Raw genomic sequence first — 72,089 nt, 5'->3', positions numbered from 1 at the left:
AAAACACGTCATAAACTCCCAAATATTTTTTCACCCTTTTCAATACGCAGTTTTCTAGAGTTTTCTGATTGTTTTATGACACTGCACCATGATCTAAATTATTGTACAAATTGGATTTAAGTGTCACATAGATTGCATTTTTTGTTGTGCTATTAAATTTATAGATGGTATTGTGTGTCAGGGCTCTTTGAATCACTACAATTAATTTCAGAGAGCTGGACTGATTAGTTTTTCTGGTGAGCTCAATTAAAGGAAATCTACTTAACCCTCTCAGGCTCAAATTACTTACAAATTAAATTTAAGTTGTTGCAAATCTGCAACCCCTGCCTGGAGAGGGTTAAGAAGGATGTTCCACATTATTAAGCAGGCCACAGGTTTCAAGCAATATGGGAAAGAGAAAGGATCTCTCTGCTCCTGAAAATCATCAGATAGTGTAGTGCCTTATGACCAGCTATGAAAACATTACATATTTAACAAAAACTAAAGTGTTATCATCGTACTATGATGAGTTTGTGGCTCATTCAGAACAAAGATGGATTTGTGCAGATAAAGGCATAATGAGGAAGGTTTCTGTTGGACAAATTCATCGGATTAAGAGAGCAGTTGTTAAAATGCCTTTACAAAGCAGTAAATAGTTATTTGAAGCTGCTGGTCTCTGGAACCTCAAGGTGGAGGATCCTCCAGAGGCTGGCGGTGCATGAACCGACTATTGGGCCCCCCTAACCAGTGGTCACAAGCAGAAACAGTCGCAGTGGACCCAGCCGTACATGAAGATTCATTTTCAAACAGACTTGTTCACTGATGACCGCTGTTCAGATTTCCAGCAAAATTTGAATGAAATCAAGGCACGTCAACAAGTATGGTGTTGGTTTATCCATTTATGCATGAGCATATTCCAAAGTTTAAAAATGTTGATATATTTAATGAACAGAAAAAGTATGAAGTTTTTTTTAGTGACCTGGTGACCACCGATTAGAACCAGTTAGGGCAAAATTGGCCAATTGTAGTGGCTCATTGATTAATTGGTGCATCTCAAGCTGAATAAAATTGAAATAAAATGGACAATACAGTTTGCTTCCCTCATTTTATAAGGACAAAGCTCTGAGGCGCAGGACATGGCAAGCCATAGAGATTACAACATGGCTGCATGAGTTCCTCACTGGGTGTGAGCGTGGTGAAAAACAGGAAGACTTTGACCAACGGAGAGAAACGTGTGTCAGTAATGAGCAGTAAACACATAAAACAGGACAAAAACTTTGTAGCGTGCATTTTTTTAACAAATACAATGAATGAATTCTAAAATTTAAGACACAAATGGATTGTCTGTGATTGATTTATGCACCGTCTTTTTTGCTTTTAATTGTGTTATTTACTTGTTCACCATGACAGGGTGTGCTACAGGAAAATAAATGAAGGCATCCCGGAGAGGTGTTAGTGCTTATTTGAAATTTCGTCAGGAGCACTCTTTCACCTGTCACTGGTTATTGATATATTCATTAGAGTGCCCTATTCTCTTTCGCTGGTATCAGTTTCTCTTGACAGTAGCACTGTTGACAACATCACTCAATGAATCACTTTACAATTATGATTGTTGATGGCCCATGACACAAACTTGGAGGGGATGTCATTATGTGAACATTAAAGTGATACACAGGGATGCTGGGATGGAAGACCTGGCTGCTGCTACCCCACTCCTCCACCACCACCCCACACCACCAGAACAAGGCCCTCTCTTGTGCAGCATTATCCCTCAGTGCAGTGCTGTAACACTTTATTCAGGGGACACTCAGTCAACGGAAAAACAATCAAATGGCTTTGCACTGCTGTCTTCACATATGAGCAAATGCATTTGCACAGTAGAGTTAGCTTAGCCTGCATTACAAATTATCTTGTGCTGTTTATTTTCTCCCTTCTGCTAATAAGTAAAGACTTTCATATAAAGTTTAATGATAACACAGTGAGAAAAACAAAACAGACAAATGTGCTGTTGAAGTTCAGGAATTAAAGGAATGCTGTGTTAGTCTTGCCAAACAGAAAGTTTTCTATCCACCAGAAAACTGCAATCCGAAGGTTTAACGCTGCCTTAATCTTCTCATCAGTAAAAATCAGGGAATACACTCATTGAGATTTAAATCTATTTTGATGGGCAGAGGCAGAAAATAAAACTTCAGCTCTTCCTGCAGGAGAGTTTCACTTCATCATCTTCTAGTAATACACAGTGTTGTGTGTACAGTTTCATGTTGCTGCAATACTGTAAAACTTGTGCAACGTCTTTGTGAATCCTGCCCATTTCAGAGTTCTCATGTTTGTTTTTAATTTCCACTTCCACAGCCCACAATAATGTTGGCACAGTCACAGGCCACAAGCAAAACTCCGCAAGCATTTGGCCCAGATCCAGTGTAAATCTATCACCTGCACAACATTTTTCTCACAATGTGCCCTTAGTGGATCGGGAGTGTAGAAGTGGAACAAAGACTATACACAAGTTAGGTTAATCTGTTTTGAAACACGAATATTTCCTTCAATCTATTTCGTCTACTTTTTCTTCACTTAGCAGTTTGCCGCATTTCCCGTAATTACGCAGCAAGCACAGACTTGTTGTAATCATTTCACTTCTGTAAGTAAGAAGGAGTGGAGATGTTTCCTCTCTCTCTCAGCGTGGCTTTTCAAATGCAATGACTTCTGCTGTATGTTAAAGCTACTATCAGCGAGGAAATTGCCTTCCCTTCCTCTTGTGTGATCTCCATAACCACAAAATGGTGACTAGAGTCTAAAGCGAAGCTTTTTGATTCTAAGGAACCACATTTGTGCCAGCACTTAGCCAGCCATCCCCGCCGCTGGTGTACAGTTTCCAGTTTCCCATAATAACAGCATGAGGTAAGAAGGACTCTTCAAACCAACTGCTGATAGTCAATGTGCTGACCTAAAACCAGGATGAAATATCGCATTCAGCGGGGAAATATCCATATATGTAAACATAATCAGTGTTGTTGAAATATTCACAGGATGAAAAGTTGAGTTCTTGTGGTCGGTGTGTGATCTCTCTATGGGGTCCGCATATTTTGTCCTGAAATTGCTGCCAGTAAACGTGTACCCCGTTGAGAGATAAGACACTCATCTCCTTTTCACATAGCTCTCTTTATTCCCAGTACTCTATCTGTTCGCGCACACACAGAAAAAAAAACACACACACACACACACATGTGGCTGGCCTTGTTGCCATAGCAGGCTAACGGGTTGCAGCAGTGGCAGATTTGATTGCCTCCCTTGCGTTGAAGTGAAGAAAAGGAGACAGCACCAAATGAAACACCATCTATCTTAATGAAACACAATTATTTTCCACTTATTAATCATTGAAAAATCAATATCCCTGTTCTTGGCCCAGTGTCGGCCTGATTTGTCATTTGGGGGGCGAGTTGTTATGTATCATCTTCTGGGCCGAGGACAGTCATGGGTTCAGTCACCTGTGTCCTTTAGGAGGAACAGGATGTGAGGGAGGAGAGGAGCACAGCAGAAGGTATGGACCAAGACAAAGTTCAGACAAAAATGTCGGGGACTTGTAAGTGAAAAGAAAAATGATGGTGGGAGGGGGGGGGAAAAGCTAATAAATGAATGAAACAAAAAGAAAGACTGGAAAGGAATGGAGGCTGTTCATTATGCTTCCTTGCTGCTCTCTGAGACAAATGGGAACTCATTAGCGGCTGTTGGTGATTGTGTGTTTCTTCACAGATCAATTTACTAAACACATTGTTTAATGGGTCATTATTAAAGTCTAACGCCTGGCATTGACTGGGATGAAGAATGCAAAAGGGGAAAATGAAGGTTTTGTGATTACATGTGATATTTGTTATATTAAACTGATTTGAAAAATATGCATGGGCAATATTTGTCAGGAGATTGCAAAGTTTAACTATCCAAACATACCACTGCACCGAAGCAGCAAGAAATGGCACACTTTCTTTTACATGGTTTATTTTTAATCCCTTTTATTTCTAATTAGCATAGCATTTATACATATGTGCCAATACTCATGTGCTATATTGATATCTACACACTAATGGGCAATTAAACTCAGTGTTGTTCAGATTCATGAAATACTCAGAAAAGTCTTCTCAATGTCACAAAAGTATGCTTCAGGACATAAATGCAGAATAATAAATTTGCGATTATTAAATTTTAAAAGAAAACATCCATGCTAACCAAGTTCCTAAAGCATTTTAAACCTGCTCAGACATGAAAGGTTAAGCTCAGTGGTCAGTCTCACTTAAGAAATATTAGTTGTTGACATAAACACATTGCAAGTCACATTTAACTACTTGTAATTTAGCACTAAATTACACTTTTGTTTTTAAAGTCAAAATACGAATGAAATATTTTACCAATGGGATTAAGGTAAACCATAACACATAAGTAGAGATTTATAGGTCAGGTTGTTTTAGAGTAATTTATTCATAACGCAGCAACTTTGCTGTACTGCATTTACCGTTCCTGTTATCTGCTGACACTGCACTTTCTCTTGCAGCCTGGATAAAATACAGATGTCTCAACATGCTATATGATTTTTTTTTTTTAAAGCTTGGTATAACTTGATGCTATACTGAAACACCTCACAGATACTGAAGAAAAGGAAAAACTGAGTCCTTCACTTTTAAGAACAATGTTGTCTGCACAGTCTGTAGCATTGATTGTGGTGTGTTCGCTGTTTATATTTTTTTTTTATTATTATTTTTATTTTTTTTTTACCAGTTACTGGCCCTGACCATTCAAATAGAAAATCTGCTGATTTTAATCACCAGCTCTTTCCCCACTGTATTAATAAAGTTTGGGGTACACGCAATTTTCACAGTTTATTTCATTTCACAGTTAAACAATATCAATGAAATCAAACAAGTCATGCATTAAAATGAATAGACAAGCATCTTCATCAATCACAAGTTACTTTCCCAAACTCTCAAATTTTGAAAAAAATAAATAAATGTAGAAAAACAATAGCATGTGCATCGTTCTTATTTTTCTCCTCGGTGAAGGACTGAAATCCATCAATCTGCCATTCATCAATTTTATCGCCCGCTGTCTCCTCCTCGGCCACCTCTAAGGCCCAAAAGGAAAGCTTTTGGTGCTATTCTGAAAAATTGTCTTGAGAAAAAAAAAATGATTCCAAACAGCTCAACCCTTTGTTTTTGCTCTCAATAAAGCCAGTGACAAGGCCGGCGCTTGATGTACGAGCATTGTGGGCGCCTGGGCGTGCAGCTTCGGAGCATAAGCCGAGCCATGTTTCATGACAAACAGTGTTCTTTACAGTCGCCACGCCACACAGATGAGGACATAATGTTCTACAGCACATAACTGCTTCACGTCAGTACAATCTTAACACTATCGAAGGGTTATAGGGATGCATTACAAGCCCCAGAAACCGGACGCAGAGGTGAAGAAGTTGAAGAGGGGGTTGAGGTGGAAGAGAGGCGTGTGACAGCTTTCAAGTGCCATATTTTCTGTGGCAGAAAATCCACATTCCCTCAAGTCTGTGAAATGATTTACAAGAAGAGTGTGTTGGTCTTCAAAATATGGTATCTGGAAGATTTCAATGGTAGCAAAGTGATAAAAGGTTCCTTTGCAGTGATCATCATGCAAGGAAACAAAAAACAATGAAGATAAAGGAGCATCAAACTGTTGCATCAACTTTCTATCTGTGTTGTTTGTGCTTTTTATTGAATCAGTTTTCTCTTTGAGTCGAATGCTTTAGAGATTTCATCTCTAAGAACAATTAAACTTCTGAAACGTAAGTTTTATATCCAATATGATTACTTAGTAATTGTTGTTGCTGGCCCTTTCATGTCAGTTAATATAGATAATTACTGATTTTTTTTTCTTTTTTGTTCTAAAATATCCAAAATACAGTTAAACTAGTGATGTGACCTTTCCTGTTTGATCCAAAATTTCCTCTTGAGATCTTGTACTCATTTCATCCTTTGACTCCGGCCCAAGTCTTTTTTGTTGTTAGACATTTTGGCCCCTAAATGCTTAACTTGCTCCTACACACTCAGCTTGATGTCAAGGTAAGCGATAAGACACCGAAGCTGATGTTTATGAATGCTAACTACATGAGTCGCTGAAGCTGCAGTAAGTTTAAAATGTCTCTGTAATAATTGTCTTTAAAAATGTGAGTAACATTTTGATGTACTCCAAATGTAAATAATTCTTGAAGTAATTGATAAGGCTATTTTAACAGCTTTTCTTATAAAGCATTAGTTTGGCCCTAAAAAGAAGTTGGAATTGGCTGAAATCATAAACTGGGGAACGGAAATCAGCCAGATCTACTCAAAGACTGAGATTACCATTGTATATATATATATATATATATATATATATATATATATATATATTAAAAAAGGTCTTTTATGTCACTGTTAGAGAGATGAAAAGGATGATTAAACATTCACAATTTCATGAAGTCATATTCCTTAAAGCTCAGTTTCTGACTTTACATTTGCTTTTATCTTGTGTCTGCAACCGGCCGCCCTTGACACATCAAAGGCTCATCGAACAGCTTCCTTAAGAGAGAACAGATACCTGCACTCCCAGTTGTCACATACGAGCATCTCTATTGTGGCACCGAGAGCCGAGCTTTGGATGCTGCTTGTGTCACTGAGGGACAGCAATCTGTGAGTGTCACAAAGTGCCCAAATAATGTATAAGGGTGAAGGGAGTTGCTGAGGTTCCTTAAATATTAATGTTGTTGAACTGCAGTCCATCTCCACCGTGACACAGTGCTGAAAAAAAATCACTCGCCCTTTCAATAAGATAAAACACACTGTAGACAAACCGCTATCCATACGACTCTATATATAGACAGATGAATTATGAAATCTCTTATGAAGACACTGGCGCTGATTGACACTTTGCTGCTGGAGATTTATGAGGAAGGTAAAAGCAAGAGGCCAGCGGCTTTGCAGTGTGTGATCCGTGCCACTGTTGTTGCTTGTACTTTCTTATTTGTTCCATGTTTCAAACTAACACAGGTACTTTGCCGAACAAGAGTTAAGATTCTTGAAAAGTCAGTCTGACATCTGTCTCACTTTGCCACAATGAAACTTCAAAAGGAAACTCAAGAACACAGTGAGCAAGAGGAAAATCTAAAATTACAAAAAAAAAAACCTTCAGCTATGATAGTTTTTGAATTTCACTGGCGGGTTGTTTTTGTTCTAGTTCAACATCCAAGACGACTTGAGCATTTAGTTTTAGTCTATATATTTTGTCATGAAGCACAAAATATCTTTCAGAGAGCCATGCAGAACACCAAGAACCAATTATAAGGTTGAAACATACAATTCAAAATGAAAAACAATCAAATCAGATGTAATAATCAGAGTTTTAAAAAAATATATAAAACTATCCAAGTAAACAGAACAACAGCCACAGAAGAAGCTGCAGCTATAAATGTTTAAGTGGTACTAAACCGGTTTCACACGTTGTGCAGCACAGCACACATTCCTGGATATACTTCTTTAGTGTTTATATGTTTAAGATTAAGAGAAATACATTGCAACCTTTCTTTTTCATATATTTCTATTAGCATCTAGCGCAACAGCAACTTGTACATTTCTCAAGTTTCCCAACTGGCAATGAGAGCCCATTCACCTTGGATGTGATGTCATTTCCAAATCCGAGCCTAAAATAAAAAAATAAAAAAAAGAAAAACAGAATTAGTCTGGTGCGGTTTAGCCATGATAATTATGTATTCTTTTTCTTAATTTTATAGTCGTAGGAAAGTTTGGAGTTTATGTTTTCTCTGATCAGATTTCTTTGAAAATAAAAATTATATTTTGGTTTATTATTCAGCCACATGTGTGCAGTAATGTGTATTTGAGTACCCTAGCCCTGTTTTTTTTTTTTTTTTTTGGTAACTTGCCATTCTAAATGTCAAATTAATGAGCCTACTCTAAACCGAGTGTTCCTTCTGAAGGAAACTATTAATTTGTGGTGTTAGCCTGTAAATTTTTTTTTCTCCCATTTGCCTCCTCTTTTTTTTAAACACAGCTTGTCACAGTGGCGGGCTTCAGCTTGCTTAACCAAGTGTGGAACCCTGTTTTTATCGTGGCACTCTTCCAGAGCCCCTGGGTCCCCTTACCACATTGACCAGATGAAAGGCCTTCCCCAGATGTTTACAGCTTGTGAAAGTGGCAGGGAGCTGGTGTCGGATGCTGGCACAGCGTGCCAACAGACAGAAAACAAGCCAGTAAAGCCCCATGCTGTATATGCAGCACTGAGGGGGGAAAGAAAAAAAAAAAGGAGGGAAGAAAGCGGGTGGAAGGGTCATAAAATTTGAAGAGCAAGTACGAATGAGTAGTGTGATGTATGCTGAAATTCACCAGTGAGGTTTACTTTCTTATGTTGCCACCGGTGATGCAGAAAATTAAAAATAATGTCCACCAATTTGCACCATGTCGGGTCACAGCTATCAGAGCAGTAAGCTTGACCTCAGATAGCCAGATGGCGCTCGCAGTGGCATCGGCGCTCACAGGGCACAGATCTCTGCCGCTCTAAAAGTACGACTCTTTGTGTACATGTGTGATATAGAAAATTTGTCTCGATGGCCAGATTGAATCCTGCAAGTCCAATAAAATCACATTTTCTTTGTAAACTGTATTTCAAAGAATCAGAAGCGTAAAAAAAAGTTTTGAATAATAATAATGATAATGGTGAAACAAATCTTAAAATAAAATACATGTTCCTATTTTATAAGAAAACGTTGAATGATGTTTGCTAAAAAGAATCCAATAAGAAAAACGCACTACTACGGAACTGATTTTCTTATAAATTGCACATATAAATACAGCAAATGTAAAAAGAAAAACAAAAAATCCTGATCTTGTGATTTTTTGTTTTGTTTTCATTCAGAGGGAGAATTGGAAACAAGCAAGAGGTTTCTACTTTTATTAACCTCAAAACCACTGACCTGGTCTTTTGTTTGAATATTTGAGTGCAGTTTGGCCTCGAGGTACTTTTGTTAAGCATGGAATTATGTAGATTTCCCCTCATTATTGCAATTCTCTGTGTGGTGTGTACTGGGATGCTAATAAACGAATGAATAATTGGTCTTAAGAAAGATGACTAGGATTTGAAAGTCTCTGCACCTCTCCGCTTGTCTGCAGCAAACCCCAATTAGGCGGCGGCTCTAAATGAATGCGTTGTGTGTTTGAGGAACCGAGCCGTCTCGTGACTTAATCTGGATTGAGCAGAGCCGTCCTTTATTGGGTTACATGCGGCCGCAATGTGTCTTGTCACTTTCCAGAGACAGCGAGCGATAAAATGCGATAAACGGAATTAGATTGTCATTGATGAGTCAGTGAGATCGCGAGAACAACAGATCGATGCCCGAATCACCGAGCAATATTTGAGGACGTAGACGGAGGATAAATAAACAGATGGAATTCAGCGGGGAAAGTTTGAGCTCACATCGGCCTCCGTCTGCCTCGCCAACACACGCGTGGAAAAACACGCGCGCACACACACACACACACACCACACACACACACACACACACACACACACACACACACCCGCAAACAGGTCTTTTCTCACACTTTAGCTTGAAGCGATCTCACAACGCTGAGCAACACAGAGTCAGTGAGAAAAGGGGGAGAGAAAGGAGTCAAACCAATTCCAATACAGCACTAATGGGCCACATCATGCCAATACAATAAATAATGGCCCTTTCAGCTCAGTCAATAGTGAGTAAATGAAAATTTAACCTTTCATTAAATGTGGTTGTATTATTTCCCCCACTTGCTTCCCGACTCTCTGACACTGTATTTCCATCTTGTACAAGAACACTGTGCAAATGTTATGATGTAGGGCTGCGCGCTGGTGTTAAGTGGTGTATTCTAATATAGTTTACAAGTCAGTCTACATAAGAGTAAAATCTATATATCAAAGAGGCAAGTATTTTGTTTATTTTTTTGTGTGCAATGAATAAATTGCAAAGTACAATTGTGTCACTTTGATCAAAGACAAATGATGGGTTTAGGAGAATGTAAAAGTATTGCCTTAATGACAAAAAAAAAAAAAAAAAAAAAAGCTAGTGCAAGCTACCCCTGCTAATTCACCTGTTCTTAAATCTCTGCTGATTTCAGAGTGCTGCGTAGTTTCATCACGGGGAGAGGAGAGGAGGTGATTGGTCTCTAGGCATTTTGTCTGTGTTTTCTGCTAGACGAAAAGGCTCTGGGCCCATTCTCCGCTGCAGCCAACCTGCCCTCTTAATTAATTAGCGCTAGCAGGAACTGCTGCACTGGGGACAGCATGGCCCTCCAGAGGACTGGACAAGGTGATAATGTCCTAAAGGGGAGACCAAGTCCTCTGTGCTTTGCTAGCTAGCAAATGCAACTCCGTATGAAATATAGAGGCAATCAGGGTAGAGAATTTTAGTCAAAGAAGAAAAAAAAAAAAGAAAATTAGGACAGAAATCTCAGTAGAATGAATCTTTCAAAAAATAAACTTTGAAATATGGATTCATTTTCTTTTAGCCATAAAATTATTTTAAAATGCTATCTAAAGGCTCGTCGGATCCTCAATAGGCTTGTGGTTCCTCTTGTGATTCTGGATCTGTGATGTGAAGCAGAGGAATTTGTTCTGCATCTTTAAACAAAACCAGAACTACATGCTTCTCCACATAAACGGGAAACATGTTGTTATTAAACTGAAGCATTGTATCACTCGAGAACAACTGCATCGCCGTTACTTATTTTTACAATATTCTGCTTTGCAAAGTTTTAATTGTTTGGTCCTTCAGAACTGTTTTATTCTGTTTTTTGAAATATTTGTTTTCATGTCCATGGAAACACACAGCAAATTATTTCAGGCACTTCATATTGAATGGTAGACTTGTTCCTAATCAAACTATCAATGTAATATCAGGAGCTATATGTTTCATGTGTTTCAAAATAGTGTAAAATGTTCACACACAAGTCGAAATGTGGCTGCTAAAGTAAGGATGGAAATGAAACAAAAATATCTATTTAAGAATCTGACATCTGCAGCTGTCTCCCCACTCAAAGTCTCTTCTCTTTCCTTGTATTGACAGAATCTTAAAAAAAAACAACTCACTGGCATCAGTATTAACTTTCTAATAATTGCAGTTACTGTTTCTGTAGATGATTTTGGTGCAGCTCTGCTGTGGTAATAAAGGGATAGTTGTGGCCAGACAGATTAAGGCCTTCCTAAGTAACTTCCATCTTCTGGCTGTCATCAACCTTTAGTTATAGGCCATCCTTGCTGAGGTCATTAACTGTGACTTAAAATGTCACTTTTGTCACACATGCCTGCCTTGCATTCACAGCTTTCTGTGTGGATCTTATGTGTTCAGTTCTTTGACATTTTCTTTCTGGAGTGGATTGTGTATTGCACTAATACAGTGAATGCCGGTGCAGCCAAAAATGCTCCTTTGTTAACTTTTATTTCCCCGCAACTAAACAAGCTACATGTCCTCATTACAGTGTATCAAACTCAAGGCTTTTCTTCTGTTACAACAGTTTTGTTTTAAGAACAATTAATCACGTAATGCACCTTCTTTATTGATTTACACTGACAAAAATGGGACATACAATGCTATGAATGCATAATATGGATTACATTCTTATTGCAATGTCAATAAGAATTCATGCAATGTCAATAGCAAAGAGGATTACTCTGAACTGAAAGTTTATCTGTGTGTTGTGCATCATATTACAATGCATATTTACATTAGGATGAGTCTTTAACACCTTAAATAGCCTTTTTTGCTGAAAAAGTACACACAGTACTGTGAGGGATGCAGGATAAACAATGAGGAGATGAGATGAAAATTCCATTATTCATCCTAATAGGAGCATTCAGAATGAATACTGTGTGTTTCTCTTAGATTATGGAGCCCTGAACAGTACATGCATTTGAAGTTGTTACTTGAACTTTTTGCGTGGAGCCTAATGACCGAGGTACTCTTACCAAGTGTAAGGAGCAATCCCTCCTAGTTTTGTTTGTGTGTGTCCCTTAGTGCATGTGTGCAAACTTCACTCTCTTTTTCTCTATGTCTCCAATAATGAGCATGTGCACCTTTTCTGCCCGGGGCCTTCATACACAATTTAGCCAGAAAGCCATAGCTGATCATGATTTAGCTTTTGACACAGCTCGCCCTGAGGCAGGGGGGACTAATACAGATATCTGACTCCCGGACCGCGATGGAGCGAAGGAGAGAGAGAAAGTGAGAGGCCTTTTATTGACTAAATGATAAAGAGGTTGGTAATGATAAATAACAGTCATTTTATTGCAGAATTCCCAGAAAAGACACGTTCCCCACAATATATAAAAAGAGAAATAATAGACAGGGAAGTTTCTCACCATAGTCTCGGTGCACTCACTCCCTGAGAAGTCACCCATTGTTAAACTCCCAATGTTCCTCAGCTGGGTTGGAGGTCACAAATTGTGTTAGAGGGACCTGCTGCTATGAATACTACATAAGAGTGATGCAGAGTGGCAGAGTCATCCCTGTCTCTGGAACTACGAGGTACCGAGCAAGACTGAGCCGGCGTTGCCTATAGGCATCGCTCACTCACAGTCTCCACTCTGAGGTTCTCTCTCCTCCATAGTGCACTTAATCCCTCTCTCCTGTGTTCATCTCTCTCTCCTTTTCATTTGCTCCCTTTCTCTCTGCTCTATCGTCGCACTGTTTGGGTACAGCGGCGGAGTACCGAAGAAGGATGTTGCCACTGCTGTTTTTTTTTTTTTTCCTTTTTCTCTCTCTGTCGCCACCATGTCTCAAGGCCACAGGTACCAGTAATACTAATGGGTGGCACATGCTTACATTAATGTAATATCTAAGGGGCAATCCCTCTATTTTAGTGCATAACAGAGAAAAATATAGCTTGTGTACACAGAGCAACTTCCCTATTACCTGTTACACAGTATATGATAACTGAAAAGCCTGTGCTGGTGCAAATAATAAACTATGGACCGGGCCTAAGAGGGTTAAATGAGGGAACAAAAATTTTATGATGCCCAACCACTCATGATGTATGCATGCAAACAGGTTCGAGGAATGGAAAGGTATTGCATAGTAGTGATCGTGTTTCAATGAGAAATAATGATTTAATCCTAGTAGATTCTAGTTTTTAAGGACACACACACCTATAGGTTGAAAAAAAAGATCATAAATGCCATTAGTTAAACTATATGGAGCAAAATGTTGGCATATTAATGTCATGGTAACATTCAGACATTTTTATTAAGGAATTCCTAAACTTAGGAAATATCACCAAAGGTTTGGCTCAGAAATGTTCAATATGTTTCAAAGGCTTTTTTAATCTTTATAATTTTTACATTATATGATGGGTATGCTCTCCTTGAACATCATGACTAGCAACAACTCGGTCTTGCACCATCTGCTCTTTATTTTTCACCAGTTTTTTTTTAAACATTTTGCATAGCTTCCACATATTGCTTCAGATTTAGAGAGTTTCCTGGACACAATTTCACAGATGCTATATTGTGACCTCTGCTTCACCAAGTTTAAAAATGTTTGTCTTCATCAACATGTGTGTGGATTGTTGGAAGAGGTACAAATGATTTTCCAACTCTTCCACTTAGAAATAGGATTTATAAGAGATTATGACTGCACCAGCCTTCAGGTGTCCATCTCTAGCTTAGATGTACAAGAACTAACGTGGATGAATTTGGAAATGATCTATGCCCTTTTCATATTGAAACATCAGTATAACAATAATTATAGCTGTGCTCACAAAATGCCTGAATACTGAAATGAGGTTAGCAGACAATTTCACACCAAGAAAAAAAATACAATAAACATTTTGACATCTCACAATCACCTTAAATAACAGGGAACGACGATGGATGTTTTTAACAAAAAATGGTCAAAAGACTCTAAATTACATTTCTGTCCTTGATCTCATAGCCGTTGTCGGTAGCAAAAGTGCAACTCTGTTATGGATTAATGGATATTGCTCTTCCTCTACAGGGAAGAAAAAATGCAACAGTGTACTTTATTATTACATTTAATCAGTGAAGAGAAGTTAGAGAAGATATTTATTCCCCAAATCACCCATATTGCACAAATGATGTCTCTGGCCTTGTCGAGCCAAGCCGTCTTTCGGAAAGGCCCGAACTGTGTTGGTGTGAGGAACTGGTGGCAGTTATTGTGCATTTGCCTCAGGATACCTCTCCAGTTCTTGGATACTGAGTGGAGAGTGGCCCAGAAATGAGCAGTCAAATCCAATTAAATTACTCAAATTAAATTGTACAATGGTTATGGAATACCTGATCAAATTACTCACATTCAGGGGATTTCGACAGCAACCAATTAGTTCAAAGTATAAAGTTCACATGTTCAAATTAACACCAACTGAAGACAGAGCCTTTATTTGAGAGAAATGATACATCATAATTACATCATGATGGGAAAAAAAAAATCACAAATTGTGGAGCACACATTTAATAAGAAAATGAAAATGGTTAATAGGTCTTGATAAGACAAATATAGCCCTGTCATTGGTGCTGCATGACTAGGTTGACTAAATTAAAGAGGAGCATTTTTATTGTTTCAACAGAGCTTGTAGACTGACTGCTGCATTTTTAAAAATGAGAATTTAGAAGGAGCTTGTGTTGTATAATGCACATTTAAAACCAAAATGAAAGATAAAGTAGAAAATGAGACAAATGTTATTGGTAATTTATTTGGTCTTTTCAATAAGTTGTGCTGGCACTTTAGAGAATAATTTTGTCAAAATAGATCCATTTCCATTTCTTTCACAATGACAAAATTCTTCACAGCTTGTGGCTTAATTGTATGAGGGACATCCTGACCTTTTTTACATTTTAAATTACATTCTCCAAGGTGCCTTTCCAAGGTGAAATATGTGAGTAATGAGACACAAAATCAGCCTGTTAATTGACTTTCAGCAAATTTGGATCCACTAGACCAACGTATACATTTCCCTCTTTTAAAAGTGAGCCATTTAGCTAATAAAGTTATTAATCTTGCCCATACAGTAATTATCTCTGCAATTATGCTGTAATTGCACATACATCAAGGCCACCTCATACAGTGGGCAGCCTTGAGCTTGGCACTGATAATTTTCTTCATTGCATGTAATGGCATTGCTCATTGTGACTGAAACACTTTTTTTTCAACCTTCAATGTACACTTTGTCAGACTTCAACATAATAGCCACGCTCACAACAAAAATACATTTTTACAGGCTTAAAGTTACTTATGACAGAAATAATTAATTTACGTTTTTTTTCTTTTCACTTATGTACTTGTTGGTATGGTGGCTGACACAAGCATCCCTGAATACATGGACAGCACAGAGCCTCAGAAGCACCATAAATGCTGTAACATGATAATGCCGCTTTAATTACCCCTTGGTCAGCCCACTTACAAACCTATTGCTGCTGCAGTCAATATCCCAAAAGATCCATTCATGCCTAGGCTGATGGTTGACTTGGGAGCTTTTGCTGAGTGCTTTAGCCTAATTGATATCCTTATTTAGCAATGAGCCAGTGGGAGTCGGAGGGGAGTTAAATGGAGCAGTTTACCAGGCGGCGAGCTAAACCACATCCCCGACATCAACACCATGCCTTGCTGCAGCCACTTCACTTGCAATTTCAAATTGATTAACGCCACTTTGGTTTTGTAGTCAAAAAATTTTGGGTTGTTTAATTATGATATCTAATAAATGCAGGCACTTTGTTTTAAACCTAATAGTGAGAGTTAATTGCTCAAACGTCAGAATCAGGTTCGCTCGCAGAAGGGACAGACCGGTGTTTGCTTGGGTCTCATTCATGCACTATAGAACAAAGGTGTTATTGGGCCACAACAAGCAAACAGGACTTCCCAATTTTCACACCTTAGTTCCCATTAAAAAAAACAAAACAAAAAAACAATTGACAGCAATGCTTCCAAAAACAATCAACGTAATATTGGAAACAACTTTAAAGACGGCATTGTCTCCAACATAGCAAAACAACAGGTAGATCCCTGGCCTGGAACCGACAGCTGCAGAACAATGCATATCCAACAGGTCAAACAAAGCCAGCGGGAGCAATGGGAAAATCAGATTCTTCTTTTAAACTGGGTTTGTAGGTCTCTCCCTCCTGCCAGTCTCCCCAGATATGTCTCCCTTAACAGCTCAAAGTAATTAGCAACAACCACATGCCAAAGGTAGGGTAGCTACTGTACACAGATTAGGCAGAGCCGATCTTTAATTTCAGACATTAAGATGCTCTGTGGGGGCTTGAGTAGAGCTGGGAGCTATAAGGTAGTCACCCAGGCTCATCATCCCAAGGTCGCTTTAGAGAGGAAACCTTGTCAGGGGACAAAGGATACCCGCTGTATGGAAGCTCACATTATTGTACTCACAGTAATTAATTTCTATGAAAACACAATCTTGAGAAGGAACTTTGCAAAAGAAATATGCCTTATGAAGTTGCTAAATATTGGCTCCTAAAGTCTAACAGTAAACATAACTCTCTCTCACACACACACACCATGTCAAACTTTGTTTTGAGTGATATCACTGAAAGTCCTGCAGGGCTTCCCATTAGTCACGTTGTTCAGCCCAGGACATAAAATGGCCTCCAATCTTGGCCAAACAGCGTCAGCCCATTCTTTATACTGTCAGGATGAAGAAGAGCATAAAAACTCAGAGTCAATAAAGTCATATGAAATGCCTGATATCGCAACATGGCCCGCCACAGTGACCGATTAAGCATCCGGGTCCACTGTGATGCTCACACACTTTTCAAAGACAAAACACAGAGAGGGGAGACAAATAATGGTGAAGTATTTTTCTGTTCAATGGTTGCTTTTGTATTGCATTGTGTTCCACAATCAAACATTGAATCTAAACCCTTAGGATACTGTTTTTAAACTCAAGCTAGCATTTATCCTAATACTCTTGTCAAACATAATACTTTTTGGATCAAATGTTACCATTTGATGTTTAAATGTTTTCATATACTCCAGTTGGTATCAAAAAAGGAAAAACAAATATTACATAGAGAAGATGGAAAAAGAGAAAATGTTTTTTTTTTTTGTTTGTTTTATCCATGTTATGCTTTTTTTATCTACAGGTTATTACTGAATTACAATTTAATCGTAATATATAACTGGAACCAACACGTAGTATGTTTATTCCAGATCCTTGTAGTATAAAATCAAAGGAATGCCTAAACTTTGTGAAAAATTTGCAAAAGCACTATGTTTGCTATTTTCATAAGCAGAGGAATATAAAATGTAGAAAATATATACTGGTATAATTTGACACTGGGTGTCTTGTTTCAACACACAGAAATAATTAGATTTAAAATGTTACTGTTTGGCACAAAAAAATAATACAGTTAAATTCAGATACATTTAAGTGCTTACTCATTTATTCCAATTCTTTATTTTTTTTTAAAGATTACCATTTTGATATAGTTTAAAAGTTTAGGTTTTTTTTTTGTTTTTTTCTTTAAGATGCAGAAAGGATTTTCTCTGGCTTTACTCAGATAGGCAACAGCACTTTCCCTGACCCACCTGTTGCTGCGAGCTGCCCATTAGCTGGATGAAACACAGGCAGAAGATTCTTCTTTCACTTAAAAGACCTCCAACTTCTGCTGACTGTAAATACAGCAAACATGTTTAATATACTGAAAATTTGTTCTAAGTCTCTATTGAAATCAAATAACAATGTATCAATATTACCCCCTTAACCATCAGTTCGCTATTTTAACAGGATTACTTGTCGCTTTTCTGTTTTAAATGAAAACCATTTCATACAAAAAGCATATTATTAACTTTGCCTCACTTTTCATCTGAATACCTGACATTGTTGATCAGTGTTATTGTACTGTGAGAATCTCAGACGGGCCCAATCTTAGTTTAGAGATGATGAGGACATAAGTGTGATTGAGTTCATTTTAATTGAGCCGACAGTAAGTTGGAAGCCGCTGCTTTAATACTCCAATCTACTGCCGTGAACTGATAACAGCAAACTTTGACATTTGCTTTTACCCACACTGTATTTTGAATCTGACAGACTCCTCAGAATACTGCATACAAACACTATCTGTCAAGCTGCAGCTCTAATTTGACAGTAACACACAGAAACATTCCTGACTTTGGTGAACCTCCATCTCGACACAAACATTTTTTTTTTTTGCACAGACAGAAGGAAAGAGAGCGGCAGAGAGCGGTGTGGTTTAGGACAGACCAGTGTTAAGATCAGCGCTCGGGGCTAGGCAGGTCGCTATCCGCTGAAATGCTAATAAGCTTCCCGGCTCTCGTTGCTGGTCTGCTAGCCTGTGCCGACTCGTCTTGACACTTCACACACATGCTGTCTTCCACCCTTTTTAATCATTTTTGATAGGCCTCCCTGGGATGCCATCCATTTAATTTGAAAGGGTTGAGCCACCCAGACATTTTCACCATCTCTTCACTTGAGGTTTGCTCCAACTTGTCTGCTGCACTGTGACCTGACGAGGTGGAAAGAAATGGAGGAAAAATGCTGTTTGGGTTCTGGAAGATCATATTAGACCGGAATTGTTGGAGAAAGAAGGAGATTGGTGTGCCAAAAAAGTAAAGGAGAAAATCTTCTTCTTCTTTTTTTATTGTATATTTTAGATAAAAATTTAAACTGGATAATTGTTGAATCTAAACTAATGGTTGACCATAAACTGTTTTCTGGAAGGAGAAATAAATATAGCATTACACAAATATCATGAAGCCAGACATAAATCATTGGTTGAGCTGTCAAAACGGGTTTATGAACTCATTTTTGCTTAAGATGAATCGTGTGATAATGTGTTTTCTCTAACACAGTTTAACAACCACTGTCCCACTCTGTATATCACATAATTTGCTCTGAAAAATTTCAGAGCCCGCAGCCAGCGCAGCATGGTCAGAAATGAACCCCCACCATATTCTGTGATTCATAGGGATGAACTACATATTTTATTGGAGTCCAGGAGATTTATTTACTCTGGCTTTTCTTGGATATGTTCTTTGAGGGACGCAATCATCTGGGAATTCTCCATCCAATTTAACTGGGTACTCTTTCATAAGCCTCAGTCAGTGAAAATGGGACAAATGCTGCAGAAAATAATCATAAACAAACCATTACATCGCATTTTGGAAATTGTCAGGAGACACTCTTGACGATACACTCGAAGAGTCAAAGGCAAAAGAAACAAGCCCAAAAGGCAAAAGGGGATGTCTGGGTGCTCTACAATATTAGCGTGGCTCTCAAGATAGAGATATCATACATTATTGGCCAAGGCTGAGGGAACAAAAAAAATGTAGGGATGAGAAAGGCACATGAAGACAGACAGAGAAAATGTTAAGAGTGGCATAAATGCTTCTATACAAAACAGCTGGAGCTCCGGAGAAAAACCACACTCGACTCCACAACAAGTTGGCTTGTTAGTTTCAAACAGAGATCCTGTTTCCTGCTCTGTGCAGCTCTTTTTGTGCCTTGTGCAACATGTACTGTAAACCACCATTTGCTCTGGTCTAATTTATTTGTGTGCATTTGCATGCACAGAGGCACATTTTTTAAGATGCAGTAAACAGAACTCCTGAGCAGGCTTTCATCCAAAAAAAAGAAGAAGAAGAAAAAAAAACATGGTTGCAATCATGCCCACAAAACCAGCGTGCAACCCAAAGCTGAAGAGGGGCGGGGGGCTGACATAATTATTAATTAGTCAATATTACTGAATGGAAAAAGTCTGCCTTTGGTTTCCTCCCCGGAGCTTAATCGAACCCAGTCAAGTCTATGCTAAGCTAAACAATGCCAGACAGCTCTGCTACCATGAGCTTCACATGCTGATAATGTCCAGGGGAGATCATATTGTTTGGATTTACTTGTTTGCTGTTGTTTGCCATCTTTAAGTCCACCATTATGAATGCCAGCCATCTTCAATTGAAGCCTTAATTCATCTCAGCTTCTCAGGGTTAATGTAAACATCAGATCTCATCATTCAGGATTAGTTCAATTTCCCCTCTGCGATCTGAATGGTGTCAAACTTTCCTAAAAAAAAAAAAAAGAGTGAATGAAAATGTGTGTGCATTGAAGAAAAAATGGTTTTAAATTTACCTGAACTCTAAATCAAGTGAATCAGGGTACATATTAACATTATGTATGTTTATGTAGATGTGAAACCTTAAGGTTCTAGAATATTTGAACACATTTGTTTGTGCATACACCAAGGATTCCCCTCAGACCTGCAATTTGACTGGAGACAGACACAGCAAAAGTAGCTATATTACTGTTGTTACCCTGCCATCTGCTGGCTCACATCATTCTAGGTCTCACATCCCTCCTTTGGTCACAAAAGAAAAACACTCTCCTCTCTTGCTTGCTCTTTCCCTCTTTCTCTCACTCTATCTTCTTCTGTAAGTTTATCTTCCTTTCTTTCCGTCTCCCTCTGTTCTCGGCACACGGAAATATCGTCTGGCCTGCGTGCCCCTTTGCATCAGCCCTCCTTAGAGAAAGGAAATAAAATAGACGAGAAAACGAAGGGGACAAAAGGGAGGCAGTGGGCAATTGTTATCAAAAAATAAGTGCGGTGTTTGAAGGGGATTTTAATTGAGGCATTTGTTATATTTGAAAAGGTGAACTCCCGAGGGGATGGAGGAAGAGGCGCTGCGACCCTATTCATAAGCTCAGACATTCATAAAGAATGGCATCTTTTGACTTTCCCTTTTTAACCATGCAACCTTAAATGGCCTAAATATAGGGAAGGGGTGCTAGACAGGGTAATTCCCTGCACCTTGGGGGTTGGCACTGGAGTACCAGACAGTGAGATACAACTCAGGACTACTATTTGCAAAGAGGGAAGGTCCAGTCACCAAAAATAGAAAGGAAACGTCCTCTTTATGAGGCCCTAACAGCACTACTGACAGATCTCCTTTCTGTCGAAGGCCCATCATATTTTAGTTCATTCTTTTTGTAATAAAGTAAAGTTTTTTTGTTTTTTTTTTATCAATCTCTACTCCCATCTGCCTGCTTGTATCATTAATAATGTGAGGGGCCACTGATTGTCCCGCTGAAAACGGTTGTCCGGTCCGTATTAACCACAGCTTAACCCAGGAGGAAGTCAACAGAGCGCTGATTTGTTGTTGTTTGGGAAGGTCAGACTTGAACAAGCCCCACTTCCAGTGAAGCAGACGGCCCCTGGTGTTTTCTTTGCTGTATTTTGACTACAAGCACTGAGTCAACCACAGCATGTAAGTTTGTTGTAAAGTTATTCAACATGAACAACATCTCTGGGAGAAGAACAAAAGGCTTGTCCAGATTTTATTTTACTCTTTGAAAGCAATTTTAAAACTTTCGTTTTGGAATCTGTGTCCCTTTTAATGTCGATGTTCATTTTTTGAATGGCAATTTTCAGGCAAATGTCGTTTTTAGTTTTCCCACATTATTACTAAAGCGTTTCGTCATCGTGCTTTTTGAAATGCTCATGGGCACTTTTGCTGTCAAGGCATCCGTGATGATTAATGTACCCCAAAACAAGCCAGCGTCTTTATCTATGAAGGTGTAAGACTTTCCTAGAAGTACCCAATGGACATACTCATAATCAGAGTTCATTTTTCTTTATTAAATAACACAAAATCTCTATAGGAAGGTGTGACACATGGTTTTTAAAGGAATAGTACAGATTTGATAAAACTCTGGGTGTGCTTTTTTGGTACAAGTCAAAATGAATCACCTGAAGCCAAGTTGAGAGAGATGACCCATATAAAGGTCTATTATTTGAACTTGGTGGATGCATTTAGATCGTTATGAATACAAATGGCTTTTTTGACTGCTTCTTGCTTCAGTCAGCTTTTGATTTCTCATCTTGGATGGGGATAGGTCATGTCCATTTGTATGGCAGAGGATTTAATAGTAGATTATTTAAACACAAAACTTCATATTTGTAATGTGCATACAAAAAATACTTCTGTAACAGTCCAGCTCAGAAATTCATTCCTGCTATAAATTTCATTTTTAGTCATATTTGCTGAAATGTAACTCCTTCACAATCATAGTCAAAATTGGAAAATCATATTTGGAATGCGTTCACTTTGCTAACATGGGGGGGAAAGCTGCAGAAGCTCTGATTTGCAATACAGGCAAACTTCTAATATCAGAGTGCACGTTCTGAGCAAGTGACCAAGTTGAGGTGCGATCAGTTATTTAGACAGGCTGGATGCACTTCCTCGCTGCCTGAAATTTCCCCCGGGGAATCTCTTCCATTTCTCACTGTCATGGATTTGAATCTCCTTACCACTTGAACTCTGACAATTACTGAACATTCATCACCTGCCCACCTTCTTAACTACCTAGATACTGTATGGAGACCAGAGATATGGGAAAGTCTGGCACAGTCGGGAATACCAAGTAACATGGGCGCTTATGCAGTAATGAGTTCTGACATCCGAGAGCGTCACAAGTGGAGGTGCTTTTTCTTGTTTTGGGACAGTTTAATGTAATGATGTTCCACTCCAACGGTTCCAAAGTGAATTATTTAACTAATTTGGTCAGGAAGGTGTTTTTAACTAAGTACTTAAAAATATATATATTCATATATCCCTCATGCGATCCTAACATCTTGCTTACTCCTCTTGTCCAGTGGGTCAAAAATGACCCGCCTTGACAAAAGCCCCAGGTGTGTGTGTGGGGTGGTGTGTGTGTTGCGTGTATTAGAGAGAGAGTTTGTGTGTGGCTTTGAACTCTTCTTCTGCTGTTTAAAGGGTTTTACAATTCACAGGTCCAAAGTGACCCATAAGACAATTTTTGTTCCTTAGTGGTGTACAGCTCAAATGGAAATATGAACAAAATTAAAGTATCACTTTTTCTAATGACAGGGTCAATTTAGTTAAAGTTATAAAATTTCAAGATGGAAAAAAATCGTTTAGGGTATTTTTTTTTTACAGCTAAACAACACAAGGGTTAATGGACAATACAGTTCATATTTTTGACAAATTAGCATAACCTAGTTGAAGTCCTTCATGTCAACACAAAGTCTTATAACCTAATTACAAAGTCCTCTACCTGTCTGTGTTACTACCCCTCATGAATAAAAGGCCTCTTCTTCGAGGTGAGGGGATTCACCCCCATGGTTTTCCAGGGCCACCGCCTCCAGTTCTGGTTGCTACTTACTCTTGCTTGTAGGAGTCCCTTAACACCAGCCCAGGAAGCATAAATATATTATAATCTCATCACCTGTCCATTTATACAGGTGTCACCCTGTCATGCGACTTGATTTCCAGAAGGGCAGCAGTTTTTCCTGTGGCAGCGACTGAAGTCACAGTGTTATTATCAGGCAAAATGTATTCATGATAGCAGAGGTCCGAGTGCCCTGTGGGCTTTGTAATATAATCCACAGACCTCTTTATCAAATTTAACAGTTTATTGAAAACAGCTTGTACACATGATTTAGGAACAGAGTGCAATAGCAAGGCTCCGGGTATCTTTCTTACACACACCTCCACACTCCCCGAGATGTACATGTGTACATAGACACACACACTCTATAAGAAGTAGGAAACGTACTCGTTTGCAGTGACAGTCCAACACACACACACACGCCATCACACATCTTCCTCGTTCTCCGCCTCCTCTGCTAAGTCTAAGTCCTCCTCTTTTCCATCATATCTAATGAAGAGCTCTCGCCGGATGAGGCAGCGTCGTTCCATGGAGGTCTTTTGTGCGATTTGCTGTTTGTTTTCTCTGAAGAAAAGTGTGATAACAAAAGCGTGACGTGACAAATGGACTTTGTGCCCCGCAGCCAGATTTAAGTGATAGGTTACTGAATGGGAGTTGCCCTCCTATCTAATAAATGCACACACAAAGTGACACGCATGCGCATGATTGGTGACACTTGTAGGCATATATGTTTAAACTAGACATGGGTCAGTATGAGACTGTCACAGTGTGATTAACTTGAGCAAAAATGCTAGTTTTAACAAATTGTACGTGGTTTGAAAATCTATAACATAGATTATACAGAATAATCCACTTGCTATTTAAGAAGTTTTTTTCTCGTCCTGCCAAATTGAAATCATCGCAAATATCATTAGAACCTGTAAGATTTCCTTGATGTCCCTTGGAATTTATTAATACTCATTTGAGCAAAAACATGTCAAAAAATCTAATTAGTGTACGTAGTCCTAAAGTATACTACCAAGAAAGACATGAATATTTTTTGAGTGAATTATTATCACATTTCAAAATATTATGAGAAAAATTTCATGTTCATTTTTTAACGCATTCACTGTGGAGAACAGTTTACTTTTCTACTTTTCGACTCTAAGAAGCTGATTACATCACTAACGTCCCGGTTAAAGCTTGCAGTCCTGCTTGTATCTTCGCATTATTTTCGTGATGTCACCTGAATCAAGTGATGGGTGGTGTTCCTTTAGTTTTTACCCCTTAAAGGTATATGCTTCATTATTCCTATAAATATTTTCAAATGGCCAAATAGATCTCTCTTGTCTGATAAGAGAAAAGGGAGTGGCCTGGTTTTAGTGCACTTTAATTCTTTTGCTGATATCTCATTAAAATGACTTCATGGATGGTATGATAAAGCATGTTTGCAGTTTCAAAACATACCTTGACATAGGTACCCAGCCCCCACAACTATTTTTTGTCATTTTATGTTCATTCTAAATTTTACCATAATAACTAAAACAATAAATACTTCTCAATAAATGTCCCTTTTGAAGAATACAACTCCATTAGAGTATGGATTTTAATCAAGTTACTGAAAAACATTCCTTTCTTACAAAAACAAGCGCAATACATCAAGTCAGTGTCACAATATCCTCAAAACAACAACTCTTCCTCTTGAAGATCTTCTGTGACGAAGGAAAACAGAAACCATCACCAGCCGACTAATGGTTTAAAGAGATGGTCAGAGGTCGCGCCTGGCTATTAATGATGCCTCCTAACAAAAAGCATGTGCAGGATCTGTCCAATTGCAGATAGTCTAGACATCATCTGGAACCCAAACGTGCTCTTGTCTGGTTAAGATTACGATTAGAAACAGCAAAAGCAATAATTGTTATTTCCTCTTCTCTACATATGGAGTATGATGTCTTTTTCATAGTTTCTCCCTGGATGTATGCTTGATTTGAAACTGCAGCAAAAAAAAACAAAAAAAAACGCTATGAAACATACGCAAAAGCTGTAGAGTTCTGAATCGAACCTGTAACTTTGTGAACAAATTTCTCTTTAAACTCAGAGGGTATTTTAGGTTGTGACTGGAACATCTGTTTATCTGACGCACTTAAATTTGAAAGCTCTCCATTAAAAGATGAAAAAAGAAAATCACTGGGGCTCCAGATTTACCAGACTCTTGCCTCTGGATATGTACGTTAACACTCTACCCCGCTCATATTTTGTTGGCATCATTGCCATATTCAAAGTGCTGGCTTAAAATGTTGCAGGCGTGCCACAGCTTTAAGGTTTTTGATGTGTTTTGCTCAGCTTTAAGTGTAGATGTTCATTAATCCTTTCAGCGAGTTCTGCTTTCGACAAGAGCTCAGTGGATGAGTGAGGTTATGAGCTTCCAGCATGACTGACCCAAGATCTTCCCATCGCTGTCAAATTCTGTGTATATCTGTATTGTGAGTGTATGCTGTTTTAATCTTTATCTTCAACCATTTTTCTCTTTTCTATTGTTTTTTTTTTTTTTGATCATTATTATTTTACTCTTCCCATTCAGCCCCAGACTGAAGCTCCCATCAGTCCTGTGGAAGTTAATTATAGGAGCCAAGCTGTTGAAAGGTTGAGGAGACACTTCTTTTTTCTTTTTTTTTTTTTTCTTTTGCCTAATACTGGATATACACTGAGTCTGGCAACGCCACCAAGCATTGTCTGCTGTGATAAAATATGGACGGAAGTGCTGCTAGGCAAATCGTTTATCAGCCAGGTTTAGCATGCACGTGTTAAAATGAAAGACTGCGCTATCTGCATAGGTTGTGTGAGCTTAGTTTAGTGCAGCCAAGCCCGTTTGTTGTATATAAATGGCGTGCTGGCTGTCGCCCCTGTGGGACATGATCAATCAAACGCAGCCTGCTTTGCTCTCCAAGAGCTATGGGCAAATCTATTCTAAATATTCAAACTAAAATTTAGTCCCACCTTAACTGCATGCTTTGTTGCTTTATACTTTACTTTGCCTTATTGGCGCCCAGGCAATACCTTTAAAGAGAGTGATTTTGCACATTTCCATATCAACGCTCAATTTAACATTTCCCTGAACTCTTCAGTGAAAGCCAGACCAATGCAGCAGTTTCAGCGCTATGTGGTCTACTATGATTATTAAATCTTGCACACTCCCTCCGCCCTGGACATGCCATTTTAGAGCATGAGCCGACACGTTTGCTCAGCTACAAAGCAGTCTTTAAAATACCTCCATGTGTTCTTTATACCCCCCATTTTCAATTTTCCTTAATGAGCCGGTGCAAGCTGTCACAGACACTCTGGGAAAGGAGCACTGAAAACTTGTCAGTCTGTGTCAAGGAGAAAGGAAGGCAGGGATAAGCGGATGAATGGAAGGAAGGAGGAACAGAGAGAATTTCAGGACAGTGTTAAAAGGTTAGGCATAGATTACACTGGTAGGTAACATACCTTCAGGCTGAACAAGAAAGAAAGGATGAAAAAGAAATGGTAGAATCTAAGTTTTAACCTCTTGCATTCCTGCCTGTCACATATTGCATATTTAGGTGACCGGGCAAACGTATCAATATCTGTTGATATATTTTGTAACTTTCTGCAACATTTCAACAATAAATGTCAAGGCATTTCATTATTTTTTTATGTTGCAGACCAACACAAAGTTGCCAATAATCTGAAGACAAATTGTACTGTTTTATTCCATTTGTTTCACAATTTAAAATCCATTTGTCTTCATCCACAATGAGTCAATGTTTTGTGCATGCACCAATTATAACTGCAAGTCTCTTGGTCGTACGCCGCCACCATCTATGCAATTCTACAAACGGAACATTTTACAAATTTGTATTTACAAAATAGCTTAAACTCAATATGCCTGGCTGGAGAATGCTTGAAACAAATAATTTTCAACAAGTTCTCAATTTTTCACGTGTGCACAGTATGATGCTGTCACCGCCATGTTTAACTGTGATGTTCCAGGTGTTGTGTAGTTCAGTGTTTCCACTGGGTTCCTTCCCTGTTGTATGGTAAATCTCTCTATTCCACTACGAACAGCTTCCACGACTATAGGACCTGTCATATCTTGTAGATTTTTCAGATGTACCATTATTTTTGGATTATGGATTAAACAAAAGCGTGAAATTGAAATTTCAATATTGCAGAGATTTCTACAAATATGACAGATTTGTAAATATGCAAGTATGTAAGAAGTAAAAGAGTGAATTATAATAAATCAGACTGTCCTTTTAATATTAACTAATGACTTAATGGTAAACTGAAACAATGTCGTTCTCATAAAAACGTACATTTACAATGTTTTCTTAATTTAAAAGGAGGAACTTCAGTGCATGGCTATTAACAACTAATCACAAGAGGTGAAATAATGAAGAATGCCCTTAATTTTTTGGAGGGCAAGGTAGATACTGGTGTCCAGGCCTCATCTTCAGAGGAAAACACAGAGGGAACTTAGGTGTTTGATGATGCATTTAATTCACACAGGAATACATTAATATGACAGTCAGTGGAGCGGCAAAGCCCTCAAGTAAGGTTCTCTCATTAGTATGTTTCTCTATTTCTTTTTTTAATTATTCAACAAAAAAAGAAAAACGGGGAGCTGTGTGACAGATGTATTGGCTGTGTCAAGAAGGAACGGTCTGAATTTGAATTGTGCATAAAATCATGCAATTATGATGGCTCATTTCTGCGTGTGAACAATTTTTTTTTTTACCCTCGCCTCTAATGAGCACTGGCTCTGAAGCGGGAGTTATATCAGAGGGTATGGTTTAATCCAGTATTTATTCTCTTTTCAAGTATCGAGTCACATTTCTCTTGTTTTCAAGAACACAGAGTAGAGCTTGCAAGATATATTGAATTTCACACATTATGCCAATATCAATGAGGGGATGCAGTATATTTGCAAGGCTTTGTTTATAAAGTGCTCCGCATTTCCATACAGCATGTATAGCCTATAACGTGTTTGGCAAGCTGAATGGACTTTCTGTGCCCTGAATGTTCAAACCTGATATAGATTCTCGTGATTAAGACGTTGAAGCGCAGAAAATGGGAGACTTATTGTGATCATAAGAAAGAAGAAGATTTGAGAAAATGTGGGTTAGTTGGAACCCACAATGCCACTGCAACATTCAACAATCCTGCAATCTCAAATTTTCCCTGGTACTAAATATTCTATGAGACTACATTATTCTGAGAATATATAGTCGCCTACAAATGCAACATGTTGTTGCAGATAGACCTGACAGTCTCACTTTAAACGCGTACTATGCAGCGAGTGCTCAATGCAAGCTTGATGCATGTGCGAGTCACTCTCAGTTCATCTCTGTGAGAGATGAGCTCACTCTATTATTGTTGTAACTGGCTGGCAACGCTTTCATCACACCTACAAAGTAAACACAGAACTGCACACATTCAGGCATTGTTTTGTGGGCCAAGAGTGTAACATCTATTGATGACATTGATGGACTTAATCATGCATCAGTGTCAACACTGAAAAAGATAGTTTATAGTTTATAGTTTATCTGAATTAACAAAGCAAGAAAAAAAAATCATTGTGAGCCCAAGATGCCACACTTTTTGAGATTCTAGAGAATCTCAAAAAGTTTCCAGGACCAGTGGAATAGAAACCGTAAATGTCGGTTTACGGCATTTACGGTTGCCGTAAATGCAAGCAACACAGAAGGCTCTGTGATGCCAGTGAAGGCATCACAGAGCCTTCACTGTTCACAAAAAGTGTGCTTTTCAATCTCTTGTTGGATGCAAAATCCACCTGCCGTATCTGAACAAAGTAGATCGTTCCAGTTAAAGCTCTAGCAGAGTTTAGAAAATTCTTAACCTTTACATTAATAATGGGAGGTTTGATATTTTATTTTTCTGGCAGGCATCCAGCTTATCTGTAGATGGGGTCTAGTAGTGGTTATGGACTCTTTATTCCAAGATGCATTTTTTTTTTTTTTTACAGTCAGAGCTTTTGAGATTGTTTGTAACCTTCCTTCCTTCCAATCCTTCTGACTATCTATTCCACCAAAGTGAACTTGGTTTCTTTGTCTAGCCTTTCTTGCCACTGTTTCAGTTGATTTTATTTTTAATTTTTGCTCTGACTGTAGATATGGCAAAGTTAAATTAAGTGGGTGGTTTCTTGTAGCCACTTCCTGACTTAACCCACATTCACTTGAGTGGCATGCTCTCTTTTCTTCCCCATTTTGAACTGTCAAAAACATATATATTATTTCCAGTTTATACCCTTGGAAAACAAAAATGATGGCTTAGGAATCATAACTCTTATTAAGTCAAACAGTAAAATATAGATAAAATGGTTTCAAATATTTCTTATAGAAATTTGTTTATGTGAAATTATCTAACCACCAGGGGAAAAAAAAGGATTTAAAAAAAATCAAAGTAACTTTTGGACATTTTAAAGTTTGGAGTCATACACGCCTTTGAAAATTCTCATTATTGCTGTATTTTAATTTTCCTTGACACAGTTAACTACTCTGGGTTCCAATGGTTTGACTTGAGGTTAACAACAACCTCATGCAAAAGGTTAGGCAGGTAATTCATCGCCTGATTAGACTCAGTCTGCAATTAATCACGCTTAAATGAATCTCCTTACAGAGAGATCATTTAGGAATGATGATTAATGAAGGCGTCAAATGTATTGCACACGCCTATCCTTATTGGGCAACCACATTATTAATGTGTCACCGGTGTCAAAGAGGAACTCTAAAACAGAGGAGTATTTTTTCTTTTTTTTTTTTTTTAGAAATTCTTTCTCTTGTATTTTTTTTTCTTACCATGTTTTTTTTTTTCTCCCTCTCCTTCTTTGAAAAGGCAGCTGCAGTGCGGCTGAAGCCAATTGTGGGAAACGGCACACATCAAAATACAGGTGCAAGGTCGAGAGGACGAGCGGCACACCTTGTGGCCACGAGGGACGACGTGCGAGACAGTTGCGTGTCAGTGATTGTTGAGTCAATTAATTACTGAACTTGGCAAGAGATCAATCGTTCCAGTAAGGTGATCCCATTTCCAACCGGCAGCATATTGAGACAGTAACCTGTGACAATGTTAATCGCTAGCACAACAGCAGGACAATTCCCATACGTAATTAGTCTACATTTTAATTCATAGAAAAAACTACCACTTTCCCTAAACTCCCTTAATTATGCACTTAAAGTTAATTATAGCCCCCCTCAAACCCTCAACCCCCTCACCCCCCCGACCCCTTCCCCGGTTTGTTTTGGGTGCTGCAGATGGAAAAACATATTTATTTTGGGGAAGAAGGAACAAAACGAAACCTCCACCTGGGAAAGGAGCGGCACGTCTCCGCTGAGTTGAGCAGCGTCTGGTAGGAATTTACCGGATTAGCTCAGTCACAAAATGTGAGATGAACCACATTGTCAATCAGCCTCAGGGCAGAACGGGAGAGGAAGAGCTGTCAATCAAAGCGGGTCTTCAATCGTCCCATTCACATCGCCTCCTGGAATCAGTCTCTCCCGCTGACTGCTCTTTGACATTTAACGCGCTGGGGCCACAAGGATGGGGTTGGGGTGGGGGGACATCCTCAGATCTTCCCTTTCTTTCTTTTTTCTTCTTCAGTCTGTCTTCGCTCTTTGTGTTTCAGCAGAGGCAGATATTTGTGTTTAAAGTAATGACACTGTTCACTTAGTATGAGAAGCTGCAATAGCTGTGAGAGATAACTGTAGAACAGCAAAAAAAAAAAAAAAAAAAAGGTTGCACCAGTTCTTTTGGTGACAATAAGCTAAGTGCTGAAATATCATGGGTTGTACTGGACCTGGAGAATACAATTATGTACTGTTATTCTGATAATGTGATATATCACTGATGTATTTTATTCATACACCTTCCTCTACTACATATGTTGTATGTTTCAACTTTTCATGCCAGATAGTAAAATTCACACCATGCTTAGCAATAAACATGACAAAGCTCAAGTGCTACATTACTTTGCATGTTTTCACACCACTTAATGTATTTCTTTTTTCTTTTTTTTTTAACAATTTGTCAAATTGTCTCAACGTTGTGTTATAGAGAATGTCTGATAGATCAACATATAAATAATTGACAAATTTGAAAAGGGAATAAAAACAATGTTTTATAGTTTAACCTTTTTTTCCCAATAAACATCTTAAAATCTGTCTAAAAAAGTCCAGCCCTCCTTATTTAACTTTTCAGAAACATGTTTAGCATTGTTCTCTTACTGATCCTCCCACCACTATATTTCGTTGTGGCCATGTTGTGTTCTGGGTAAAATTAAATTCTATTTTTCCTCTAGACGTACCTTTGCGTACTATGCTCGAAGAAAAAAATCAGTTTCGGACTCATCTGAGGTGATCACCTTCTTCCACATGTTTGTTGTGTTCTCTGCATGGAATGTGGCAAACCTGTAAAAAAGACTAAGTTTTCTTTTTAACTAATTTTTTAAGTGTTGCTAACTATATCCTGTATTCATTGGTATTTATGTTGCTGTTCAACTTTCTCTAAAAAAGGCCAAGACAAAGCCATTGGTTTTACAGTGAAATTACATCACACAAAGATGGAAACCATTTCCTAATTAGGTAGGCATTTTTATTTTGGGTATCAAATTAAAGAGGGATGAATACATATGCAACACGATTTGGATTCTTTTTTGACTGGATAAACATGTTTTTTTTTTCATTTCTCTTCACAACTGCGTGCTACTTTGGATTTATTTGTCACATAAAACGCATTGAAAAGTTCATGGCGTTTGAATTGTTTTCCAAGGCAACATAAATGCTCCCCATTTCCCCAAGGAGTGCATAAAACAGCATTTAAAAACTGAAAAGCCGCCGAACAGATCAAACTTCCAGCCTCTGAAAGATGCAGCCTGACGAAAAATCCTGCTGCCCTCCGCTGTCGTTTTTCTGCGTTTTCTCCTCTCTTGTTTGTATTCCGAGGCAGTCGCCCGGCTCTGAGTGAGGTATACAGAGTCATTGCTCTTTTGGCTCCAGCCCTGACACTTGTGCCCTCAAGTGTGGACTCCTTAGCCGCGATCTGATCAGCATCTTTATAGTTTATCAGCCTTGGGGTTCAATTTTGGCTTGGATGCTTTTACAAATGAACGCAATCACTGGTGAGCCTTCGCATCCTGATTGCATTGAGAGGAGCGGGAGCAGGAAAGTTTAGTGGATTATCGTGCCACTTGAGGATGGAGCACAAACACACCGAGGCAGCCACAGAGGGGGCCCGCCCGTACCTCCCCTCCCCTGCCTGGGCTATTGGCACTCACTGCTTGTACTCTGTCTTATTTCACTAAAATAATATAATTGTCTCCCATCTTATTGCTTGTAAAGCCATCTTCTGTCCGCAGGCGATGTGTGTGATCAATGTACTATCTAACAGAATCAATTCTTCCAGGAATACCTTGTGTTTGTGAAATGATCCCAGGCAGCTCCAGCAAAAGACTTGGCTGGAAGTGGGATCTTGTGGTACGAGGATTAGTTTAGCGACTTGGACCCTCCAGTTGACATTGAATAGTGTGGCTTTTTGCCCATTTCTCATGTTCTCCTCGACGCATGTGTGTGCGTGCAAAGTTGCCTTCCAAGGGAATCCACATTCATATTGCCAGTTCTGCGCATCATTCCCTTGAACATCTTCTAAGCAGTTTACTGAGTGTGTAACTGCTTCGGTAGCCGGCCTCATGAGACGTTTGCAACTGTGCTGGAAAATGGTAATAAATGTCATGTCATCTGTTGGCTAACACAAAACAGATTTCTTGGATTTTACTAGAAAAGGGAATTTGATCTTATCAGTCATGACGTTTATATGTCTGTATGACTCCATGCATGCATTTCCATTATCAACAATAAAATCAAAGACACTCAAGGACGCTGAGTTAAAATATATTGAGGGTCTTATCGAGAAAAAGCAAACAAATCCTTCTGTTGTTGGGCACGTAATGTAATTGTCAGCAATACAGCTTTGAAAGTATTGCATCTAAACACAGAACCAAACTCAACTAAACTCTGAAAAATAAATAAACAAATATCCCACTGGAAAAACTTATTGTAGAATCTCTGTATTTGCCCCACTGTAAATCTAAAGCTAAGCATTAATAGCAAAGAGAGAGTAACATGTAAAATAAAAACAACCCTTGGGAAAATATGGAATATAGAATATAGATAAAGAAGAGAACAGAGGAGTGAGATCAAGCTTAAGGGAAGCCTTTTGGCAAGACAGGTTGGAACAGAGCTCAACTTGAAAGCTCTGAGGAACTGGCAATGTCTACATTGTCAACGTATCTACATTTTTTATAAGATTTATAGATGTGGAAGTCAGTAAACCTCCACTAAGACATAGTAGATCTGATAAAGCAGTCTAAAAAAGAGAATTTGACTTTTTTTTTTCTTTTAAAGAGACCAACCACTAAGACTTTATGGTCACTTCCCATTTCTTAAATGGTTAGAGATGTTAATTAGACTGTGTACCATGAGACAGAGTTGTCATTTCAATCAGCCATCAAAATCCTATCTTCTTTGTAAGCATGCTAATATGTTAGCATGCTAACATGTTAGTATTAACACCACCATTTCTGAGTGTATTCCCAAAAGAATACACTCTCTTCTCATCTAAACAGGTCTTACATGTCTTCCGAACAATTGTTCATTCATATAAAGTGTATGGTAACTTGCCTGACCATATGCTCAGGCAAGCTAAAAGCTCAAAAAGACATAGAAAATGTTTACTGTTATCTGTGAAAGCTTCATTATATGCCACTGAAATTACCAACTGACATGTCTTCCTTTTCCTTTCAAATAGCCTCTTGCACCTTTTGTTTTTCCAAAAATACTTTTAGTCTTCTTTCAGTGGCAACACCCACAGTAAAGACTGTTATTGTTTATGCCTCCTGTTGCTACTTTGGTGCGTTGCGTTCACTGAAAGTCTCCAACCAGCTGCACACCTGACATGGCTTCTTAAAATGAACCAGGCCACCAGATGGTTTCTTGACATATCATTATTTTTAGATCTCTTGTCACAACATTTTACAAATCTCTGACTCTGGATGTTTAACAACAACAAACAAAAAAAAAATTGTGGACAATTTCCAGGGGAGCACAGTTACAGCACACTGATTTAAAAAAAAGAAAACAAAGAACACTTCAGGTGTATCTTGGCAATTGTTAATTCAGTTGTTCAGTCCTGCAGTTTGATTTGATTTAGGGGAAACCAGCATTGCCAAATTGTGTCTTTTGATAACATCGCTGCAGTGATTGAGTTATGCGTTATTGCATTTGTGACTTGAGTTCAGTCTGTTGTGCCACAGTTTACCTGAGAACAACTAAGCAGGCACGAGAAAGTCAGGTCAGAAATCCTTTCATTTCCTTTGTGAAAGCACATGTTGCGTCTTATATTAGTTGGATAAAGGACCTGTGTGCCCTCACATCTCTGCACCTTAGATCAAGCTGGAGATTTCAATCACTACTTTGTTTTTTTTTCTTCCTTGTCGTCTATTTTGTTTTCTTTTCTGCAGCCCCATCAAGTTGCATATTGTTTCGCCTTTCTTCCTCTATCTCCCGTCTCTCCTTTCCCCCCTGTCCGAGCAGGCTCTGCATCGCCGGTCTGTGTCCCTTCTTTTGGGTAGCGCAGGAAGTGAAACTGTAACACAGAGTTCACTGGTAATTGGCCACGGTCACGCTAACCAAACAGGAAGGAATCTGCAACTGATTAGAACTCTTCCTCCTGCAATAATACCCCCCGTCCCCTGTTCTTGCCCTTCCCCGCCCCCGCAAAATTAATTACATTTGGGGGTCTATTCCCACTATTGGTTTTCCTGTTTTGAAGCTGCATTATAAAAGGACAAATCCCAAGACAACAGAGCCGAGCTAGTTTTTCAATTATGGAGACACAGACTAAGTCATAAAGGGCTGAAGAGGCAACAGGCAGGCATCCATCTTTTTTTGCATCCAGACAGGGAGGTTCTGACTGCGCTGATCCGTCAACAGCCAGACTGCTAAATAATCTCTTTGTGACTCATTCGCACACTCTGACCTCACAATCTCTTCTCATCTAAACAGGTCTTACATGTCTTCCGAACAATTGTTCATTCGTATAAATAAAATAAAATGAATAAAAAATTAAGGTGCATGCAAGTAATAAAAATTTGTATTATTAATTTTATTGTTTTAGTTAGTCTTTACTGTCCTGATTGTAGACATTTGAATTTAGTTATAATAAATTTCACAAAGAAATACACTTTTCCAAAAGTTTGGAAAAGTTTAAAATATTTTCTTTTTCCTCAACGTTGGTTTTCAACACTTATTTTCTCTTTGAATTTCAATTGATTTGTGTCAATGAAGCAGATCAGTAAGCTTAGTAATAAAATACACGTTACGGTCACACCAGATTCTTTTACACACGATATCAACACCCGGAAGGTATATCAAATAAAAACCACATTAAAGCACGAGCAGTGGAAGATGTAGTTGCCCTGTGCTCTGTTGCATTTGCTACCAGTGCTTAATGTGACATACTCATTTTACAAAGGAGGTTAAGCATATAACAGCATCGGGATCCTGTGATGCCTGTGTAGTGTTAGAGCACTACTGCGCTTTTCAAAATAAAATGGAAATAAAATTAAGGAGATGCATTTTCATCTCATCTTCACAGAGAGGCACCAGGAGCCAGGGCTGCTTCAAAAATAAATGAATCCCTAACAATGTTTTTGATGTCCTATATTTAAATTTGTACGCTTACTTACATCACTCCTACTTCCCTGGTCTTGGAACTAATCCGATTGATATGGAAATGGGGTGCTCTGCTTTATGAAGGAGTTGCAGAGAGACACAGAAAGAATGAATTTGCAGGTTTGCTTCTAGTTAAATTGTGCTGAAAAGAGGTTTTTAGGATCCATATAGCTTCATAACGTAGGTTATAGGGAATTACATAGAAACCACTTAAAGTCCTACAATAAGCCGCCCCTTTTATGTGAGACATAACAACAACTGAAATATTATTTAGATTTTCAGGGGTTTAAAATATATCTAAATATAAGCCATTAATGTTGTTTTGTGAATTTTTGTTAAGATAAAGAACGTTGCAGTCATAAAATTGTACAGAAAACATTTGACCATAAAATTGTTTCAAATGCAAATAAATAGATATGCTTGTTCTTTTAACCTTTGAACTTGTCTGACAGAAGAAGTTATGGTTTTAGAAACTGAATAAATTATGTTTTTTAATTAAAAATACCGCAAATGATTTTTGTTAAAAATGAATGACTGAATAAGGTCTGCATTGTTGAATAAACATTTACATTCATATTCATTTCCCTCTCTGCTGCAATGTTTTCCAAACCTGTCACATTCAAACTATCTCTAAGCTTCCTGCTCTCCACTCAGGCAAGTCCTTATCTACTGGAAACTCGCCTTTTTAACTCAAACAGGATTTAAAAAAAAAAATAAAAAAATCAGCACTTACCGAGTCCCTTCCCCGGCTGAACAGCCGTTCCAGTGTGTGTTGTCTGTCATTGGGGTTGAAAACTGGGGAATGGGCTGGAAATTGGAACCATCGAGGATGCCGTCCTGGAAGAGGAGGAAATCAAAGTTAAATGGGATCATGCATGCCAAGAAAATGTTTAACCAAAGGGCAAAACGGAAGCAGGAGATAACAAAGAAGAGAAAATGCGCTTAATGTTGTGTTGCTGCAGTCTGTTTGGAGTCGTACATGTGCGAGAGAGGTGGGTCACATGTCGGTGCAAATTTATTACATACGTTTCAGAACGCGTGGAGTTTCTTCTTTAAATAGAATTTACTTCATCTTTTTTTTTTTTTTGTACGTGATATAATGTTTGCATGACCGTGCATATGACAGGATGTATTTTTCTATGTCACACAAAAATGTGACCAAATACACATATATCACTCAGAATGCACAGGTGTGTGTACAGATGATGATGATGATGACGGGCCTCGCAATAGTTCATTCTATAATGCGCTGTCTAAAGAAAAAAAAAATGTTTGAAGTGGTTCACCGCAAACAATTAATCTTGTGCTGGTGATTGCACTGAGCGTCTGGTGATGGAGATCTCACATGACAAGTTCACTTCAAAAGATGGAAATCCTGCCCCTCCCAGAGCACCTTTGGTTGGATGATAGACAGGCAGAGAGGTGGGGGTTGTTATAGCATGAGAAGGCATCAGAGAATTTAAAGGAAACGCACGTATAGTGGAGGAGGCGGGGGTGGCATCTGCCATCTTTAAAACAAAAATGCATTCAAAAAAAGTGTGTTTAGTGATGAAACTAATTATGAGAGAGTGATGATACACGAAAGGCAGATCAGCTTCTATTTGCAAAACGCCAATACTTAGCCTGTGCCAGGCCTTCTGTCATTTGACAACAAAGAGGCAGTGAAACCAGTCCTGATTATCTGATGTTTGATTAAGCTCCTGTTCATCTCGGGAGCTGCAGATCAAGTTTTGATCTGACGAAGGACATCTAATCTCTCGTGGTGGAATCACGAATCACTGTGTGAGTTAGCCAGAACAGACAAAGGAGGACTGGATCATGTATGGATTATGTTTATTCTGTTTAACTGAGCATTTATCCTCCTAGGTGTCGTTTCTAGAGTTTGCTGTGTGCGTGAGTGTGTGAGAACCGGAGAAAGTTCAGCAATCATGACAAAAAAAAAAAAAAGAGGTTTCTGGGAGTGCAATGAGAAGGAAACATGCAGCCAGCCTGCACATGTTGACTTCAGAAGACGTGTTCTTCCCAGGAATGAAGGCAAGGAAAGAGATTTACACGTAGCTTCATGTAGATCTGACTAACATAATAGTAAATCATTTCTAATGGGACAAAGACACTAATCAATGAAAATGCTAGCAACGTAAAAGGTTCAAAAGAGGTTCAAATAAATAAGAAGTTGTAAAATTTAACAGATGATGATGACACAGGAACAGGATACCTGTGGGTATGGACCGTCCTTTCACTGAATAGTTTGGCAATGCAGCTTCATTTCTTAATTCAGAAATTTCAGAAAGAATATCAACCCAGAAGCAATATTTTCTGCAAGCAAAAACTAGTTCAAAGACTTCTTTCTTTTTCCTTCGCTCCCTCCAAGTCCTCAACTTACTGTCCTGGCATGGAGTCAATTTCCAATTTTCAGTGACTTTAACAAGGTTTTTTTTTTTTCCCCTCGTTTCTTCACTTTCTCACAGCAGTGAAGCCCCCAGGCCAGGAGGTCATATAATTATCATGTGCTGAATATGACAAGCATGTTTTAAAAGTGCAAATTAGCTTTAATTATGGTGTATTGGTTCTATGTGGGCATAAAATCACAAAAACCAAAACTGATGGCGCTTTTGGATTATTTAAACAGTTTAAGAATTATTTTTTTTTTTTTTTACACATTTAGCTTGATTATCAGGGAATTGTGTAGTGTCAGCAGCCTTTAACAATGAATTTATTATTGCTATTAGCCGTGCAGCAGTTACCAGTATAAAAGTATATTGAGGCTCTTAAGGGTCATAGTATCAAAACTGCTCAAACGTTGAGGTGTAACATTCCTGCAGCCGAAAAGCCATGTGATTCAATTAAAGATATTTAATTGACCACAAAGGGAAATTAATTGAAACTCATATTGATTCAAGGTTCTTCAAAGATTTGTTGTGAAAGATTATGGATCTCCTTTAGCAGTCTGCAGTGCAGCAAATTTGTAGAAGCCTCTGACTGAAGACATTGTTTGTGACAGAAGAGGATGTTTGTGGTTCTTTGTAATCTACTTCAAACAAAAGTTTTAAGATCGTTTTAGACATTTTTATTTTACAGTTTTGTGCTAATACCACAATACTCTGACTGAAACTGTGGTATTTCAATTCAAATTTAAATTCAAGAATACTTTATTCTTGAATAAAGCTAAATTAAATGTTCCTGTAATTTATTTTATTAAACACTAATTCAGGTGTAATTGGGATTAAAAATTATTTTTTGCACAAGTGTAGCTTTTTAAATATGATATAAAAGTAAAAATTAAGATTTTAGCATATTTTATGACTTTTATGTCTTCTGAAATTTTAGAGCCAGTTCTTAAAAAGTATTAACATTAGATGCAAAGTTAACTGAATATATGTTGTAGAAAATAACATGAAATTTTAAGATGTTACATCCAATTCAGTGATTGGGATTATGCGAAGTATGAATGTCTCTGATTTCAACTTTACGCGCTTTTGGTTTTAAAGGTTATAGGGTTTTTTTTTCTGTAAATGTGGGAAGTAATATTTCTTTTTTGTTTGTTAAAAAAAATAAAAATTTCTGAAAATGTTTTGAGTATAACAACCAAGAAAAACAAAAACATAAAAAAAAAATAATAATAATCATAATAATAATTGATAAAAAATTCTTGCCATACTTTTATGGTATTTTCATACAATTTAACACTTTCAAAAGTTCCAAACAAATCCACAGGTTTCACCTCAAGCCCTGTAGTTACTCACTGAGTGTCAGAACCAATCAGAACTCCAGAGCAAAGTCACGAAACTGAAGCGAATGTGCAAGGTGTCCTGGAGAAACCAAAACAGCTACAGCTCCAATTTCCTCCTTTGTCACTTTCGTATACCTTTACACTGAAGCGGTGGGTGAGCTGGGAGAGGATCGCGTTGTCGGCCTCACTGTACTGCTGGCACTTCATATGCTGGTGTGCGAAGCTGACATCAAGTTTCCTGAGTGAAGTCATTTCCTGAGTAGACGTTTCGCACAAACACACGACTAATAACCAGTGGTTTGGTGGGTTCCGGGGATTCAGGAAAACAAAGCGGCTGACGGCAAACATTCACCTTTAAATTTAATTTCCTCCTCTTGTTGTCGAGCACAGATAAAAGATTCAGTAGCCACGGATAACTGGAAAAATATTATGATAAATGTGCTTTATTAGTATTTTCTCCCATTATTCATGACAACAACAATACAGTGTTCATGTGTGCATCTGGCTGACTTGGGGAAAAAAAAAAGAAAAAAGCCTGCACAAAACAAGGCTACTTATTATGAAAACAGTGCAATGATGAATGTGTTAAAGCAACTCAAACTTAATCTGTCTGCATTACATGTTGTTTTGAATATTCCTCCATGGTATGCCCATCTTTAATGTACTATCACGTGCAGGGAGCACAACTGCTTGAGTCTCCAAATTCAGGGAGGTGGGAAAGGAAGAGGGAGGGAGAGAGCGACTTTAAAACACTGTCTGTGAGAAATGCAAAATTTATGAATACCCCCCTCACATCTCAGCTTGATTTATGTGAAATAATAATACACTATTTAATGCTTAAACATAGCTAGGAGCGATCCCTGGCTATCAAGATGTACAATGGAGTAATGGGGCTGCAAGACAAATCACCTTGTGGACTTGTGATGCTTATTTAAAGGTGCTCAGGCAGATATATTAAACTATATGTAATTGTACACTAACTCTATGCTGTAGGCAGAGGCGGCAAACACAGGAGGAGGCCAGTCACGATGCAGATGGAGTGGTGTAATCAATTTGACTCAAGCATCTACAGCGTAGAGGAGAGAGAAGGAGGAGAGCAGGGGAGACACTTCAATCTGCAGCGCTATCGTCTTATTTGAAATTTCTGATTTATTTATATTTCATCTATTGATATGTTGGTGCTTTTTGGACTCTTGGACGCAAACTTTGGGAGAAGTTTGAGAAGATATTTTGAGGAGTTTTTATTTTTTATTTTCCTCTTATTTCAAATGTGCTTGATAAAGTGAAATAGATATGATCAGGTCTCGCAGTGTGATAACCTTGAGAAAAGAAAATACCATGACTTGATCGTATTATGGCTTAAATTCAAAAATGTAAAACAAGAAACAATTACCTAATACCTTTATATTAAAACCTAACAGCCACAACTATCCCTACTAATTCTGGAACAATATCTTATTACTTGTATTAATGTTATGTATAACAGTTTTTATAATCAATACCTACACTGAAAAACCAAGCTGCAAATTTGTTCATATTTTTACACTGGAAAAATATTCGCTCAGCCACACTCGCAGCAGGAACACATGCCTAAACCAAAACCAAGTTCAGCAGGTGAACTGAAGCTAAGTGTCTTGCCAAAGGGCAAGGGAAGATGTGACAGGAGAAGCTACAACTTTGACTGCGAGACAATTGCTCTTTGCTCTCAGACAATAGGTGGCGCTTCTTTAGTTTTCATAGTTTGTGCTTTTCAGGACCAGAAATATTTTTAAGCAACCAGTGTTGTCTGTTTTGTAAATAAGAGGAGATTTTAGAACGTTCTTTCAGACAGCTTATTTGCAACAAGCTAGGGAGGGGCAAAATAATTCACTCATGCTCCACATACCTAGTGCTGAATAATAAATTATTAATATATGTTGCGATAGACACGTGATCAATATCAATAGATAGTACGTCCGATGCAATGTCCAATAATTTCACTGAACTCTGATCCAGAATCGTGCGGCATTCTGGGAGATGTAGGTACAGGACAGGCTTATGCTGTTCAACCTCTCATGGCCAGCTAAGAAAGCTTGATGGCATCAACTCACTCGCCTTTTGGTTACTAGCAACGACCTGTTGAGTAACTTGTGCAGAAGCAGTTTCAGGTTTTGCCATCGGGCCTCAGAGCTCCTTAAAAATAAAAACACAACGGCGTGGAGTGAAGAAAGCAAACAAGTACAACAAATGAAGAGGAAATTGTGGACAATGGTGGAAAGGTTGCATCACCAGTTTAGCTATTCGAAGCAAAAATATATGTATACATATTATTGCTAAACTGATTTTAAATACTTAAATTATGATACGTTTATCAGGCATATATCCCAGTCCTACATACAGCCATGGGAAACAACACTCACAAAACTATCTCAGTCATATCATTAAATGGACTTAGACAAAAATATGTGTGTTGGAAGATTTTCCTTTTTAAAACCTTGGTATATATTGTTACCAGGAACCAGCCAAAGCCTTAAGTGGGATTAGGACATAATATTGTCCTCAGGTTAAGTCTGAGTGTCAACCTTAAGCTTCAGCACAAGCTGTGTCAGCTTTAAGGAAGACCAGGTTCAAACAGAGCCAGTGGTCACACCAACAGTGATTTATGATACACTGATTGCCTCATTTAATTAAAGTAAATGGCAAAGCCTAAGCCGAGCCAAATTGTCCTGATCTGATGGATTGGCCCCCGTTTTACCACCAAAAGCATGTAGGGTAAATAAACAGGGTAATTACAATGGTAAATGAAGCCTCTGTGAGCGAGCCGTGTGGGCTGCGGGTGGCTCACCCAGGATGTGCTGAAGAAGTGAACAACAGGCGTTCCCGTAACTTTCTTTTTATCACCCGACCTCTGTCTCTACAAAATCCAGCCATTGCCAACAAAAACATACCTGCAGATCACACAAACGCACACACATTCCCAAACCACAGCTCTCCTCCCACCTCCATCCCTGTGTGCTTTCACGTACAATTACAGCTACGGTGATCCACAGGTGTTGAATTCTTCTGGCAAGCCATAAAACATGATATGCATGATTTGTGCAGTCAGCCAGGTCTGTAATTTCATTCTCCTTTTCTTTCATTTTACCTTCCTGGGCCACACGATCCATTTTCCTGCTTTATGAGAGTGCAGACACCCAGAGAGACTTTCAGGATGATTACATGCCCCGTGCCATGGGGGGCTGGTGTGCAGGGGGTCTGGGGGTGGGGGTCTGAGGAGCCAGCGCGGCAGCATAAGAGCCGTGTCAAACCTGGGTGAAAACAGCAATTTGAATAAATCGGTGAATATTTAAAGTGCTCGAGGTGTGTTCCTAGACATTAACAAAAGTGAAACTATCGACTTTCAGAGTAGCTATATCAGGGCCTCCTAATAGATATATTTTTGATCTACTTAGGAATTCAAAATACATCCGTATTTTACAGGCATGCCGAGTGCTGTCACAGGAGCAGCTGTGATTTAGATCTGGACACATGCCCTCGCAGTCCGTGAGCGCCTGGCAAAATAAATCATGCCTTCCTTGTGAGGCTCGTGTATTTAAGGTGATATTCATGTACGCAGTCAGGACTGGAGTCACAGTCTGTCTGTTGGCAGGGGAACTGCAATGTCCTCCGGGGGGAACTAAACAAACTCTGCCTGCTACTTTCCCAGCGAAGCCAAAAAATGATGAGGCTGAGAGCTGAGTTCCTCTGCAGCTGACTTTATCCAAACACACACACATACGCACGACATAAATTATATTTTTACATACGCACACCTACAGTATAAACAGCAAAAGAGAAAAACTATAAATTGAGTTTGTACATATTAAAACTGAGTCATTATTATAATCCAATCTGAGATTCACAAAGGCACACTTCTAATATTACTGTGAGATTTACCATGGCTTCCTGTTATAATATCTATGTAAATAATGGCCTCTCATGGAATTAGAATTAGGCTATATTAGTAAAAGGATGGATGGAGATTAAAGAACACGAAAATTCAACTAGGCCACCTAGTGGGTTTATTTTTTTTCTCTCTCTTTTTCTTTTTGCCGTACCTGCAAACCGAATCATCCGGCATCATAAGTAAATAATATTGAGTCATAAACTGCAGCATTAATCCTAGTGTGTGATTGACATTTCATATCAGTGACAATACGCCAAATAATTAAAAACAGAAATCTTGAAAGGTAATAGCTTCTCAAATCCATTAAGTAGCTAAAGGTTATGAGGAAAAACAGGATTACTGCTCACAGCCAAACTCTTAATTAAATGACACTACGTAATTTGTTTCGAAATCCCTTTCTCTCCATAAGCACAGCACAGGTTAAATGAATGGGCAATGAAACATGTGTGTCATTTACCGTCATTCTGAGGAGACAAAAAACAAGTCCCCCCCTCTGCCCCCAGCACCACCAGCCACCCCACAGTTTTCTGTCTGGATGTATTGGAGCACGAGCGAGCATGGTAGATGGGATAAGCAGACGCACAATTCCTGAGAAATTGTTTGCTTAATTACTTTCCTTTTATTCGAAGCATGCTTGCAAAGAGGGATGCTTCCCCCTCCTGGCTGCTCATAAGAAAGTCGAAGTCTCCAGTGTCTGCTTTCGCTTCTTCTGACTTCTGCGAATAAACTTATCCACAGTATTCAGCGTGCCTGTCTTTTCAACTGAGGCCTCATTTTACGCCTGAATGGATGAGCTTTCATCCACTGCGAGATCTATGTTGATTATGCTCATTTTATTTTTATTTATTTATTTATTTATTTTGGTCAAGACTCACCAATCAAACCATTTCGAAACTCTGTAGCTTCCGGAGGAAAAAGGAGAGAATATTGTGGACTCATGGATTAGCTTTATGTTACTTTCAGTGATTTTAAAATCCTCGTTCAGTCATTCGAAGAAGCTCTCAACGATCCGGTATCAAATTACGTCTCAAATTCTGAAGAAGAAAAAAAAAAGTCACTCTTTTCAGATTGGACTGCCCGTGTTTTTTAAATGTTTAACATAGTTTAACATAGATTATAGCAGTATTACAAGAAACTGGCTGTTTGTAGGATGTGACCTGTTAGTGCCAAATATAAAACTCCATGTAACCAGAATTGAGAGAGAGTAATTTTAATTAAGAGTATCAACAGTACATATTTTCAGCAAGAAAAGTAATTATTTTTAGAATGGATGAATAGCCATAGGTTAACATGTGCACAACCTAATTCTGATGGTTTCAAAATATTAAATGCAGAATAGTGCACAACAGAACCAATGGCCTGAATTTCAGACATCCACAGCTACCAGAAACCACTGTGGCTCCTCCGTCTGCTCTCAGAAAAAGAGGATAGAGTATGGAAGCAAAAATGAAGAAGAGGAGAACGAAGAAGCGGGAGGGGGTCTGAGGGTGTGAGAGGAGGAGAGGAGAGGAAGAAAAATGTAAGGGCAGCAAGCCTACCAGATCAAAGAAAATAACATGGGAGAGGATATGAGTGCTTTGAGAAGTAATATAGCCGAGATAGCATCTGTTTTCTGTAGCATGCAGGAGGCTTGAGACAAGACGGGAAAAAGACAACGGAGAGTGAGTGCACTTTAGCCGAGGATAAGACCAAACACAAATGGGTTATTAAGAAACCCTCAACGCAATATCTGGCTGACATTAAAGTGTCTCTTTTGAAATGATCCACGGCTGGAGCTTTCTACGATGCAGACTTAGATTAACCACTATACGGATGGATGAAGTTAAGGGCAGCATGATTACAGGAGGTGAAGTGTATTTTCTTGGAAAGGCGATTAAAGCAAGAATAAACAAATGTCATCACCGTCACCCTGCTGGAGAGCTCATAAAACCCAGAGAACTTTTTCAGCAACAAAAAGTTCAGAGGAAAACTTCAGGAGCCTGTTTGTGAAGAAAATAAGTTCTTGTTTGTTTTCTGGATTTCAATGCAAAATTTTGTATTTAAGATTTAATTTGTAAGACCGATAATCAAAAGCGATTTAAATATCTTCCTCGCCGACCCCAACGTCCAATTTTATTATAGGGGAGGAAGAGATGTCTCATTATGTAGATTGGCCATCTGAAATATAAAGACAAACTTACAATTTGTGTTGGTGATTAGAACAGGAAGCTTGGTTGGAATTATTAACAATTCTCCGATGATGCAGCAGTTTTCATCACAGACAGAGGTTGAAGGCTCAAAAGAATGCAACAGAGCAACGTCGCAGTAATATGTTCACTTTTCCTGTTACTTGCTGAAATCCGCTCCTGCTGCATTTGCCCCTCGACTGGTTCATTAAAATGACCTAATGGAGGGTACTGACTGATATCCCAGAGTAGATGGATGCTTTTCATTTCTGATGTTTGTTTTCCCCTGGAACAACAAAAACCACAACTGTAAATGTTCAAAAAAGTTAAGAAGCCACAAGACCCCCTGTCAAAGTCTAAATAAAAAATGGCTTCTTATAAAACAGATACACCTTCTCTACTTCCACTGACATGATTTTTAAGATACCTCACTCATACTAAAAATGCCTAACCTTGACAGTGTCCTGAAATAGCAACTTCAAAACTGCAGAGTGTGTTTGTTGGCTGGACCCAGTATAACTTAAGTAAGCTGTTCTCAATGAAAAAAGATCCAACTGGCTACTTACAGCTCACAGGCTATTAACATTAATAATAATAAAATTTCAGTGAGTTTAGGTGACCAGAAAAATGTTCTGTGAATCCTTATAATCCCTATATGTTTATGATGTAGAGCACTTTGAAATGCCTTGCTGCTGAAATGTGCGATACAAATAAAATTTGGTTTGATTTGGATTTATAAAAAAATAAAACAAATAAATGATTGCTAGTCTTGGAGGAGGGGGTGATCATGCAATGACAAGTGCCAATTAATCTTTTTCTTTTTTTTTCAAGAGAAAGGTTAGAATTTAAATCTTAGGCCTCTAACCTAGTTGTATTTTTACTGTGTAAAAACACATTATATGTTGCATTCTTATACAAGGCTGTTGAAAATCCAATAATGTCATTCCTGATCTGTTTTCCAAGAGTCCAGAATTGGATCCAGATTTTACTGGTTCAAAAGTCATATCCCTTCATCTCTTATTTCCTCTACCCCTCTTTTTCTACTTTATTTCTCCTTCCCTTCAACCCCCCACTCCCACCCGTCTGCTTTATTTATTGAAGGTCCGGTAGCATGCTCAAAAGTCATTACCCACACATATGTACCTTTTTGAATAATCAATAAATAATTATTGTATTATTTAATAAGGTGGTATGGAAAAGGAAAATGGATTTTATTACATAAATCTATCATGCATGATGAATGGCTGCACTTGTAAAGTTGGACAAGGCGGAAGGAAAAGTGGTCCGACCAGCCCCAGTCGCCAGTGTGCACTTTCTCCATGAAAGGTTGTAAATATGAAAATGTTGTCTCTTTGGGACTGTCAGTTGGAGTGCACAGGGCATTTGGGGAAAAGAGGGCTGTAAATTCGGAGAGATTAATTAACCAATGCATTTGCCATTCAGCCCTGCATCCTTTTTTGTATATTGCGGCCCCTGTGAGGCGAGAGGTGAGAGCCCTGGCTGCAGTCGGTCCACGGAGTCTGGACGGCTCATTCCAAATGAGTTATTAACAGAATTTTTTGAATAGATGGAAAAATTGTAGCTGGGCCATTTAGTGTCATAAAGGCTGGGTTGGCGAGGCAGCAGGGGCCTCCCAGGGACAGGAGGCAATACCATTACAATCAAATCTGAGATGGAAGAGGGATTGAGCTGTCCATTCTGAATTTTTATATTGTCGGAGGGCCGGGGAGGAAATAATGCCATCCTGGAGTGTATTAACCTCTGGCTGGGGAGAGAGGACAGGGGGAGCGTGAGAGTGAGCAAAAAACCAAGGCAGGCAGAGTGAGCGATTTGAGACTGGACGCCGTGGAGGAGGGGGGACTTAGCGGAGGGAGGAGGGCAACGAATGGGCCAGACAGAGTTTCATGCCTTATAGTTGGGAAGCCAAAAAGGGAGCGGCGGAGATATGAGATGGCCAAGAGACAGGGGAAACAATGGAGAACGCCGAGAAAGAATTAATGTAATAAGGGGAGGGGAGAATAAAAGTGCAACGGGAAGGAAAGCTCACGAGCGAGTGGAAGCCGGGCGAAGACAGAGGAGAGCTGGCAAGAAACAAAACGACGACTTCAGGTGAAACAAGAAAGAAGCCTCGAAAGATTGTGGGAACAGAAGGAAAACAGCAGCCAAGACTACAGCTAAACAGAAACAATGCAAAGGCATCACATAAGTTGTGGGTGTGATACACAACTCCCATACACAAATGATTTCAGTGGCTTGAAAGCATTTCAATGCAGAACTGTATAAATGTGTAGTTGAAAAAATGGTAACTTGCTACTTTGGCTATTTGACCTAATTTCTCTTTGTCGATCTGCTAAAGACTATTAAAAATCTTGCTTGTTTCAAAATATGATTGAAATGAAGCATACTGTTACAGACGAACTATCTATTGCAGTTGGTCATCTGAAAGACACCTACTTAAAAGGATGTGTTAATATATTTTTATATTTAAAAAATATATTTTTTATTTGTGAGATGTATGTGTTGTATATTTTAATATTTTTGCCATCACTTAAATGCAAGAAATACTACAAAATATTCAAATACATTTTTAAGTCTCCCCCCTGACTGATCAACATGTAACAGCAATGTGATAATGGGTTGTGTTCTGTCAGAGGCTTCTTCTAATCTGCTGCAGCACAGGCTGCTATTGGAGCCACCGCCATCTATAATAACTGTTTGGAAAGACTTCAATTGTGACAACTCGTGCAACATCTAATTTTCTTTTTAATTTGAAACCTGACAAAATGTATAATAATCATCAGGAAGGTATAATCCTAAAGATTAAACTTTCAAACTCCTTGAACACAACCTCAGTGCACTCAAGAAAGCTGTCATCACGTACATAGAAAGTAAACTTTAAACAAAGTCAGCCAATCAACTCAAGAATGGTGTCCAAACATTAAGCAAACTCACAAGAATATGCAAAGGAGTTATGACTACAGCTGTAGTAGTTAGCCTCCCTCCTTTTTTTCAGACGCGGTAGTGTGTACTCATTCACATTCATCTAGGTTCAGCTAAGAAAAATAAAACATAACATGTTAATATAAATCAAAAGGGAAAGATTGATTACATATAGATTCTCACCCACTTTTCTTAATGTTATGAGTTCATTATGTGAACTTGAGACTTATCCTCTATGTGGAGATGTTTCTGTTGGGAACATTTTCAAGTCAGTTGTCCTCTGCACAATTGTAAAAGCACATGGATGGCCAGCTCCTGTCCTGCTCCAGGAGCCACCTAATTAACCATTCTTTACCTGATTTAGGCGTGTTGAACCAGAGAAAGAACAAACACATGTACATTTTCTTATAGTTTCCAAATGCAGTATACCATAGTGATGCAAAAAACTCAAAATATATCGCTGGACCAGCAATGAATCAATATTACTGATTCATTTCTTTGCTATTTGTTATTCAAGTAACTGCAGGAAATTGCCAGGGAACCGGATTTACCGGATTACCTGGTGTTTGTTTTCTTCGTTTTTACAGTCCGACGTTCATAGCGAAACAGGAAACGGCAACACACACACTGCAAGTTCGCATGGATTCTTCCAAACAGGTGAGTCCACGCTATGCTGCCTGACTGTTTCCTCACATCTAAAATATATTTATTAAACAATGTACTGTTTAATTCCTCTCAAAGCACTGTCTTCTTTTTCATTTTGGGACTAAAACGGATTAATGGGTCGCGCAGTTTGATTTTTCTGCACCTGCATCAGCGCGTCTCTGTTGACCAATAGCGTTCGAGTTCAGAGTTCGGCGGAAGTTGTTGGCTGCTCCTGCCACTGCAGCCAGTGCAGGCTAGCAGGTTTTAGCAGGCTAGCAGGTTTACCTTCGCATTTGAACTGTTTGTCACTTGAAATCGGAATCATGAAACGCTCAAGTGTACATAAAAGATGAAGATTGTACGGACAGGGCAATGATTTCCATAAACATTGCCTCTGAAAAGGAGGAAATACAGGTTTAAAGACTCCCGGAAGTGTCACTGAAGGTAAGCAGTTCGCTTTTAAAGCTAACTTAGCCGGCAACGAAGAGCTATTATTGAAGTAATTCTTGTTTGTAATAACTTTGACAGGAAAACACAGAAAGCTGCAGCTATTGTTAGTAATTTAATTCCAAGTTTATTGAACGCAGACAATTGACATTCGGTATTTTGGTCTGTCTGGGATGCTGTAGCCCATCCAACATGCCTTATTCAGAACACGTAGCTACTTTATGCATCAGTCAAGTTAAATATTCATACAGTTTGGCCCGTTTTAAATGGTAGCTCAGATCGGGGACCTTTGTGGTTTCAGATCAGTAATTTTGATTGCTGATTTTGTTGTGATTTGCGACCACAACAAAAGTCAAATGTCTTAAAAACAATGCATTTGAAATATATCTTGACAATAAAATGTCATGTTTAACAGAAGGAATCTACAATTTTTGTGTGATCTGTTAAAATTTTCATGTAGAGCAGCACGAAAAACAAATGTGTAGTTGAATTTACTTGCTTTTACTGCCAGATTTGTGGCTGAAACTAAACTTTTCATTGGGAGGATAGTAGTGCATTTGAAACAGTGTAGTTCAGAAGAGAGCGATAAGGCTATCCAGTAAGGAAGCAATGCTTTAACTAGGATGACACTGAAATTTGAGTCAAATTATCAATAGCTGGTATCAACATGCTACATTTTACCTAGCGGAAAAGTGGGTCATTAATGAATGTAGCTTTATATGTTGTTTCAGAACATCTGGTTAACCCTTGCATATTTGACTGACATGTAAAAACTGGTGTGACAGGGGAAAAAATGCCTGTCACTGGCAAGAAAAACACTTTCTATATCCTTTGTCAAAAGCTACAGAATCATCATGCAGTGTGTTACTCTTCTGCAAATATGTGACATTGATCAGGCTGCCTCTTAGTTTTTGGTGTTTTTTTTTTTTTGTTCTCACAGATTCCAGTTACTGAGGACACAATGAGCAGCAAATATGGCCTGGTGGGTTACAACAGTTCACGGAAGCACATCTCCATCTCCATTCCGTCGTCCACAGAGGTGATGTCGCCTCACATCAAGTCTGTGGAGGAGCTGAGGGTTCTGGGAATCAACCTCACCAGCTTAAGTGCCCCAACACAGTTCTTCATCTGTGTGGCTGGAGTCTTCCTCTTTTATCTTATCTATGGATATTTGCAGGTAATACAAGTGGAAAAGAAAGAAACCTTCGATGAAATCAGAATCATGAATCTTGCTGTCGTTTTCTCTTAGGATATTGTGCTTAAGTGTGTTCTAATTTGTTCCGGCAGTACTCTGCATTCATTTCTGTATTTGTCCTTACCCCACAGGAATTAATATTTTCTGTGGAAGGATTCAAACCTTTTGGTTGGTACCTCACTTTGGTACAGTTTGGCTTTTATTCCATGTTTGGACTCGTTGAGCTTCAGTTCACGCAAGACAAACGCAGAAGGTACATATAGATTTGGTCATTTAATTGAAGAATTTTCCATGAAATAATATGTTGACAGAGTGAGAAACAAAATACGAATGAGTTGTAAGTCTTGCAACCAAAACTGGCTGAGATTGACCTCCACAGCTTCCTACTGCTACTAACTTATATGGCTATTTTACTGTTTTTGTTTTTTTATGGATTCAGAATCTAATTTGACAATCTCAAATTAAAAATCTAACATATCCGATTGCATGATCAGTGGAGAACTGGTTAATTCTACTCTGAGCAGATATTTGTGAATTATTTATTCCATTATCAATGTCTGAAAAATAATACATTGCCCTGAATATGTTATTTAACTTCAAATTTAAATTGAAAAACTTACCATCCGATGAGCTGAACAGTGTAGAAAACACAACATACAATTGTTTGAGGAGTTTCTGTATCTTATCGAAATCTTTATGAATGCGCTGAATTTTATTCTTTTGATTTCTGTGTTGCTATTATCGCCAAATAGCGTGCATCTTAGCTATTACAGTGTTTTCTCTTGGACTTCAAAGAATAAGATTATTTTTGAAAAGGGAGAAAAACAGGCAGATAGAAAATGTTTTCTTCTAGTCCACATAGTAGATCTACTAGTCTGTTTTCATTTCCATATTGTCTCTCTTTTCTCATTGTCTTTCTATTCTTCCTGCCCAGGATACCAGGGAAGACCTACATGATGATTGCATTTTTAACAGTAGGAACTATGGGACTATCCAATACCTCTTTAGGCTACTTGAACTACCCTACCCAGGTCATCTTCAAGTGCTGCAAACTCATCCCAGTCATGATCGGAGGAGTTTTTATACAAGGTTAGCTCATCTTAGAAATGGTTTTCATCGTTTTGATACTTTGAAGTTTTGTCGGTGTCATTGGAGAACTTCATCATAAATCAGTTTGTGTTTATAAAGTCATTTTTGTGTAATTGAATTTAACATCAGCTATATTTAAATATGTGGGAAATCTGAATAGGCAAAAGTTCAATAATTGCTTTTCTTTTTTGGCTTGTTTGATTTTTTTTATTTTTTTTAATTATTATTATTGTTTTTGTTTTGTTCCAATTTCATAAAGACATAAAAAATAGTTTAAGTCCTAAGAACCACAACATAAATGGGCATAATTGTAAATAGCCATATTTTCCAAGTCTTTATTTGACATAAAACAGTTTAAATGTAATCGGGTAAGACAGGTGGACTTTCTATGAGGGACACTTTCCACCTCACTCCTGTGATCGCTGGTATCTTTTGAAGCAGCTATCACCTTTCAACTTTCACTCCATCCTTTTCATCCACCTTTTGTTGTTTTCGGTCATCAGAGCTCAGTCAGCAGAAGCAGCAGCAGCAGTGCTGGCCTTTCTCAAGGTTCCATGTCCTAAACATCAGATGAGTTTAGTGCTCCTCTTTTTGCCCCCACTCCGTTTCCTTCATCTTTCGACGAGCAGATGTGAGGACCAGGGTCCCTCAAGGGGTAGAGCGAAAAAAACATTTGTTCCCTTGGAATGCAAGGAGAAGAGAAAGTGGAAGAGAAGGATGTGGGAGGGGCTCTCGGGGTTGCATCTGATGTGAGGCCCTTCAAAGGCAAGTGGGGGGAATCAAAGCCGACCACAGCTAACCTGATGCTGCGTCCTCTTGTCAACCTTAAGGCATCCGTCCGTCAGTCTGTTTTCATCTTGTTGTTTCTCTTCTATTCTTTCCCGTTTTTTCATTGTTTTTTTTGCATATCCTCCGAAACTTGAAATTGTGTGAAATACTAAAAGAAAAACTTTTCCGAGTTCTGTTTTAACCTGGTTTCTCAAACTATAAATATTTTAAAAGTGTCTCATTAGACTTTTACAACAGATTCGTGCATGATGCCAGTGAGAATTTTGTATTTTTCTGTGTGTTCAAGGTAAACGGTATAACTTGACTGATGTGTCTGCTGCTCTCTGCATGAGTCTGGGACTCATCTGGTTTACCCTCGCTGACAGCAAAGTAGCTCCCAACTTCAATGTGACAGGTAATTCTTTCACGGTCCACAAACCTGGGCAGTTCTCAGAGACAACCTCAAATGTCGTCACTTTAGTCCATATGGAGTTGTGTTGTGCTGCCTCAACACTGCCATTTTGATAGGGTAGTCATAATTTAAGGACCACACTGACTGCAAATAAACTGGTTTCAAGTATATCTCTTACTCTAACTTATTTGTATAATAAGTTAGAGAAAAAAAAAAGCTATTTAAGCATTGCTTTGTGATCTTGTCTTTATTTCTGAGACTTGCATGACTAACTACAGTACCAGGACTAGCATTTAGTACTAATCAGTGTCACATAATATGCATGTCACATTTAAATCCAATATGGTGTTTCTCTTGAGAAATTTTAAATTATTTTGTGCCTGAGAATCAAACTCTTTCTGGTTCTCCTTTTTATAGATCTTAGCATCTGTTTTTTTCTTCTCCTTTTTGTCTATGTTGTATAAAACATGAATTGAACCCTTTTGTTTTTTTTTTTGTTTTTTTTCTTTTAAAAGCACCTAGATGTAACAGATCTGTAGTAAATATGTGTTTTTTGTTTTGCAGGTGTTGTGCTCATATCCCTGGCTCTGTGTGCAGATGCCGTCATTGGAAATGTGCAGGAAAAGGCCATGAAGCTTCACAACGGCTCCAACTCTGAAATGGTAAATGGTTTTTTACATATATATTCACATATACACATATGGTGTGTGTGAATATATACACATCATATATATGTGTGTGTGTGTGTGTGCGTGTGTGTGTGTGTGTGTGTGTGTGTGTGTGTGTGTGTATATATATATATATATATATATATATATATGTGTGTGTGTGTGTGTGTGTTACTGCAGCACAATGTCATACTGAACATTTTATTTGTCTGGTGGGGAAGCTTAACAAACTTATTGGTTATGCTCTTTTAAAATAAATGTAACAGGTGTTTTTTTGTGTGTTTTTTTTTTTTTTTAATACGTCCTTCATTGTAGTTTTGAGGCACTTTTAATCAATAATTCAGGACTTTCTGTGTCTATGGGGTATAAATATGACATGACAGAGGCCCATTCTTTTACCCATCGGGCACTAAGCTGGATAAAGAGCCACGTTTATCTTGGCACTAAATAAAAGGCAAAACCAGTCGGCTGTTAAGGAGGAATGTCTGGATAAAACCTTTTCTATCGTACCAACGTCAATGTACACCTAAAAGCTGAGTTCACATTAAAGTTGGGGCTTTAATCTGAACTATTCAAATGAAACCAAGACAGAATTTTCTAAGCACAAAACACTCTTGCTGAGTTAAAAAAAGAAAACAACTGATTTAATATAATGATGTTGTGAGCCTTTCTTTGTTTGTCAAAGTATCTGATTTCTTTTTGGGGAAGCGTGGCATCTTGAAATGTTTAAAATGTCAGGATATTTTGAGTACAAATTTGGTGGCGTATACCTTTAAATTGAGGATGGGTGATCGTTTTTAGTTAAAGTTGGCCAAACTGTATGGCCGAATAACAGAAATGGGTAAACATGATCAAAATCAACCTTCTCCCTGATCATCTCAGTTCCCAGAGCTAAAGGCCAACATAAGTGAGCACTCTGGGTAACCAAAGAGGAATGGTCAACCAGTCCTCTCTATTATTCGCCAACCATGTGAAATGCTGTGATTGTACATAGATTTTTACAATGTCTTGAATACAGCTGTCCCAACAATTGTGCTATTTGTTATTTCATAAAGTGTTTTATTTTCCACTTCAAAAGAAATGTTTTATTTATTTCCAAGTTTTAATCCAAGGACTCCTTTGCTTAAGGTTTATTTTTTGCCAGGCTTTATCACCAGACGAGTGTCTCTCTGACTCTCAGTGAGAACATATTGACCTGCAGATCTGTTGACATGTTGGACATAAACACAGGAAGTTTTTCCCTGCTGATATTTGTGCCTAGTGTTTCCAGTAAAGGATGAAACTAAACCCCAAAGTGTGACATCACTGATTCATCATTTAGCCGTGTGTTCACAGGTGCTGTACTCGTACTCTATCGGTTTCATCTACATACTGGGAGGCTTGCTCTGTGTGGGTGGGCTGGGACCAGCTGTGGCTTTCTGCTCAGAGGTAAATATCCTGTACGGCTATGCATATCCCTGACTGTTAATGGGTTTGACTGTGTTTACTGTGTGTGTGTTTTTAATCTAATAAAATCACGTTTACGTGCATTCTGATTCTAAGTTTGTGTCTCTGTGCTCTTTGATTCATCCTTTTTGGAAATAAAAAAGCTTCTGATTTTTAATAGACCAACAAGTCTGCCCGAAGGCTCAGAAAAGACTCTTATGTCTCTCTTGCAGCATCCTGTTAAGACGTACGGTTATGCCTTCTTCTTCTCTCTTACGGGTTATTTTGGGATCTCCTTTGTGCTCGCCTTAATCAAGCTGTTTGGCGCCCTGGTTGCAGTAACAGGTCAGAGACACAGCAAAATATTTTCTGTCTTGTGAGATGTTTCTTTTTTTTTTTTTTTATATTTGCATACTTAACGGCACAAAATGTCTGCACTTATTACTACATGATAAAATATGACAGGAACTGTCATATTTTTTTTAAGCTGTACGGTTTTAAAAACGTAGAGCTGTTTTTAAAACCAGTTTTTGTGGCAAAAAATAAAACGGTATTGTTAATTTTCATTTGAATCACACAGGAAAAAGATGGAAAAAGTTTGTAAATAAGTGATTTTTCTCATTCATATGCCATAAACCTTTTTTTGTTTATTTGTTGTTTTTTCTCAGACGTATTTGTTGTCTCTTTAGGACCAATGTGCATAACATAAAAGCTTGTCAGCAGTTGAAAGTCAAGTTTGAAAGTAACTTGTGTTGAACTTTTTTGATCTTTTTGTGATTTAATATAGAAATGTAAATGCTCCCTTGCTTTTGGTTGGTTTCTTTTACAGTAACCACTGGAAGAAAGGCCATGACCATCATACTTTCCTTCATGTTCTTCACCAAACCGTTCACTTTTCAGTAAGTACCATCACCTTTTTCACTTTTGGCACTTCAATCTTTGCTTAAGCTCCAGAGTGCCGTGGTGCCACTGATCTCTTCTTTGGTCTTCTTGACTTTTATCCTCTACTGTTCCTCAGCTCCTTACTGTTGTCCTTCACCCTTTACTCTCTGACTTATCGTCTTAACTCTGCGGTTGTGTCAGAGGGGACTGATTTTCTTCATACCTCTGGCGCTGCTTCTTTGTTGTGGATTTTGACATGCATGTCAAGATATCTCTAAAAAAAAAAAACTTTTGTGTAACCTGGCCAGTTTCATTCTACCAGTTCTTTCTCTTATAACCTTTTATATTTTGCCATTTTTACTTGCATTTTCTGCTTCCCCCACTTGAAAAGTGTTGCATTTAGTGCTGTTTTACCCTTGCTTGCAGAACAGCAGACACAGTGTCAATCAGAAGTTTGCATACACTCATTATTGATTGGTTTTGGAATCAGACTCTGCTTTTAACATTGCCCGTTCAGGTAAAAAAAAAAAAAATACTTATTATAATCTCGTATGAATTAAAGAAAATCAGTTGTAAATCTAAACTAACCTGATCCTTGTTTTTTGATATGACTTGAAGGTTTTTGTTGTATCTTCATTCCACCCTGTAAAACAATCAAAATTAAGAACAAGTTAGGGTCCATGGTTGACTGCAAATGACTCCAATACTTGTGGCTTCGCCTTCTAATAATGCAAACATCATCCAATAACCTGTCAAATAGAATTTTGTTTCAAACAGTTTACAGATGCGCTGTGTATAAAATCTGAAAATAGATACATTTTCTGCATGTAATTTGGAGTTTCGTCCCACAGAAAACTCCACAAATACAGAACCATGAATAGGCATGTGAACTTCTGATCAGCACTTCTTGTGGTTTTGCATGGGGAGAAGAAGAAAATTGTATTCTTAAGAGGGCATTCGAATAACAATTCATCAGCATCATGTAAGCATTCTCTCCGTGCCATCTTTACAATTTCAACTTGTCTCGCCTTTCAACAGGTACATTTGGGGCGGCCTTCTGGTGGTCTTCGGCATCTTCTTGAATGTTTACAGTAAAAACAAAGAGAAAATGAAACTCCCTACGTTAAAGGACGTCAGGAGCTGGCTGCTGACGAAAAAGAAAGTCCGATTTCTGTCGCAAAACGTGTAGGTGGCCCCCGTCTTCCCCTGCCGCCCCCAATTCGGCGGAACCCCGCACAGACGAGACTGCTTCCAACCTCTCTACGCCTCGGTCCACGATTTCCAGGGGATGAGCCGAAGCATGTGCCTGAGCAACGGCGCTACATCACCATCAATACCCAAACCACGGATGGGTATACAGGGTCTGACCTCCAATCAGCCTTACAAGCAGCTGACATGATTAAACTGTGGTTCAGGGAGTTGCCGGATGATGTTTATATCTAATACCAGAACTCTGCCGGTTAGCTGGAAGCGCTGTTAGAAGAAGTGTATAAAAAATAAATAAATAAAAGAAAGAAAGAGACATTTTTATAAAAGGGGTTCAGTGCCTGGTGGGGTCTTGCAAAGCGAACTTTAGAGCCCCACAGAAACATTCCCTGCGCCGGGTTGAAGCCGTGAGGACCTGCGAGACTCTCTAAAGGGAAGCCAGCTCCTTAGCTAACCAAATTGCAGTTTTGCACTGGAATCAACTCAAACCCTTGAGTGGTTGGAAGAGAAACGAACTGTCGGAAGGGAAAAGATAAATCCAGGGACGTATTGATGTGCGTCATGTCTAAAATGATTGTCGCCCACCCTGTATGACAAACAAATCGAAACATTTTGATAAGAATTTGCCCCTCCCCTCATCCACCCCTTGCATGTGCCAGAGAAACAGTGGTGTTTTGCATAATAAACATCTTTATAAAAGTGGTTTTTCATACTTTCTGGGTAATTTTAAAAAGTGGTCTGTCTGGTCACGTGATGAGCATTTTGAGTTCTACATGATTATTTGTGTTGCCGTATTGCGACACTTTGTCAACTGCCATAATTCGTTAATCATTTCTGGATGAAAGGGTCCATCTCTTTTACAATAAACTATGTATTTAGTAATTACAGTGATTTGTGTTTGTGTGGTTTTGTCTGCCAGCCCCTTTCTCTCTCCCATTGCGCTGCTTCAGAGAGGAGTTGAAATGTTGCCAGAATCTATCTGTGTGTGTTTATCCATCTAGTGGCCTAAGGCGTGTTTGATTAAGAGTCCTGGAAAAAGAAAAAAAAAGGGATGGTGCTGCTAAACAGAAAATAGCAGTCTTTTCTTTCTATAAGCTATTCTATTAATTTGCAGACATCTTATTTTAAGTGATGTCAGTCACACAGTTGCTAAGTTAAAGTCTGTTAATTGATAACGTATTTAAGATCTTACTTGTAAATTAATGTCTTTTTTGTGTTGGGCCAGAATTTATTTTTTTTCTCTCAACAATTTAAATTGGTGATTAAAATGTTTTATGTGATACATTAGCATTAATTTGGTTACGGCATTTGATTACATGCTGATTTGCAGTCCCGCTGTCTTTTGTATGAACTCCCCTTCAACCAAATCCTTGCTTTTGGTTTGAATATTCATTACCTTAGAGAGTCCTATTTATAGTGCTGGCCACATTTATTGGCACCCCTGGTGAAAACGTGTCAAAAGCCTTGAAATGAATTCATCTTTTATTGCAATAGCATAATCACACACTGAAAACTGTAGAAAAACCCAGCTTTTGATTTGGATACATACTTTTCATTTTGTGGGAAGAAATGCAGGTGTGTGTGTGTGTGGGGCGGTGTGTGTATGTATTAGGGAGAGTTTGTGTGTGGCCTTTGAACTCTTTTTCTGCTGTTTAGATGGTTTTATAATTCATGCGTCCAAATGACCCATAAGACAATCTTTGTACCCTAGTGGTGAACAGCTCACAAGGAAATATAAACAAAAACAAAGTATCACTTTTTCTAATGATGGGGTGAATTTAGGAAAAGTCCTAAAATTTTAAGTCAGAAAAGGATCTTTAAAGGTTTTTTTTTTTTTTTTCTACAGGTAAATATACCAATATAAATAAGACAACGGTTACCTGAAACTGAATGCTTTGGCCAGATGAGATTAGGATTTAGGTGTTTGGTGAAATAACACTTATGGTGATTTTGACAGAAGGAAAGGATGAAAAAGCATCACACCAAGTATGGTGAAGGATAACTTCTCTTTCTGTTCTCTGATTGACCTGCTTCAAACTTATTATTGCCAATCATCTTTAGAGAGAATCAAATTCCATATTCAGTGATGATATCACTGAATATATATGCACATATTTTATTTATTTTTTTCTTTTGTACACATTTTTAGCAGAGGTGCAAATAAATGCGCCCAGAATTATACAGTTTATCCCTGGAAAACAACAGTACCTTGCTACAATAAAAAAAATAAATAAATAAAAACGTAGTCTTGTTCATATTCACAAGCAAATTTGTGGACTAGTTGAAGAATCGGAATCCTTCGTGGTGTCATACTAGCGTTTAAGTTCTAAATGGTGTTAATGTAAGAAACAACTTATTTTGCACAGCTTTTTAAGGTGTTTGATTTTTCTGATAAAAGTTCAGTCGTCAAACTTTGAAGGCAGCGTTACAGTAGGAGCATTTGGTTGTGTTTCAGAGATCTTTTGTCCTTCATTTCCACCGCCACGCTGTGAAGTAGCAGAGGCTTGCCAGCACAGTGGGGGGCTGGATGAGAGTGCTTCTCTCTGTGATCCTAATAGAGGCCCAGATATTACAGTCTCACTTCCAGGCAGGAAACCTAACACTGGGCCAATTAGTAATTTGGTATTTCATAAAATTTGGCAGCTTGTGTGTGGTGACAAACTGACAGATATCTTCTCTCCTTCAGGGAACCTTTACACTCACACACATGCACACACAGAGGACTGTTAGGTTTTTTTTTAAGTTTTTTTTTTCCTCTTAGCAGCAAAGTGGCAAGTTCTCCGTGGAATGAGAGGACACATCTTAACTGAAACCAACTCTAGATCCTTCTTCGTTTGTCACAGAGTAGGATTTCAAACGAGAGCCGAGTAGAAACAAGCACAAAACTCCCTTTTTTTTTTTTTACTCCACTCAACTGATGTATTTGTGTGATTTATGAACAGCAAAACAGTCCATTAGAGGTTGGGAGGTCAGACTGCTGCACTAAAAACATTAGTTTGCCATTGCACACATTTGATGTGCGGCGTACTTCATCGCTATGGGAACACCTATTCTCTTCCAGCTCCCTGAAAGGTCATTATGGGATGGGAAAGCCCAGTTGACCCAAGGCAAAGTACATCATTTGTCTTTTGCACCAGGAGAACACACCTAACAAAGTAGGCTGACCCCTGTTAGAACATGGAGGATTTTTGGCCATTTTTCAAAGCAGCAAAGCAATTTGCCATAAACTGTAGTCAGCTATTTTTTATTTAGACTAACATTTATAGATATATTTATATATTGCTGTTTCCTAGCACCCTGTCATCAGGAAGGCTGTGAGATGACAAATGCTTCATTGAATGCTCAAAGGAAGCTCTGTTCCATACAGCAACCTATTAGAATTAAATAAATTACTTTCCTGTTTTTTTTTTTATTTGTTTTGTTTTTAGAAAGTGATGTGTACACATCACTTTGCTCTGGACAATTTTTTTCTTTCCTATTTTTTTTTTCATCCCTAGTTTATTTTAGGGTTTTCAGTTTCCTTCCTCCTGTCTTCCTACTTTAACCCCTTCTTCACGCGCACACCTGCCAGCCGAGGACAACCAGCCTCACACCGCTCTCATCCTTTCTAATAAATAATGGTGTAGGTGTCCGGATCTCATCATTCCAGCAAATAGGCTGCTTTATAATATGCAGTCCACTTCAGATAGGTTGCCATATAATATGTGGTCAGACCTCAGACAGCCACGGCGGGAGAACTGGCAGCACATTTATTACGGGGGTAGGCGCCATGGTGGGGGCAGCAAGGTGGATAGGTGAGAGATATAAAGCCACCGTGTCCACATTTTAAAGAAAATACAACTGCTTTGGTTACCTTAAATTGGAAATTAAAACATATTATATATATTTATATTATATATAAAGAAATAATTCCAGTTTTATTTTCTTTTTAATAATAGAGACGTTATACCATCATAAACGTCACCAAAATAAAAGCTTGTCTAATTTAAAATACTCTTGTAAAAATGTACCAACTTGGCCTCCCTCGATCTCTGTACTGATAACTAATAAGCAGTTTTATTGATTAAAACCAAGGATGATACGTTGTTGCCACAAAACAAAATATCTGGATATGAAATTGACAACCCCATAGTTTCATATTCTGCCAATATCGGTGCCATCCACAGTAATTCCTCAATTAGTTCTTGCTTTATGTTAAAGAAAATTCTCAAGAAGGAAAGTAATTTCAACAAGAAAGTAATGAACTAAATGGGACTGTGGGTGACAAGATGGTGACTAAATTTCTATAAAGTAGGTTTTAGTTGCCACTTAAAGCTGTTTGTTGATGTCACTTTAAAAAAAAAAAAAAAGACCTGTCTATCAAATGCATAGAGAGCTTTGACAAGCTAAAGCTAAAAATATTCTATTCAAATTACCAGTGCGCCTAAATTAAGCTAGGCCTTTCCATCAAATTTTAGCATCTATGCTAAGCTAACTGTGCTGTGTCAACAGAAATCTTTTCTAGTGCTGGGCTCCTTAGTCTTCTGTCCTTCTGTCCTTCTGTCGTTCTGCTATGTTGCCTCCTACCTCCTTCCTTCACTTTGTCTCCCCTCCTTACTTCTCACTCCTCCATCCTCTTCCCACCCCGGACTCATTACACCCTACCCACCCATACCTCAGCCTCCGCGAGAAGCTTCGCTCATATAATATGATGGCCATCTGCTCGGCTGAGCTGTGCTACCCAAAAAGCCCTGGGGCTGGATGTTTATTTGTCGTCCCCCTCCTGTAAAACTCCTTTAAGGATGCAAAACATATCAGCAATCATCACAGCTACAATTAGCACAGGTGCTGCTGAGCTGTAAAGTGATCAGGAGGAATGGGAGGAAACATAATTGAAGTGGATTAGGATGGAGAAGTGGGAGGAGAGAGAGAGAGAATGAAATAATAAAATCGGAGAGGCTTGGACACCAGCCCTTTTCTGTGCTGCTGTTTGAAATTCACTGGGCTGTAATTAGAATTTGTGCAGAAGTTGTGGCGAGGAGTTTTGGTTTTCAGCAGCTGTCAAGTGTTTTCTGCCCTGCTGGTTCCATAAATGGAGTCCTCTCAGCTAGAAATATGGATTGTGTAACCAAGATCACGTCTCTTTATGGATAAATCCATATATTTCTCAGCTAAGCCCAAGGATCTTTTTGTCGTTTCTTTGTGTGTGTATCCTTGTAAAGTCCAGAATATGCCGAGCCCAGCTCCCTCGTCATCACCTGCTGACAATATGTCCGCAAACATTTCTGCAAACACATGCAAACAAAAAACTCCGCTGTATAGACACCCACGCCCCAACGCACACACACACCATTTAGCTTGCTGGAGCTGAGAAGAAATATTCTGCTGCAGTCACTCATGAGGAGAAATTCTTAATAATAAATATCCAGCCAATAATGAATGTGCTGCTGGCTGCAGTTGTCTTGGGGGCATAATATCTAATTTCCTCCCAATGTTTCATATCCCTACTCCTGCATGTCGACACAGTCCATCATTACACTCCAGTGCAGGTTCCTATCACTTTTATTTATTTTTCAAATCAATATATAAATCAAAGCTCGGACAGATGAGATCCAATAAATTACAGAGTGCCGGACAAACGCGGAATGTTAACCGTGGACCGGCAGAGGAGATTCCCATGGGTCCTGCCTGGTGTGTGAGCTAATGCAAAATCTACTAAATGTCACAGTAAATCGCAGCAAACTTGAATATTACTTATTGCCCCCCCACACCCCTCTTTTTGTCTAACTTCTTTGACATCTCATATGAATAAATTTGGAAAGGTTTTCATGTCAGCCGTAATGATCTTTATAATTTTCCTCATGTCTTATTAAGCAATGTCATTTTTATATTATTTCATAAGATCAAGAATAGGACTTGAAAATAGCACATTATATATATATATATATATATATATATATATATATATATATATATATATATATATATATATATATATTATATATATATATATATTCATATATATAAACATATGTATATGTGTAGTTTATGGGGAACCAGCATTGAAACAGAGATGAATGTCGCGGCATAACATTTGCACAAGATCCACTCAGGAGTGTCTTTGACAATTTTGCATATATTTGCACAAGAGATCCATTTAAATGGCGCTGGAGGACGCAAAACAAATCAGTGGAGCGATGATCCTCTGTACATCTGCCAGAGTGTGTGAGTCAGGCACTTCTGAGAGAAGCTCAGCCACATGGAAAAACAGGAGGGTCAGTGTACAATAGGGGGCAACGGGGGCAAGAAGACGTTGAACCTGGTGAAACAGAGCATAGAGCGCCCTCATAAACCCGAAGCTGCCAAGCTCAATTTTTACTGAGGGTTAACCAGTCAGCCCAGGCTCTGACCAATAACGTGAAGGACGGGCTTAAAGGGCACACACACACACACACACACACACACGCACACGCACAAACTGCAGGAGTGCACCTGAGTGTAGCAATCATCGCTATCAGCAGGGAATATGCTGCCATCAGGCCCCATAACATCAACGACCACCTTGGCACTGACACCACATGACATGCATATGTGCGGAGGCAGCGCGAGACGATGCCAGGCCAGGCAGCGGCAGGGGTTTGAGGGAGATCCCCACTGACAGTGGTCCTTTGTGTGTGTGCGTGCGTGTGTGTGCGTGTGTGTGTGTGTGCGTGTGTGTGTGTGTGTGTGTGTGTGTGTGTGTGTGTGTGTGTGGAATCCCCCTGCTGCAAAGGAAAACAGCAAGCAGTCTTCACTGCACAATGGGAAGACACAGACAGAAGAAAAGCTAGGTGGGTGTAAGAGTCAGAGAATGGGACGATAAAACAATGAACAATGGTTAATAATGGTTTAATAAAAAATTTTTAAAAAAATCTGGTTTACAATGATTTGTAAAGGAATTCATTCTGTGTGAACTTTGTATTCTGAGACATTATAATAGTAATAGTTTTCTATTTCAGTCTAAGCTTGTGTGCAAGAATCTCACCAAGAGATGTGAAATGTAGTAAAAATATACATTTTTAAACTCTGCCTATCTGACTACTGTTCATTACGGTGTACATTAAAATATTTCAAAATGCCTCACTTAGTTTTCTATCCTTCCACCCTGTGTTTAAACGTACTGCCAACAATGTATGCTCCATCCTACTATCAGTAATGCAGACATGACAAATGTGTGCAATTTTTTTGTCTATATTCTGCTGTAAATAGAACATGAAATTAAAATGACATGAAATTAGATCAAAATTTGCTCGTAATTAAAATTACAAGCAAATAATCTTTATGTGGTTAAAACTGATGTCAGCAACGGATAAACAGTCATATGAGACATATTCACAATTCCTCCATAGCGCCAGCGCTCTTAATCTATCAGCCATCAGTGTCAGTGTCATCAAAATGACAAGTTTTGACGGCATAATTATGAACGAGACAGGCAAAAGGCTTGAAAATGTTTTCATTTCGACTTTTCACTCTGTGCTTCCCAATACAAAAGCAGTCTGATCTCAGTGAGACCAGCTGAAAATGCTCAAGGCAACGCCAAACATTTGCTCATGCTCAGGCTGCTAATAAATGGATGCTCTTTGCAACTGCTATTGGGTCACAGCATGGATATGCATGTCTTTCGCCATACTCCTCAAAACTCGATATACAGTAATATTTTTGTTCAATATATTTGTGCTGTTGGGAAACAGATTTGGGGGAAAACCTTTAATTCTGCTAACTGCTAAAGTTTTTCCAGTCAAGCGAAAGTTAATTAGTATAGAGGATGATCAATGAATGATTACAAAGCATTACTCTCCTCAATCATTGAACCATGCTCATCCATTTGATTAGTATTTTTAAAGAAATTCACATTTCTCCTAACATAGATTTTGAACTTCAAGTGGAAATTTGGATCTGTGACATTTTTTTAACTGTTTGGTTCGGAAATTTTAAAGGATTGTTTTAATGCCAAAATTTAAACGCAGTCATGGTAAAGTTTCACTTAAACAACAACGAGCCACATGCTAATTTGTGCACTGAACACAAATTTGTTATTGATTTAAAAAGTTACAGAATCTATGTTTTAAATTTTGATCTTATTACAATGAGGGAAGGTTGTGTGAAAAAAAAAACAAAAAGAAAAAAAGAATCCCATTAAAGATAATAGAATTAAACACCAAACCTTGCAACACATGTCATGGTGTGAAACAATTACAGGGAGTGTCTTCAAAAACTATGCAAGGAAACAAGATCTCATTTAAAGACAATAGCAAAGCAGAAGCCAATTGTTCTAATACGGGTCATATAACAAATAAATAATCCAGTTATCTGCAGTACCCAACGCAAAGCAATTTAACGCACCAGTGGCAGCTGCCTATTAATTTCCTGTACAAGAAGAGAGAGCTGGAGCCTGGAAGCACTGACTGGAGGTACAACACAGCTGCATCATGTATCACTTTTAAGCCAAATGTGAATGCAAACAAACTAATAAATGTGGGCTCATACACGCGCATATTTTTACATAAGGAAACAACTGCATGTCATAATTTTGCCATTTCTGTCACCCGGTGCATTTGGGGGGGTTTGATGGGGGAGTCACTTTGTGACCAATAATGGAGAAATAATAAGAAAACCTCTTAGTTTGAGCTTCCCACATACGAACCTTGTCCTTAGGGTGTTTCATCAGTAATGGTCACCCCCCAGGCTTCTTTTTTGAATTTGTTGAAAGGTCCCTGTCCGGCTTAATTTATGTACCAAGCATCTGATCCGTACTCAATTCCCAAATAACTAAGGAGGTTGCGGCAGGACCAATATCTATGTTTGGCTGCGATCCAAATAACAACACCTTGTATACACCAAGGGAGGAATAAGGGAGACTGGAGTGCTATAAATCCAGAGCTATTTGGAAGTGAGCCACCCATAACCCCAAAAGAAAACACTGTAGTGGTAATAAGTAAGCAGTGGACAGTGCCGAACAAACCTAAATGTGGTAATTGTTTGCTACAGCCATTCAGGATTTTTGAATTAAGGTTTTTCACATGGTAATATTGAAAGAGATTCAGAAGTCATGTTTTTTTTTTTTTCGTTTTTTTTTTTTTCCACATCCAATTAAAGTCTTTGATAGTCAAGTTTCTTAAACTGTAAATGCCATTCTCACTTTGGATGCATTGCATCTTTATCTACAACTCAGCATTTGTTTATACTCCTAAAAGTTATATGAGATAATTCAATCACCTCTTGCCACCATTCTGCTCCGCTTTCATTTGTTCAGTCATTTCTGCCGTCTTCCGCAATCAATGTATTTTGGATGATCCATTGGCTCTTCGCGATCACTGCGGACCATCATTAGCTCCCACTTATTACAAACTGCATGGGGGACATTTGAGACATGGGAGCAACACAGACACACACACATATACCCACATGTGCACACAAGTGCTCATGTCTTTCTTCTGGGGTAGGAAGAAAATCATGCCCCACAGACATAATGTCTGTGTTTTTCTGCAATTAATTAATGGGTCCCCAGCTAGTTAGCAATAGGCAGCACTTGCTTTACCGCGGCGACTGAGCAAGGGCGAAAGGGGTTGGAGCCAGGCTCGCCTAAGTAGCTCCAGGCTTTTAGTTGTGAGCCACTGGATTTGGACTATTTTTAACGAAATCCTTTTATGGATAGATAAATCTGATTTTATGCAAGAGGAGTCTCCTGGGTTTCAATTAACTGGGGGGAGACGAGGAGGGGAGAGAAAGAAAGGAGAGAAGATAGAGGAGGGAAGGAGGGAAGTAGAAAGACGTTAATTAGTACGATCCAATGGAACGTTTGAAAAGTGCGTTACTTGTCATGTTTGTGGCATTTTTATTTGTTTTTGCATTTCTTCATTAATTATCTTCTTACGATCTCTTGTGAAAAACATACTCTACCTGCATCATTTTTTTTAAAATAAAAATGTGTTACGGTGAAGTAAAAACAAAGCAAAAACTGCTGCATTCTCCTCAGCTGTCATCCTATGGGTGACCTTTAAAAAAACATTTCCTTATCTGCAGAGATCCGGTGTGCCACATCCACGATTGGAAACTAATCTGAGTCCTCAAACATGTGACAAGACAGCGACTCACTGCACAGCCTCATCAGCTTTGAATCTGTGTATTCACTGTCTGTGAGGCTTTGTAATAACCTACACCGGTGAGAAGTCACATAAAGGCCCTCATGCTTGCAGAGAGATGGACGAGATCCCCCACAACATGGCATTTGTGTCTATCACCTTTGCACCCCCACATTCTAGCACACAGAGATGCAGATTTGTATTTTTTTTGTTGTTGTTGTTGATGCTCCTTCACGCACTCTCAGTTTTAAATGACCCACAGGGCAGTCCGTAATGTGAAGTCCATATCAGGTTGTGGTCGCTTAAATAGTCACACTAATGCTCACCAGTTCCACCATCAGTGAACTCATTGCCCATTAGCGGCATAATATTTTTTCCTCTCTCTTCAATTCCCATCATTCTTAAAAGCAAAAAAAAAAAAAAAAGCTTGATCTTATTTTTATTTCTTATCTTGCGTAGGGAATGTTTCAGTTCACTAGAGCAGAGAAATACAATGATATGCTTTTGGCTAAAACACACAGGCACCAGCTTAATTTGATTTGATTATAGATTTTAGGGGTTTGGAGATTCTTCTAAATGTGTTCACATGTGCACAAACCGAGTCTAGGTTCTTAAAATAATGATGGATTCCTGAAGGTGGACTTTAACCAGCATTTTTTTTTTAAAAAAAGGGAGCGACAATCCCTGACAGACCTCTACATAGATCATAAAAAAAAATGTTTGAAAATTAGTTAAACCAAACAAACAAACAAAAAATCTTAACAATAAGCAGAAGATAGGATTATTAATCCAGTCACCTAAAGAAGAAAGTAATTTTGGAAATGCAGTGCAGTTCATTGGGTTACATTAAGGAGAATACTGAATATAATACAAAAAAAAACAGTAATTACACCTGATGATAATTGACATTGTGACATCATAAAAACCAGGAAGTACTGGTCATTTTAAGCTCTTTGTTAGACTTTCTGGATTGCAGCAGTGCAAAGCTAACAGGAGGGAACAAGAAGTCTCCACTGAGCATGCTCAGAGAGCCGAGCTAACTGCTTAGAGATTCAACCCAACATGAGTGATCCATCTTTTTTTTTTTTCCCCTCCTCTTGTTTGTCGAGTTCATTGTCTCTACAAGCATGTGTATCTGGGGCCAGATATTACTTAATAAGATATATTAACATATTTCTGGCAGGAGAGGCAGCAGGAGGGAGAGGTTGGAGACAAATTATCCAAATTAATTTCTAATTTGAAATCCACTTCCATTCATAATATGCCGCGCTTACACAAAGTAGAAAAAAAAAAGTCAGGTAGAGTAAATAAAGGCAATGAAAGAAGAGATGATAGAGATTTTCAAGAAAAATCTAAAATATTTGTATTGCTGCATTGGTGTCTTTGTCTTAATACGTTCAAAAACAGAGTTTAAATAGACTGCGTGTTGGCAGATGAACTTAATTTAGATAAGAAATGGAGGAAAATGAAGATGATTCTAAAAGTTTGAGGCATAGACTTGGATTTCCACTTTGCCCTAATTAGCTTCCTCACATCTTGTTGAGTCTGAGATGGAGGAGAAGCCACGAGCGATGACCACGGGTCAGTCTCTTAGAAATTGTTACAAATTTGCACATAATAACCTCAGGTGCTCGTGGGGAAACGTCGGGCCCTGAAGCACGTCCGAGTGGAACGATACTTATGGTCTTCTGATGCTCAAAATGACCAATTAGAGCGTCTTATTTTGGCCACAGTTAGCGCCGCTGTCAGACGTCCTCTGGTCATAATTTATGCCTATTACTGAGGATTAGGTCCATTTCATCCTTCCGAGGGCTTTGTTGCTGCAAAGTAAGTGATAAATCATTAAACTGCATTGCATGAATAGAAATATACTGGAGCACTTTGGAAGAAATATCTAGATTTGTTAGACAAAGTGCTACTGTAAATGTTGCACGGTGCAACATTTACCATTAGCATGGTATGTCCATGGTGTGTCTCCTGTATGTCAGGAGACATACAGACCTCAGCTGTGAATGGCAACAAAAAAATGCATATGTGAAAAAATTGCTCATTGAGGCATTTTTAACATTGAATTTTAATTGGATTGAGTTCTGGACTTTGACTAGGCTCTTGCAATATCTGGATTCATTTCTTTTCAAACTTTGAAAAAACTAGACTAAATGTGCTCACTTTCCTCTAGAGAGCTTTTTTTGACCAGAGTCAATTGGCGGAGTTCATTGTGTCCGGTCAATAACTTTAAGGTGCTCAAAGTTTGTATCTGCAAAATAAACATAAATAATCACCCTTCTAAGATTATACGTAAAATTTTTATTTTTTTTTATTTGTATTTTTTATTTTTTGCTAATATTCATTTGGTTTCCTCTGAATAATTAGAAGCATTGAGTTTCACTCAGAGGCATCTTTGAAAGCCTAAGTCGTGCTGCCATTTTCTTCTTGGACTGAAAAGCTCTTTTCCTCGCAACACTTCCCATACAAGCCATATCTGTGAAATCTGCTAAATGTACTGTCACTAGCTTTAATATTCAACCGGTGAAGTGATACCTGTAGAGACTGGGATGCAACTCTTGAGTCTTTTATAGTTTATTTGAGCTTTATAGTTTTATTTTTATTTTAGCTTTATTTTTATTTTATAGTTTATCTGACCTGTGGCTGAATTTACTTAGGTGCCCAAAGCTACATTTAATTTGAAGTACCTGGCTTGTAAGTCTCCTAGTAAACCTTACAGAATCAGTTGTGTCTGTCCTTTTCACTTTTACCCAAAGACTGTAGCTATAATAATTTAATAAACCACAGCAATACTTTTCATAGTAGTAAGAAGACTTTTGAGAAGAAAAATGTTTTTTTGTAAAAACAGAAGTAGGTCATTCCCAAGTTGTAGGATGAGCATGTAAATATTAAATGCATCAGTCACAATATTCCTTGTTAAGAAGACAGTTTGCAGTACTTCACACATAGTCCTGTAACTGCATGCGTAATCACCAATCTACCCGGGAGCTTGCAGCTTGTTTGAGCTAATATCAAATAATGGCACAACTCACCGTGCAATGAACAAACACCCCACTTCCCTACACAAAGACGAGGATATAGCCTCAGTGCGACGCCCTCCAAAAATGGCGCGCTAAAACAGCGGACAGGAACGCACGTCTTTCGTTTCGGCTTTCGGGGACGAAACACTGCAGAGCTTGTGTTTCGGTTGCAGATTTGGGGGAGAGAACTGGGGGTCGCGGGAAAAAAATAAAAAAACTCTGGGTGCCATAGTGGCCTGGGGAGAAGCAGGCCACTGTAATTAAGGACAGGGGGAGGAGGATGTTCGTTAGATGTAGTGTCCTCATTAGTGTAAGTTCCACCCTGAGGTGGTGATGAGCAACGGACACCTAATGAGAAGCATATTGTAACGAAAGTAGGGAACCAACAATCGCCTTTTGTATGGGCGTGGACCTTCAAATTGGCAAGAGTGGAAGGACTTCTAATTCAGCGTAGACAGTTTGGATCGTTGTCTTGCAAGTGTTCATGTGAAAGTTGCGAAACGTCCTTCCTTTCTGTTAACATTGTATCACATTTGAACTGCGGTTGAGTGTAATCTTTGCACTTCACGATAGCGTTATGAGCAATGCATAAGCAGAGCGTTCTTTTTCTAACCTGCCTCGTATTTTTCTCTTTACTCTATTCATTTATACCCAGGATAATAAGGACTGCATCTATATGGCAGTCCACCAATCATGTAGAAAACTTTAAGCAAGCAGCCAGCTATACAGACACTAGGGCTCACCTGCCCCGGGGCTAAAGGCAACTCTAGTTACTGTATCCCGCACACACCCACACACGATCTCACAGCGTGCTTCTCACACAGCTACTGTACAGGTAATCTCACTTAATCATCTCAGAGGTCACCGCAAAGTGAGGTGGGGCGATAATTGCTGCGGTGAGCAGCAGAAAAGAGAAGGATTGCAGGGGAGAGGAAGAGTGAGATGACGATCGGAAAGACAGAAAGAGAGGACAAGAAAACTGAATGGAGCTGCAGAGAGGAGAGTCAGCTGAGGCACATGTGGGCTTTTTACAGGGAGAGTAAGCAGCAAGGACAACTGTTGGATCAGAAGCCATCAAATATGGTGACATAGTAATTTTCTAAATAGTACTAAAAAGTTTTAAAACCACAGGTTTTAATAGACTAGAGAAATTCAGTGTTGAGTATCAGTTCAACGTTTAAAATATCTGGTCTTTTTTGGATCATCAAACACCTCACAGAGCTGACTTCTAAACAATTTCCTGCCGGAAAGCTTTTTCTTTTTTCAGTTTTAGGAAGGTGTTTAAAAGTAAGCTGAAGGGAAGCAAAGAGATGTAAAACTTTAGTCAAAGTGAAAAAAAAAGTATAATCCACAACATGTCAAGATGTGTTCATTTAAGCTACAAGAGAGCGAGGCTTTCATCAGCTAACATTGAGGCAGGTAAAATGCAACAAAGTGGCTTTGATTATTCTTTTCGAGCTTCAGTCTGGGTCTGTCATTGAACAGGGTGGACTGAGAAATGGAGAGAGTAATGCAATCTCTACTAACAGCAAGAGTCTAT

General features: G+C 38.6%; 1 protein-coding gene across 2 annotated transcripts; it reads left to right on the top strand.

Moving 5' to 3' along the window:
- The first annotated feature begins 49,303 nt into the window (after positions 1-49,303).
- slc35b3 (solute carrier family 35 member B3) lies at positions 49,304-58,314 on the top strand. 2 transcript variants are annotated; one of them, XM_055037417.1, is made up of 10 exons: positions 49,304-49,343; positions 50,719-50,955; positions 51,105-51,226; positions 51,908-52,062; positions 53,138-53,245; positions 53,807-53,904; positions 55,246-55,338; positions 55,569-55,680; positions 56,165-56,234; positions 57,256-58,314. In XM_055037417.1, exons 1-10 carry the CDS (start codon positions 49,326-49,328, stop codon positions 57,404-57,406), a joined length of 1,164 nt encoding a protein of 387 aa, XP_054893392.1. In that variant the 5' UTR covers positions 49,304-49,325; the 3' UTR covers positions 57,407-58,314. The 2 variants fall into 2 exon arrangements, with proteins under 2 accessions (XP_054893392.1, XP_054893393.1); XM_055037418.1 differs by lacking the exon at positions 49,304-49,343 and adding an exon at positions 49,551-49,775.
- The last annotated feature ends 13,775 nt before the right edge of the window (positions 58,315-72,089 follow it).

Source organism: Poeciliopsis prolifica, unplaced genomic scaffold (genome assembly GCF_027474105.1).
Source record: "Poeciliopsis prolifica strain line A6 unplaced genomic scaffold, Auburn_PproV2 SCAFFOLD012, whole genome shotgun sequence".
NCBI lineage: Eukaryota > Metazoa > Chordata > Actinopteri > Cyprinodontiformes > Poeciliidae > Poeciliopsis > Poeciliopsis prolifica.
This window is presented reverse-complemented; position numbering and strand designations above follow the sequence as displayed.

Bases quoted from the DNA above. Each gene is read 5' to 3' on its own strand.
- slc35b3 (XM_055037417.1), top strand. The intron at 52,063-53,137 runs GTTAGCTCATCT...TGTGTGTTCAAG, and splicing joins CGGAGGAGTTTTTATACAAG to GTAAACGGTATAACTTGACT. The intron at 56,235-57,255 runs GTAAGTACCATC...GCCTTTCAACAG, and splicing joins ACCAAACCGTTCACTTTTCA to GTACATTTGGGGCGGCCTTC.